The sequence below is a fragment of the Boleophthalmus pectinirostris genome, unplaced genomic scaffold (genome assembly GCF_026225935.1).
Source record: "Boleophthalmus pectinirostris isolate CB_2022bp ecotype Guang Dong unplaced genomic scaffold, ASM2622593v1 HiC_scaffold_13, whole genome shotgun sequence".
NCBI classification, from domain to species: domain Eukaryota; kingdom Metazoa; phylum Chordata; class Actinopteri; order Gobiiformes; family Gobiidae; genus Boleophthalmus; species Boleophthalmus pectinirostris.
Genome location: NW_026571036.1, coordinates 361,468 through 429,096, shown reverse-complemented (window position 1 = coordinate 429,096; position 67,629 = coordinate 361,468). Strand labels below are relative to the sequence as shown.

At 45.0% G+C, this 67,629-nt stretch overlaps 2 protein-coding genes across 3 annotated transcripts; both read right to left on the bottom strand.

The window, feature by feature from the left end:
• Positions 1-8,526: 8,526 nt before the first annotated feature.
• Positions 8,527-33,964, bottom strand: LOC110172065 (AN1-type zinc finger protein 3). Of its 2 annotated transcripts, none has more exons than XM_055149251.1 (6): positions 33,289-33,964; positions 24,511-24,549; positions 23,802-24,058; positions 21,716-21,781; positions 21,450-21,614; positions 8,527-12,235 (listed from the first exon to the last, which is right to left on the bottom strand). In XM_055149251.1, exons 1-6 carry the CDS (start codon positions 33,354-33,356, stop codon positions 12,081-12,083), a joined length of 750 nt encoding a protein of 249 aa, XP_055005226.1. In that variant the 5' UTR covers positions 33,357-33,964; the 3' UTR covers positions 8,527-12,080. The 2 variants fall into 2 exon arrangements, with proteins under 2 accessions (XP_055005226.1, XP_055005227.1); XM_055149252.1 differs by having other exon boundaries at positions 23,802-24,041; positions 24,509-24,549; positions 33,289-33,962.
• Positions 33,965-56,690: 22,726 nt separating this feature from the next.
• msraa (methionine sulfoxide reductase Aa) lies at positions 56,691-62,620 on the bottom strand. The gene is given in 7 exon segments (XM_055149675.1): positions 56,691-56,891; positions 58,687-58,790; positions 59,283-59,285; positions 60,205-60,309; positions 60,948-61,067; positions 61,571-61,639; positions 62,430-62,620. Coding segments are annotated over 7 exon segments (654 nt in total). The 5' UTR covers positions 62,515-62,620; the 3' UTR covers positions 56,691-56,723.
• Between the last annotated feature and the right edge of the window lie 5,009 nt (positions 62,621-67,629).

Genomic DNA, 67,629 nt, shown 5'->3' with positions numbered 1-67,629 from the left:
AATCTAAACTCCAAAGACTCTGGAGTGACTCTTCAGGTTTTTTCTGTGGTCCTCAGACTTTAAAACTCTGGTCGTGCGTCACGTTCAGAACGTCTCCTTCACACGATTCTTTTACGTCTCATTTAAACTCACTTTTACTCTGCAGCTTTGACGCGGTGGAAGATCTGTGCTCCTCTCACTCTTTTATCATTTTATTTGTTATTTTTCTATTTGCTCATTTTAGTATTTTTATGTTTTTTATTGATTTGCTTTTTTATTTTATTTTATACTTTGTTTTATTTATTGTGTCCATTTATCCTGCAGAACTTTCAGATTCTGTGTTGCTAAAACGTCTGATACAAATAAAGTTGGATTAAAAAGTTGTGTCAGTTCATCCCCAACGACGACGAAACACTTTAAACCAAACGGATTTATAATGTTCTAATGTTCTGATGTTCTGATGTTCTGATGTTCTGATGTTCTGATGTTCTAATGTTCTAATGTTCTGATGTTCTGATGTTCTGATGTTCTGATGTTCTGATGTTCTGATGTTCTGATGTTCTGATGTTCTGATGTTCTGATGTTCTGATGTTCTAATGTTCTGATGTTCTGATGTTCTGATGTTCTGATGTTCTAATGTTCTAATGTTCTGATGTTCTGATGTTCTGATGTTGTTCTGTTGTTGTTGTTCTGATGTTCTGTTGTTCTGATGTTCTGATGTTCTGATGTTCTGAAATGTTCTGATGTTCTGATGTTCTGTTGTTCTGATGTTCTGATGTTCTGTTGTTCTGATGTTCTGATGTTCTGATGTTCTGTTGTTCTGTTGTTCTGTTGTTCTGATGTTCTGATGTTCTGTTGTTCTGATGTTCTGATGTTGTTCTGATGTTCTGATGTTCTGATGTTCTGATGTTCTGATGTTCTGATGTTCTGATGTTCTAATGTTCTGATGTTGTTCTGATGTTCTGATGTTCTGATGTTCTCTGTGTCTGTTGTTCTGATGTTCTGATGTTCTGATGTTCTGATGTTCTGTTGTTCTGATGTTCTCATGTTCTGTTGTTCTGATGTTCTGATGTTCTAATGTTCTAATGTTCTGATGTTCTGATGTTCTGTTGTTCTGTTGTTCTGATGTTCTGTTCTGATGATGTTCTGTGTTCTGATGTTCTGATGTTCTGATGTTCTGATGTTCTGATGTTCTGATGTTCTGTTGTTCTGATGTTCTGATTTCTGATGTTCTAATGTTCTGATTTCTTGTTCTGATGTTCTGATGTTCTGATGTTCTGATGTTCTGATGTTCTGATGTTCTCTTGTTCTGATGTTCTGTTGTTCTGATGTTCTCTTGTTCTGATGTTCTCTTGTTCTGATTCTGTGTTCTCATGTTCTGATGTTCTCATGTTCTGATGTTCTGATGTTCTGTTGTTCTGATGTTCTGATGTTCTGATGTTCCTCATCACACTCAGAGCTGGACTTGTGTTTGTGGATTGTTCTGGATCGTTTCAGTCCTGGAGTTTTGATCTCGACTGAACTAAACGGAAATGGAGCTGAGAACTTGATGACATCACAAGGTGGAACAGAGTGTTTGGAGCTTTGCAGATGTAACAGACGAATAATCAAGAATTACTCAAACACAACTCCAGCTCTGAGTGTGACCAGGTAGAACAGTAGAACAGTAGAACAGTAGAACATTAGAACAGTAGAACATTAGAACATTAGAACATTAGAACAGTAGAACATTAGAACAGTAGAACAGTAGAACATTAGAACAGTAGAACAGTAGAACAGTAGAACATTAGAACAGTAGAACAGTAGAACATGTTTAAATCTCAGAGTTTGTTTGAATATTCTGACGTGAACAGAGACGATCAGAGTCTGAAATAGAAAAACACAATCTGAATCTGTGTGTGTGTGTGTGTGTGTGTGTCTGTGTGTGTGTGTCTCTGTGTGTGTGTGTCTGTGTGTGTGTGTGTGTGTGTGTGTGTGTCTGTGTGTGTGTGTCTGTGTGTGTGTGTGTGTGTCTGTGTGTGTGTGTGTGTCTGTGTCGTGTGTGTGTGTGTGTGTCTGTGTGTGTGTGTGTGTGTGTGTGTGTGTGTGTGTGTGTGTGTGTGTGTGTGTGTGTGTGTGTGTGTCTGTGTGTGTGTGTGTGTGTGTGTGTGTGTGTGTGTGTGTGTGTGTGTGTGTGTGTCTGTGTGTGTGTGTGTGTGTGTGTGTGTGTGTGTGTGTGTGTGTGTGTGTGTGTGTGTGTGTGTGTGTGTCTGTGTGTGTGTGTGTGTGTCTGTGTGTGTGTGTGTCTGTGTGTGTGTGTGTGTCTGTGTGTGTGTGTCTCTGTGTGTGTGTGTGTGTGTGTGTGTAACAGATAAACATAAATGAATAAATGTGTGAGACGCTTTAACGTTCTGTAAATCTGCTACAATAACACAAACACAGACACACACACACACACACACACACACACACACACACACACACACACACACACACACACACACACACACACAGACACACACACAACACACACACACAGAGACAGCACACACACACACACACACAGCACACACACACACACACACACACACACACACAGACACACACACACACACACACACACACACACAGCACACACACACAGACACACACACACACACAGACACACACACACACACACACACACACACACACACACACACACACACAGACACACACACACACACACACACACACACACACACACACAGACACACACACACACACACACACACACACACACACACACACACACAGACACACACACACACACACACACACACACACACACACACACACACACACACACACGTATCTTTAGTAGAAACAGTAAAAAGTTTCTCTTGTTGTGAAAAATAGTTCAAATTTTTCAGCTCAAATGACAAAAGTGACTCGAGTCACAAAAGAAACAAATGAAACAAACGACTCATAAATATATATAAATATAATATATAATATAAATATAATATATATAATATAAATATAATATATAATATATAATATATTATATATAATATAATATATAATATATAATATAATATATATATATAATATAATATATAAAATATAAATATATAAATATAATATATATAATATATAATATATAATATATAATATATAAATATATATATATATAATATAATATAATATATATATATATAATATATAAATATAATATAATATAATATATAATATAATATATATAATATATAAATATAATATATAAATATAATATAATATATACATTAATTAATCCAACTTCATTTCTAGACACTTTTCATACAAAAAAGCAACACAAAGGAACTTTACATCAAATATCTGGAAGATTTCACCAAGTCTAAAACTAAACTGATATTTTCTAATAAAGAGACAAAGACACACAAGACTCTGTGTCCCTGTCCCTGTCCTCTGTCCTCTGTCCTCTGTCCTGTGTCCTCTGTCCTCTGTCCTCTGTCCTGTGTCCTCTGTCCTCTGTCCTCTGTCCTGTGTCCTCTGTCCCCTGTCCTCTGTCCTCTGTCCTCTGTCCTCTGTCTCCCTGTCCTCTGTCCTCTGTCCTCTGTCCCTCTGTCCTCTGTCCTCTGTCCTCTGTCCTCTGTCCTCTGTCCTCTGTCCCCTGTCCTCTGTCCTCTGTCCTCTGTCCTCTGTCCTCTGTGTCCTCTGTCCTCTGTCCTGTGTCCCCTGTCCTCTGTCCTCTGTCCTCTGTCCTCTGTCCTCTGTCCTCTGTCCCCTGTCCTCTGTCCTCTGTCCTCTGTCCTCTGTCCTCTGTCCTCTGTCCCTCTGTCCTCTGTCCTGTGTCCTCTGTCCTCTGTCCTGTGTCCCTGTCCCCTGTCCTCTGTCCTGTGTCCTCTGTCCTGTGTCCTCTGTCCTCTGTCCTCTGTCCTCTGTCTCTGTCCTCTGTCCTCTGTCCCTCTGTCTCTGTCCTGTGTCCTCTGTCCTCTGTCCTCTGTCCCTCTGTCCTCTGTCCTCTGTCCTCTGTCCTCTGTCCTGTGTCCTCTGTCCTCTGTCCTCTGTCCTCTGTCCTGTGTCCTCTGTCCTCTGTCCTCTGTCCCTCTGTCCTCTGTCCTCTGTCCTCTGTCCTCTGTCCTCTGTCCCTGTCCTGTGTCCTCTGTCCTGTCCTCTGTCCTGTGTCCCCTGTCCTCTGTCCTGTGTCCTGTCCTGTCCTCTGTCCTGTGTCCTCTGTCCTCTGTCCCTGTCCCTGTCCTCTGTCCTGTCCTCTGTCCTCTGTCCTCTGTCCTCTGTCCCCTGTCCTCTGTCCTGTGTCCTCTGTCCTCTGTCCCTGTCCCCTGTCCCCTGTCCTCTGTCCTCTGTCCTCTGTCCTGTGTCCTGTCCTGTCCCTGTCCTCTGTCCTCTGTCCTCTGTCCTGTGTCCTCTGTCCCCTGTCCCGTGTCCTGTGTCCTGTGTCCTCTGTCCTCCTGTCCTGTGTCTCTCTGTCCCCTGTCCTCTGTCCTCTGTCCTGTGTCCTCTCTGTCCTCTGTCCTGTGTCCTCCTGTCCTCTGTCCTGTGTCCTGTGTCCTCTGTCCTGTGTCCTCTGTCCTGTGTCCTCTGTCCTGTGTCCTGTGTCCTGTGTCCTGTGTCCTGTGTCCTCTGTCCTCTCTGTCCCCTCAGGTCCCAGAGCCACACGAGTCACTGACACTTCATCTCTGAGCTGAACGGCTCCAAAACATCAAAACATCTAAACCCGAGAACAAAGTGAAGTAAAAGTACAAACAGCAGAGTGAAAAGTGTCTTTTCAGACGCTTTTAAAGAATAAAAACTAAAACTGTTCAGTCCAAATGTTCAGATCTCAAAAAACTTCAAAAAACTTCAAAATGCATCAAAACTCACAGAAGTGACCGAGATCCAAATCTGATTTTTTCAACTTTTAACTCCAAAAAATGAGGCAAAATTAGAATTCAGGAGAATTTTCAGTGAAATATTCTTTTGCAAAAGAAATTAGATTCCAGATATTTTCAGCTCAAATGTGCAAAATCTGTAAAACTCATGTTTCTGTTTTTGATTTTAAAAATAATAATGTTGTTTCATATTAAAAATAAAATCAGGACAAAATTAAACACTTATAAAACAGAAGTTTCAAATTCATTTCTCTAAATTTCAGCCTTTTGTTTTTCTCTTGCAGCAGAAACTTCCACCTCTGAAAATCTGCAGCTTCAACCCAAACTCCTGTTTGTGCTCAAAGGCACAACAACAACAACAACAACAAAACACACCAGCCGAGCCCCGGAGCCCCGGAGCCCCGGAGCCCCGGAGCCCCGGAGCCCCGGAGCCCCGGAGCCGCTCTCACACACGCCGCTCTCACCTGCGTGTTCCCGGGCTGCGCGGCTCCCGCGGTCCCGCTGAGCTCCGGGAGCCTCCTGCGGCTCAACACCAGCAGATACACGAGCGCCCCGAGCCACACGAGCAGAGCCACGGCCACCGCGAGCCGCGCCGACACACGCGCTTCATGCCCCCGCACACGCCCACCGGAGCCGCCGCCGGACGAGCCACCGCCGAGCCGCCGCCGGAGCCGCACCGGAGCCGCACCGGAGCCGCCGCCGGACGAGCCCCAGGCAGCCTCGGCTCCGGCTCCTGTCACCGCAGCATCACCGAGACTCCGGGAAACTGCGCCGGGAGAAGAGCGCGAGGAGCGGGGAGAGACACACCGAGGCTCCGGGAGGAAGGACCGGACACACCGAGGAGCGGCGGAGCGGAGTGACCGGGAGAGGAGCGCGGAGAGCGGGGAGACTCACACCGAGGCTCCGGGAAACTGCACCGGGGAGAAGAGCGCGAGGAGCGGGCGGCGGCGGAGCAGAGTGACCGGGGAGAGGCTGTGGGTCCCGGTCTTGGTCCCGGTCTTGGTCCCGGTCCGGGTCTCGGTCTCGCGCTCTGGTCTCGCGCTCTGGTCTCGCGCCGTGTGTCTCCGGTGTGTGAGCGCGAGGCGGACCTGAGCGCGAGGAGCTCCACCTGCCGCACGTGACGCTGGTACCGGAGCTCGTGGGCGGTTCCGCGTGTCCAGAACGCGCGCGCTGCTTCACCCTCCGCGGCACGAGGCGGGACCAGAGTCTAACCCTAGTCCAGAGACTCCGGGTCCGACACCCGCTCCTCTGGTCCGACACCCGCTCCTCCGGGTCCGACACCCGCTCCTCCGGGTCCGACACCCGCTCCTCTGGTCCGACACCCGCTCCTCCGGGTCCGACACCCGCTCCTCCGGGTCCGACACCTGCTCCTCTGGTCCGACACCCGCTCCTCTGGTCCGACACCTGCTCTGGTTTGGTTTGGTTTGTGTGGAATGTTCCGCAGTGTGACTTTAACAGCTCAGATTTACTCACAGGAGCTTTGACTCAAAACAACGACACGCGGGCGCCTCTCCACAGAGCCGACCCGTAACCTGTGCTGCTGACGTTATACACTTGATGACATCACGAGGTGGAGCAGAGTGTTTGGAGTTTTGCAGATGTAACAGAGTCAGAATAAAGAAACAAACAAACACAAGGAACAGACCTGAGTGTGACAGGAACAACAGAACAACATGTTTTATTGTGATAGATTTTCAAAATAAAACACTGGGACACTCAGTTTGTGGTAAAATTATGTAAAATAAGTTGTTTTGCTCTCGGTTCGTTCATGACGAACATGAGTCAGTTTAGTCACATTTTCTTTGTGTTTTGTTTTTTTAATCAGATTTTCAAACAATGTTCAGTTTTTGTCTTTTTACTGATCCAGGATCAGATTTGTCCAAACAGAGACACTGGGACATTTCCGTAGAAACTGGTTCAGTGGTTTAATACGATTTGGTCTGGATTTGGTTTTGGTTCTGATCTGGTTCTGGTTTTGGTTCTGGTTTTGGTTCTGGTTTTGGTTTTGGTTCTGATCTGGATTCTGCACCTGGATTAAATCGGCCCAGGTTCAGTTTCTGGATCAATAAAATCATCTATAATCGGTTTAATTGGACAAACGGATCAATCCGTGAGTCTGTAAAGTCACACTGCGGAACATGAGGGAGACCGGAGCCTGCGGGTCAAGTGGCTCACTGCAGGAGCCGCGCTGAGCCGCGCTGAGCCGCCCCGCGCTTTAATAAATGAAGATGAGAAACACAAAGAGCCGATTCTTTAAATAACAGATGAGCTCGTGAGCCGCGGAGCTGTGGCTCCCTCTGGCGGCGGCTCGCGGCGGCGCAGCGGCTCTCGGCTCTAAATGTGATTATGAGATTATTTTAATCCTTCTGTTTAAAGTGTTTAAAGTGTTTAAAGTGTTTAAACACTTCACACATAAAGCCTCATTTAGACTTAAGGACACATACAAGAGACATAAACACACGAACACACACACACATACACACACACATACACACACACGCACACACACACACACACATACACACACACACACACACACACACACACACACACACACACACATACACACACACACACACACACACACATACACACACACACACACACACACACACACACACACACACACACACACACATCACACACACACACACACACACATCACACACACACACACACACACACACACATCACACACACACACACACACACAAACACATACACACACACACACACACACATAAACACACACACACACACACACAAACACACTGGAGCTTCAGGAGTCACCGTCACCATGGAAACAACTTAAACTTTACACTGTAAAAACAACATCCAGTTAAATTAAAATGAACTAAATTTAAAACATTTGAGTCGATTCAATTTGACAAATCAAATTATCCACAAATAGATGAAGTTTGTTTTTATTATTTCAAGGAACATTTGATTGTTTTTTATTTTAAGTGTAAAAATGTGTATTTTTTGTATTTGTATTTTTACTCATTAAATGAAATTTACTCAAATTGTGATAAAACTTCCTTAAATCAAGTCTGATCTTGGTCAGATTTAGTTTTTTTAAAACGGTCGAGCGTCGTCAAAATGTCTCCACCACAGGAAGTTCAACCATGAACCTAACGTGAGCCAGAGGCAAAGAAGAGCACTGAGGAGTGGAGCAGTAACACCTGCCGCAGCACCTGCCGCAGCACCTGCCGCAGCACCTGCCGCAGCACCTGCCGCAGCACCTGTGTGGTTCGTCTGGAGCCTGTTGATGTTCCTCGATGTTCAGACGTTTGTTCTCGTCGTCGTCGTCGTCGTCTTCTTCTCGTCAAACACCTGGAGTTCGAGTTTAACACAAACTCTGTTCAGGCCGAGTCTGTTCCACCTCGTGATGTCATCATGTGGTGATACAGGAAGTGCACCACTGTGTTTTTAAACTCCACACTTCACCTTCACTTGAATCACCTGGATCAGTTCAGTCCAGGAGTTTATTTATCGATCTTGACTGAACTAAAGAGAAATGGAGCTGAGAACATTAAAAACAAAAAAGAAAACTACCACTTGATGACATCACAAGGTGGAACAGAGTGTTTGGAGCTTTGGAGATGTAGACAGGAACATTAGAACATTAGAACCTGGATTAAAGAGTCTATTTACCATAAACTTTAAACATGAGTCGATTGAAGAGACAAAGACAAAGTTCCTCTAATCCAGTTTATTCCTCGCTGAAAATGGAACACGATAAAATTAAGGAGAAATTAGGACAGAATCTTTTACACATGAAACTAAAGAAGCGGCTCTAGGCTAAAGTGAGTAACTCAAACTTTATGAGGTTAAATAATTTGTCTTTAAAAGTTACAGAAACGTCGTCCGTCGCAGCAGCACCGAAAAACCGACGACAAACCGACGGCAACTCCCCGAATCTCGCAACGACGACAACATCACCGCGGCGAGACTCCACGGCGCCCCCCGGTGGACGCAGAGGTCGGTGTCGGCGTCGGCGTAGTTTGAGGCGGCACCACAGTTCTGCTTTTATTTTGAAAATCCCAAACGGCCTTTGGTGGTAAAGTCCCGTACCGCCGCCGCCGCCGCCGCCGTGGGAAAGATCATCAGGAAGATTACAGGATAAACTGGAGGGTCGTCTCCAAGAGGTCCAGGATTTCAACGCAACAAAAACATCGTTATAAACAATTACAAAACCACTTCTTCAAATTAGTTCTGGAAGCAGATTTCAGATTAAAGGTTCACTGTGTAACTTTTCCGCTGAAGGTTCTGCTACCCGTTTTATTCCATGAGGATGTGAGCGCTTTGAAACATGTCCATCGCCACCGCCGCCATGTTTGTAGTTTTTTGTGGATGTGCGTTTGTTCATCCACACACTCGTTTGATTCGTCCTCCATGTTTGTAGTTTTTTTTTTTTTTTTTTGGCTTCGTCAGACATTTGTCCCTCTTCCCTTTTCGAGGCGAAGGGTCCGCCACCCGTTTTACTCCATGAGGATGTGAGAGCGCTGAATGTTCCAGAGTGTGGCATTGGCCCCGTCGCCATGGAGACGCACAGGACGGATGAGATGGGACATGTGTGTGAGTTTGTGTTTGTGTGTCTCAGATGAAGGTCGGAGGTTCGATTCTCGCTCTCGACTTGAACATCACTGATGAAGCGTCACGTCCACAGAGCCGCAGGTTGAAGGTTTGAATCCAGATCCCACAGGTGAAGGCTGCTGTTGTGTCCTTGGGCAAGACTCTCTGTGTGTGCTGTGTTGGATAAAAATTTGACTTTTTACCGTTTACACAACAATTTTTCACTTTTCAGGCTCAAAACTTTTACAACAAAGATCCACTCACACTGGAGGGAGGGGGGTGAAGTGTCTTGCCCAAGGACACAACAGGAGAATTCATCTGTTGTGTCTCTTTTTACTTTTTCTTTTACAAGTTTGTGGTGAAAGAAAATTAAACATCTAAACTGGAGGAAGAGAAACTTTTGAAGAAAAAAAGAAAATTCCTTTAAAATAAGATTGTAATAAAAAGTAAAAGATGATGAAAGGAAATTATGATGGTGAAAATATTTGTTATAGTCGCTAAAAATGTTTATTAAAAAATGGGGGAAAAAAGAAGAGAAATGGAATTTAAATTGTAAATTGGTCAAAATAAAATCTAAGTGTGTGTAGTGGTGTTTCTGCTGCACTTCTGTTTTATCAAATTTATGTTGGTGTGTTTTTTGTCATTTTGTATTTATTGTGGTGTTGCTCTATGTTTTTGTGTTTAGTTTTTTTGTAGATTGTTTTTAATTTAAAAACGACAGAAAATACAAGTGTGTGAGATTTTCAGAAAGTCGGAGAAAAACGAGAAACCCAAACTTTTAAACGGTGTGAGCTGGAATCGCACCATCAACCTGTGACTCTGTGGATCTGACACTGAAACAATGACGTTTATGTCGAGAAGGATTCAAACCTACGACCTTCAGATGAGCCACAAACGCTCCACAAACTGACCTCCTCCTGTTGTGTGTTTGTGTTTGTTTGTGTTTTGCAGATGTAAAATTCGCCCGTTGCTCGTCTCCATGGCGACAGGACGACGTTGGGAGTGAAAAGTTACACAGTGCTCCTTTAAAACACGACGACTGATTGAATAAAGGTGATGATCAGCGGTGAATGAATCAAATTTAAACTTCTCATTGTGAAACTTTTGAAGTGTGAAACACAAACGTTGGATCTGCTTCATGAAGAAAACAAACGAGTTCAGTGTTTTTCAAATCAAACTCCACAAAATGTCGTTTAGTCAAAAGTTCAGTTTGAGAAAAGAAAAGAAAAGAACAGAACTGAACAGAACCGGCCTCAACCGCCACAAACTGGAACATCCAATATTTTACTTCTATTATCTTTTATTTTATTTATTTTTTATACAAATTCACACTTTCAGATTTTTATTTTCTGACAGATTCAGATTTTAAATCTTTGTGTTCTACATTCAAACACTTTTAATTCCAGTTTGGTGAAGTTGACGCCCGTTTTATTCACGTCGCAACTAAATTTTTATTCCCCTAAAATATACGTGATTTCACCCCCGACCCCCGACCCCCGACCCCGACCCCCGACCCCGCATACATCATAACATAAAATAAATTATAAGTTTGTTTAGAGGAGAGAGGCTGAATCGTGAGGCTGGGGACCGTCTTTTTGGTGAGACTTTGATACACAAAATATGAAGAAGTACCGTCGGGAAAAGTGGAACTAAAACAGGGAAAATACGTCGGTAATTTACTACAAAACCTTTTTTTTTTTTGTTTTGTTTCTACAAGTTTGTGGTGAAAGAAAATTCTGAATCTAAACTTGGAGGAAGAGAAACAAACAAACTCGAACGAGCGGGTAAAATGTTTGAACCTGAGGACTGGAGCGAGACACGGGATCTGAAATCATCTGAAATCATCTGAAATCATCTGAAATTAAATATGAATTTGCATCCAAAAAACTACATTTCCTACCAGTGAGGGTCAAAGCAAATCAAAATCCCCAAATATTTCCTCCACCAGTGAAAGTGAGTGAATAATTCTTGGAAAAAGGTGGAAAAACGTGTCCGCCATTATTGTTGTAGTTTTTTGGGTGGGCCCTTTATTCATCCACACAGATTACTTCATGTCCAATGTCGGCCATGTTTGTAGTTTTTTGGGTCGCTCGGCCCACTTTGATTTTACTCGTGACGTGACGAATGAAAACGTGTAAGAAAGCTAGAATATGGCCGCCATTTTTGTAGTTTAAGTTCCACAATAATTCTAAATGTTGAAAAAAAAAAAGAGAAATTTTCTTGGTTTTCGTCACATGCCTCAACAGAATTCCCAAATATTTTCACACACATTTGTCCCATTCTCCTTCACAACAGTGACATCAACAAAAACTAATTCAAAACTCAAACCGCCATATTTGTAGTTTCTTAAGTTCCTCCGTCGCCTCGTGTCGTCCCACGAAGCCTCTCGCTCTGAACTTACTGGAAATCTAAATGAAAAGCTCTGAAACTGTAGAAAACGGAGCGAAGGTGGTGGGATGTGTCCTCCATGTTTGTTGTTTTCATGCTTCTTCCAAAAACTCTCCAATCGAACGCCTTCGTCTCTTTTGTCTCTTTTGAAAGTGTGAACCTTAAAACGACGAGTTCCAAACGCGAAAACGGGAGCAGAGAAGTCAGATGCGTTAGAATGCTTTCAGTTTGTTTTATTGGGAGCTCCTCCTCCTCCTCGGGCGGTTCCTGCCGGTTCCTCCGGGGGGATCAGGAACATTCTTCTCCGATGCGCTGGCAGGACCGACCCACTTTACGGTCCAGTTTGACCATCTTCAGGACGGCCTCCTCGCGCCCGCGCCCCAAGTGATCGAAGAGGCAGTCGTGTTGCTCCGGGAGACGATGCAGCATGCAGAACACGTAACCTACGAAATATACATATACACACATTGTAGGAGCTATTTGCTTATTTTGTTGATTCTAAAATTTGTTTATTATTTTTGTTTGTTAATTAGTTTACTCATTTAGTTGTGTTAATGTGTATAATATATTTTTGCTGTGTTAATATTATTCTTGCTACTTTCTTAGTCTAAGTTGGTATTATTTACGTTAGCACCTCTTTTTTGTTTGTGGTTTAACTGGGGTCACCTAGGGGATAAAGGAGGGTGGTACACGTAGACCAGAGTGACCTGGGTGGACCTGTGGTCACGAGGAGAAGCAGCAGGAGTCGCCTCAAACATATTTTCCTTGTTGTTTGCCCAAACTGGAAAATAAACCTTGGAAAATCATCTTTTGTCATGGACATTGATTTGTGCTGCGTAAACCACAAACCCACGGTGCCAAAGGTTCTGTTTAGTTCTGAGTTTGCCCACGCTTTTGTTTGTTACTTTTATTTCACAAATAGTCACTACAGCAGTAAAAACCTTGCCCTTGGACCTTCAGGACGATTCATTGGATCGATATCAAGTGGATTATTGTGGATTAATGCGCGGATGGCAGCGTAAAGTTTGTTTGATTCATGCCTTTGTTCTCCGGACAGCGTCAGCGGGAAAGTTGCCTCTACCTTTAAACGCTCTCTCCTCCTCTCAAAAGTCAATGGTATGTGTAATATGATTACTAATGCTGTAAAGGAAAACGGCCAAACTATTGGAGTTTGATGATAGTGATTTATATTTATATTTATATTACATACAAGTCGTCAAAACGGAGATGAATCAAAGCTGGATTCATGTGCAGCACCTTTACGCACCACTAGTAACACGTAACAAGTTGGAAAGAAAGAAATGTTTGGAAAAAAGGTGTTGTTGCTGTGTGCCCATTGTAATTTGAATTGTGGATCTTGAACAAAAGAAACTCACAACTGATTAAAAATGTCGAACGTTTCAAAAGTGCAAACAGCTGTGGAAAATGAGCCGCAAGTGTCTGGCAAAAGGAGCCTCAAATTTACGCCCAAAGGTCTGAGCCTTAGAATGCAAACTTGCCAAGAAAAACAGAAAGGAAAATGCAAACAAGCAAAAAGACTGATGGAGGATTTGAACATATTAATGAAATCAAAGCATAATGCAAATTCAGTGATGTCACTTCTCAACGTGTTCGTTCAATTCCAGCAAGACGCACAAAGTGCACATGATGCGTTCACTAATCTGCCGTTACCTTTCGGATGAACTCTCAACACAAAATGAATATTTTGCAAATAAAATGAGTACTTACTGTGAATTTGTTGAGTGTGTCAAGAGCTGGTTGACTGATCTGGGTCTTTCTTTTGTGCCGCCATCAAATACGGATAATAATCAAAATGTGGATGACTTGGGTCCAGAGGACAGTGCCTCAAATTTGTGCTTTGAAAAGTCCAGTGTGTCAAAGACGCTCTCAAACCTCCACTGTGTCCATGCGCCTCAAAGCAGAGGCCGACAAAGCAGCGCTACTGGAACGTGTCGCAGCTCTGAATACAAAACATGAAATTGAGGCACGGGAGGAAAAAATAAAAATCGAAAGTGAAAAATTGAAAAGGCAAAAGGAACAACTCGAACTTCAAACACAACTCGCTGCTGCAAATGCTAAGCTCCGTGTTTTGGACAACAGTTCTTCTCAATGTGGCTCCAAAAACTCCAAAATTTCCAATGGCATGAACTCGTATGTCACTAAAGCAATGCAATTAAATCCATGTGCAGACGCATTTATGCCTGAGCAAAAAGACAATCCCAATGTGCACGTTACCACCACAGTGCAACCACAAGTCGTTCGCTCCAAACAAAACTTCAGTAAAAATGTGTCTCAAAATAAAAATGATTGTTGCACACAAATTGCTCAACCCATTTCATCTGATGAGTTTCAAACACAGCCGCAAATAAATAATTCACCAAATATAATGGACATAATGCAAAGACAAAATGACATCACTGCCCTACTGGTCCAGCAAAATGTGAGCTCAGTACTGCCCCCTCCAAATATCCCTGTTTTGATGGAGACCCTCTCCAGTATCAATCTTTTATAAGAGCATTTGAAAATGGTGTGGAAGCAAAGACAACAGATTTGAGTGACTGTCTGCACTTTCTCCAACAATACACCAGGGGGCAGCCGAGAGACCTTGTTCACAGTTGTCAGCACCTACCTGCAGAACAGGACTATTACAGAGCCAAACATCTTCTGCTGAGCATTTTGGTAATGAACATAAAATTGCACATGGATATATGGAAAAGATTAATAACTGTCCATCAATTAAAAGTGAAGACATTGAAGCACTACAGTCTTTCACTGTTCCTCAAATGATGCTCAAACTTAACTGAACATATTGCTCACATGAAAGAACTGGATGTGCCAACAAATATGAGAAATATCATTCTAAAGCTTCCTTACAAACTAAGGGAAAGATGGCGGTGTGTGGCTTGTGAGCTCCAAGAGAGGAGGGGTCAAAGAGCACTGCTCACTGATCTTGTTGCATTCATTGAAAAACAGGTCAAAATTGCATCTGATCCACTTTTTGGCAATATTCAAGATCCACAGCGCGTCACATCCAAAACCTCCAATAGCAGAAAACAAAGGAAAAAGAGTTTTGCCACCAATGTCACAGCTGTAAACAAATTCACAACAAATAAAGTGAAATCTTCTGTCAATTCTGTATGTTTATTCTGCTCAGTGAACAATCACACTCTGGAAAAGTGCTTTAAATTTAAAGAAAAGACACATAAAGACAAAGTGAACTTTATTAAAGAAAAGGGAATCTGTTTTGTTTGTCTGAAAACTGGTCACATAAGTAAAGAAAGCAAAAATGGAATGGAGTGTTCTGTACGCCGTCAAAGACACCCAAATGTTCTTCACATTGACAATGATACTGCATCCCTCAAGCGCCGCCTGTCACCAGCTCCACCACCTCTACAATGACTCAAACCTGTGGCCATATTGGGGCCGGTGACCAAGACCAATCTGTCCTGTCTATTGTTGCTGTCCAAGTCAGGAGCCAAAGCACAAGTGCACCAGTGCAGACATACGCCTTCCTGGATCCAGGCAGTACCGGCACATTTTGCACAGAAAGTCTGTCAAGGAAACTGAATGTAAAAGGCAAAAAGGCATGTATTCTGCTGCGAACAATGGGGCATAAAAGCATTGTGAATACAAATATTATTTCTGGACTTGAAATTGCTGCACTTAATGAAAATGAGTTCACTGAGCTTCCTGATGTGATGACACAGAAGTCAATGCCTGTTTCAAGATGTAATGTCCCACAGCAAGAAGATGTAGACAAGTGGCCATACCTGAAAAATGTTCAGCTCCACCACATTAATGCTGAAGTTGAATTGCTTATTGGTACTGATGCAGCCAAAGTGATGGAGCCGTGGGAGCTAATCAACAGCCAGGGGGACGGGCCCTATGCTGTTCGGACCCGAGTTGGATGGGTCATTAATGGTCCACTTCGTGGTGAGGGCAAAGGCAAGATTGGCTTTTCTGCTGTCAGTGCAAATAGAATCTCTGTGGAACATCTTGAGAACATGCTGGTTCAACAATACAATCATGGTTTCAATGAAAAAACATCACAAGAGCAAAAGGAAATGTCCAGGGAAGAAATGAAGTTGATGAATATAATGAACAGTTCTGCAGCACTGATTGATGGACATTACTGTGTAGATCTGCCGTTTAAATGTCAATTTACCACAGAACCGCTGTATTGCAGAGCAACGTCTTCAAAGTCTGAAAAGAAAGTTTGACAAAAATGAATCCTTCAGAGGAGAGGACACTTCTTTTGTTGAGGACATGATTTGTAATGGATATGCTGAACTGGTACCTGATGATCTGCTGATGGACAATGAGGGGACAGTGTGGTATATTCCACATCATGGTGTTTATCACCCCAGAAAAAACAAGTTGAGAGTTTTCTTTGATTGTGCTGTGACTTATAAGGGGACCTCACTTAACAGTCGGCTTCTGCAGGGGCCAGATCTGACAAACTCTGTGGTGGGAGTTCTTCTGCGCTTCAGACAAGAGCCTATAGCTCTCATGGCAGATATCCAGGCCATGTACCATCAGGTCTACGTCCCAGAGCAACAGAGAAATGTCTTGCGCTTCCTCTGGTGGCCTAAAGGTGACACTACATTGCCTCCAAAAGAATATCGCATGAAAGTTCACTTGTTTGGAGCTGTGTCCTCACCAAGCTGTGCAAATTATGCTCTAAGGAGAACAGCAGAAGACAATGTTCCTCACTTTCCACCTGAAGTTGTTGCCACAGTGAAACATAATTTTTATGTGGATGATTGTCTAAAATCTCTGCCCACAGAAGGAGAAGCTATAAAAATGGTTCAAGATTTGACAGCTCTCTGCAGTAAAGGCGGATTCAAACTTTCAAAGTGGGTCAGCAATAGCCGTGCAGTGCTGCACACAGTTTCAGCCAGTAACAAAGCAAAAGAAATACTGGAAATGGATTTGGATGGAGATGAGCTCCCAGTGGAGCGAGCACTGGGGCTCCAGTGGTGCACTGAAAGTGACACATTAAAGTTCAAATCATCACTTCAAGATCAGCCACACCTGCAGCTTCACATCAAGGAGGCGTCTGGGAGCAGCTGATTCGTTCAGTCAGAAATGTGCTCACTTCAATCCTCAAGCAGCAGATTGTGGATGATGAAGTTCTCCAAACAGTGTTCTGTGAAGCCGAGGCCATTTTGAATGACAGACCTGTAACACCAGTCTCTGATGATCCAGGTGATCTAGAAGCCCTCACACCAAATCACATCCTAACATTAAAGGGCAAATCTGTCATGTCACCTGGTCTGTTTGAAAGGGAAGACTTGTACTTGAAGAAAAGGTGGAGACAAGTGCAATACATGACAGAAATATTCTGGAAACGATGGATCTCTGAGTACTTACCAATCATGCAGGAAAGACAGAAGTGGATAAGGCCGAGAAGAAACATCTGTCCTGGAGACATTGTGTTGGTCGCTGGCAGATGGGAAGAGTCCTGGCAGTAAACACTGACTCAAGAGGCCTGGTTCACTCAGCGCAGATCAAGACCAAAACCAGTGAGTTGGAGAAACCAGTGACCAAACTCTGTCTGCTGCTGGAAGCGGCTGTGGACTCAAATTAAACTCAAACCTCTGTGTGTCTCTATTCTGCATCCTGTGCTCCGTCTGTCATGTTCTCTTGCAGGTTTATCAGAAGAAAGAAGAAAAAAATTCAGCTAAGGCTAATGCATCACACATATCTAATACTGACACCGTTTTAGAACAGCTCCTAGTTCAGTTGACTGGTAATTGTGATTTAATGCACAATTAGGGGCCGGAGTGTAGGAGCTATTTGCTTATTTTGTTGATTCTAAAATTTGTTTATTATTTTTGTTTGTTAGTTAGTTTACTAATTTAGTTTTGTTAATGTGTATAATATATTTTTGCTGTGTTAATATTATTCTTGCTAATTTCTTAGTCTAAGTTGGTATTATTTACGTTAGCACCTCTTTTTTGTTTGTGGTTTAATTCGAGTCACCTAGGGGATAAAGGAGGGTGGTACACGTAGACCAGAGTGACCTGGGTGGACCTATGGTTTTTTACCAGTCACGAGGAGAAGCAGCAGGAGTCGCCTCAAACATATTTTCCTTGTTGTTTGCCCAAACTGGAAAATAAACCTTGGAAAATCATCTCTTGTCATGGACATTGATTTGTGCTGCGTAAACCACAAACCCACGGTGCCAAAGGTGATTATCTGAGTTATGTTTAGTTCTGAGTTTGTCCACGCTTTTGTTAGTTACTTTTATTTGACAAATAGTCACTACACACATTATATATATACATATATACACATTATACATACACATATACATGTACACACATTATATATACATATATACATGTAATATACACGATGCAGCATGCAGAACACGTATCCTAACACACACACTTGAACACTTTCGTACAAATACAGATACTGTAAAATACCAAATAATATCCGGGGCGTTTATTTGTCACTTAACAGACCAGGCTTTTATTTGAGACCAGGCTTTTATTTGAGACCAGGCTTTTATTTGAGACCAGGCTTTTATTGGGAAATGGGAGTTTGAGCCACAACCACTGCGTCAGACTCGACTGCACGAGACTCGACTCTGTGTCAGACTCGACTCTGTGTTTATTTAAAAAATTTATCAAAATCTACAAAGCAGCTGTGTGAGTTTAAAGTGACTCAGCAGTTCATTGAAACCTAGATGTTTTTTGGTATTTTACAGTACACAGGTACATTTGTACACATGAATACTTCAATATTTCAATACTTGTATATTTGTGTGTACAGTTGTGTATATTTGTATATATTTGTGTGCATTTGTATATATTTGTGTGTATTTGTATATATTTGTGTGTATTTGTGTATATTTGTGTGTATATTTGTGTGTATATTTGTGTGTATTTGTATATATTTGTGTGTATATTTGTGTATATTTGTGTGTGTGTATATTGTGTATATTTGTGTGTATATTTGTGTGTACAGTTGTGTATATTTGTGTGTATATTTGTGTGTACAGTTGTGTATATATTTGTGTGTATATTTGTGTTGTGTGTATATTTGTATATATTTGTGTGTGTATATTTGTGTATATTTGTGTGTATATTTGTGTTGTGTGTATAGTTGTGTGTACAGTTGTGTGTATAGTTGTGTGTATAGTTGTGTGTATAGTTGTGTGTACAGTGTGTTGTGTATAGTTGTGTGTATAGTTGTGTGTACAGTTGTGTGTACAGTTGTGTGTATAGTTGTGTGTATAGTTGTGTGTACAGTTGTGTGTACAGTTGTGTGTATATTGTGTGTATAGTGTGTGTGTGTATAGTTGTGTGTTATAGTTTGTGTGTATAGTTGTGTGTACAGTTGTGTGTACAGTTGTGTGTAGTTGTGTGTATAGTTGTGTGTACAGTTGTGTGTACAGTTGTGTGTAGTTGTGTGTGTATAGTTGTGTGTACAGTTGTGTGTACAGTTGTGTGTATATTGTGTGTGTGTGTATAGTTGTGTGTTAGTTGTGTGTATAGTTGTGTGTATAGTTGTGTGTACAGTTTGTGTGTACAGTTGTGTGTGTGTACAGTTTGTGTGTACAGTTGTGTGTGTGTAGTTGTGTGTACAGTTGTGTGTAGTTGTGTGTACAGTTGTGTGTACAGTTGTGTGTACAGTTTGTGTGTACAGTTGTGTGTATAGTTGTGTGTACAGTTGTGTATAGTTGTGTGTATATTTGTGTGTACAGTGTGTGTATGTGTGTTACAGTTGTGTGTACAGTTGTGTGTAGTTGTGTGTACAGTTGTGTGTACAGTTGTGTGTACAGTTGTGTGTGTATAGTTGTGTGTACAGTTGTGTGTACATGTGTGTTGTGTGTACAGTTGTGTGTATAGTTGTGTGTACAGTTGTGTGTACAGTTGTGTGTAGTTGTGTGTACAGTTGTGTGTATAGTTGTGTGTACAGTTGTGTGTACAGTTGTGTGTACAGTTGTGTGTATAGTTGTGTGTACAGTTGTGTGTGTGTATAGTTGTGTGTATAGTTTGTGTGTAGTTGTTGTGTACAGTTGTGTGTATATTTGTGTGTACAGTGTGTGTATAGTTGTGTGTATAGTTTGTGTGTACAGTTGTGTGTACAGTTGTGTGTATAGTTGTGTGTACAGTTGTGTGTATAGTTGTGTGTATAGTTGTGTGTATAGTTGTGTGTATAGTTGTGTGTACAGTTGTGTGTACAGTTGTGTGTATAGTTGTGTGTACAGTTGTGTGTACAGTGTAGTTGTGTGTATAGTTGTGTGTACAGTTGTGTGTATAGTTGTGTGTGTGTACAGTTGTGTGTACAGTTGTGTGTACAGTTGTGTGTATATTTGTGTGTACAGTTGTGTGTATAGTTGTGTGTATAGTTGTGTGTACAGTTGTGTGTACAGTTGTGTGTATAGTTGTGTGTATAGTTGTGTGTAGTGTGTGTGTGTATAGTTGTGTGTGTAGTTGTGTGTACAGTTGTGTGTACAGTTGTGTGTACAGTTGTGTGTATAGTTTGTGTGTATAGTTGTGTGTACAGTGTGTGTGTGTGTATAGTTGTGTGTACAGTTGTGTGTACAGTTGTGTGTATAGTTGTGTGTATAGTTGTGTGTGTGTACAGTTGTGTGTACAGTGTGTGTACAGTTGTGTGTAGTTGTGTGTACAGTTGTGTGTATAGTTGTGTGTACAGTTGTGTGTACAGTTGTGTGTATAGTTGTGTGTACAGTTGTGTGTACAGTTGTGTGTATAGTTGTGTGTATAGTGTGTGTGTGTAGTTGTGTGTACAGTTGTGTGTATATTGTGTATAGTTGTGTGTAGTTGTGTGTACAGTTGTGTGTATAGTTGTGTGTATAGTTGTGTGTACAGTTGTGTGTATAGTTGTGTGTATAGTTGTGTGTACAGTTGTGTGTATAGTTGTGTGTATAGTTGTTAGTTGTGTGTACAGTTGTGTGTACAGTTGTGTGTACAGTTGTGTGTATAGTTGTGTGTGTATAGTTGTGTGTATAGTTGTGTGTATAGTTGTGTGTACAGTTGTGTGTAGTTGTGTGTATAGTTGTGTGTTAGTTGTGTGTATAGTTTGTGTGTATAGTTGTGTGTACAGTTGTGTGTACAGTTGTGTGTATAGTGTGTAGTTGTGTGTATAGTTGTGTGTGTATAGTTGTGTGTATAGTTGTGTGTACAGTTGTGTGTATAGTTGTGTGTATAGTTGTGTGTAGTTGTGTGTACAGTTGTGTGTATAGTTGTGTGTAGTTGTGTGTACAGTTGTGTGTATAGTTGTGTGTATAGTTGTGTGTACAGTTGTGTGTACAGTTGTGTGTATAGTTGTGTGTATAGTTGTGTGTATAGTTGTGTGTACAGTTGTGTGTACAGTTGTGTGTATAGTTGTGTGTATAGTTGTGTGTATAGTTGTGTGTATAGTTGTGTGTACAGTTGTGTGTATATTTGTGTGTACAGTTGTGTGTACAGTTGTGTGTACAGTTGTGTGTATAGTTGTGTGTACAGTTGTGTGTATAGTTGTGTGTATAGTTGTGTGTACAGTTGTGTACAGTTGTGTGTAGTTGTGTGTACAGTTGTGTGTGTAGTTGTGTGTATAGTTGTGTGTACAGTTGTGTGTATAGTTGTGTGTACAGTTGTGTGTATAGTTGTGTGTACAGTTGTGTGTATTTGTTCGTACCACAGCGACAGGAGCCCAGCTCCTGCTGCACCAGCTCCAGTTTGGTTTGGCAGCGGAAACAGCGTCTGCGGTTCTTCTGTTTGGGAGTAGAACCTTCAACCCCGTCGTCCTTCTCCTCCGTCCGAGAACGTTTCTGTGGAGTCACCTCCCCGTCTGTGTCCGAGGCTGAAGAGGACGACACCGCCGCGGTCAGAAACAAAAACACAACCGGGGTCAGAAACCAGAGGAGGAGGAGAGAGGGACAGAGAGGAGAGGAGGTTCCTTACCCGACTCTCGTGGGCGTTTGGTGGGGGTACAGAGGGTGCCCTGGGCTGTGTCTGTGGATGAAGCTCCTGAAACACAACAGAGAAAAAGACCTTCAGAAGAGACCTTCAGAGACCTTCAGAGACCTCAGAGACCTCAGAGACCTCAGAGACCTTCAGAGACCTTCAGAGACCTCCAGAGACCTCAGAGACCTTCAGAGACCTTCAGAGAGACCTCAGAGACCTCAGAGACCTCAGAGACCCTCAGAGACCTTCAGAGACCTTCAGAGACCTTCAGAGACCCTCAGAGACCTCAGAGACCTTCAGAGACCTTCAGAGACCTTCAGAGACCTTCAGAGACCTTCAGAGACCTCAGAGACCTCAGAGACCTCAGAGACCTTCAGAGACCTTCAGAGACCTTCAGAGACCTTCAGAGACCTTCAGAGACCTCAGAGACCTCAGAGACCTCAGAGACCTCAGAGACCTTCAGAGACCCTCAGAGACCTCAGAGACCTTCAGAGACCTCAGAGACCCTCAGAGACCTCAGAGACCTTCAGAGACCTTCAGAGACCTTCAGAGACCTTCAGAGACCTCAGAGACCTCAGAGACCTCAGAGACCTTCAGAGACCTTCAGAGACCTTCAGAGACCTTCAGAGACCTTCAGAGACCTTCAGAGACCTTCAGAGACCCTCAGAGACCTCAGAGACCTCAGAGACCTTCAGAGACCTTCAGAGACCTCAGAGACCCTCAGAGACCTTCAGAGACCTTCAGAGACCCTCAGAGACAGAGACCTTCAGAGACCTTCAGAGACCTTCAGAGACCTTCAGAGACCTTCAGAGACCTCAGAGACCTCAGAGACCTTCAGAGACCTTCAGAGACCCTCAGAGACCTCAGAGACCTCAGAGACCTTCAGAGACCTCAGAGACCTCAGAGACCTCAGAGACCTCAGAGACCTCAGAGACCTCAGAGACCTTCAGAGACCTCAGAGACCTCAGAGACCTCAGAGACCTCACAGACCTCAGAGACCTCAGAGACCTCAGAGACCTTCAGAGACCTTCAGAGTTCAGGTCTTTCTGTCTGGAGTTGTACAGTTGTTTCCTGTCAGAGTGACACTGGGGCAACAGTGAAAATAAAACTCACAACAGGAAATTTTAAAAAAGAAGGTAGAAGGTGATGAGACGCCTGTTTAACCTCCTCAGAGACGCCACAGACGGACGTTCTCACCGTGTCACTGTGACGTGTTGAGTTCAAATCAGCTTCTACATGATAATCAATTCAAACGTGAACGTCCCAAACCAAACGTGGGTTTTGTTTATGTCTTTTTACTGTTTTTCCTGAAGTGACACACATTTTTTCACCCTGTAACATCAATATAATCCTCATTCTCACAGAAATCCCCATTTTAAATCCTTGTTTCTTGTTCCTCGTGTTCTCTGAATCTAAGTTACATCGTCTGGAACTGTTGATGTGAGAAGAAATCTTCATCTCCTCACCTGTCGTCAACGTCATTTATGAGCAGCGCAACATGAGACTTAAAAAACTACAGAACCTGTTCAGAAATCTGAACTCTGTATTTCATTTAAATCTGTCAGATCAAATCCTGCAGTCGTCGTGTCCCTCAGTCCTGCTCCTCGGGAGGAAACGTCCCGCTCCTCGGGAGGAAACGTCCCGCTCCTCGGAGGAAACGTCCCGCTCCTCGGGAGGAAACGTCCCGCTCCTCGGGAGGAAACGTCCCGCTCCTCGGGGGAAACGTCCCGCTCCTCGGGAGGAAACGTCCCGCTCCTCGGGAGGAAACGTCCCGCTCCTCGGGAGGAAACGTCCCGCTCCTCGGGAGGAAACGTCCCGCTCAGGTGAAGCGTCTCCAGCTCCACCTGCTCTTACACCACTCACACGTCTCAAACCGTCATCGACACACAAAACAGGGACTTTTTTACACACTCAGACTCTCTCCACCGACACGACCCCGACTCCAAGACTTTAAACTCCGCCCACTCCTCACAGACGCACAGTGACACAAACAGATTAAACCCAAACAATGTCCATTCTACACACTCCATTCCTCCACTCTCTCTGAGCTCAGAGCGGGGATCACAGCAGGGGTCACACTCACCTTCCCTGGAGCCGAGCGGAGACTCCGGAGCGGCCGACGCCTCGGAGGCGGAGCCGGGCTGTGAGGAGGGCGACGTGGAGCTGATGGAGGAGGAGGAAGAGGGGGAGGAGGAGGAGGGAGAGGAGGAAGAGGGGGAGGAGGGGGAGGAGGGGCTGGGGTCTGCGCTGAACACAGCTCCTCCTCCAGAGCTCTGCAGGGGCTTCGAACTGCACTCCTCCCCCGGCTGCTTCTTCTGGATGTCTGCAAGACCAAGACCAAGAAGAAGGAGAAGAAGAAGAAGAGTCTGATGTGAGAAGAGACCAGGACTAAAAAATAGGACTAAAACACAGCAAAAAACTGGACTAAAACAAGGCTAAAACAGGTCTAAGACAGGTTTAAGACAGGTTTAAAACAGGTCTAAGATGGGTCTAAAACAGGGACAAAACAGGCCTGAAACTGGCCTGAAACTGGACTAAAATTGGGCCAAAACAGAGCCAAAAGTGGCCTAAAACTTACCTAAAACTGGTCTAAAACTGGTCTAAAACTACTTTAAAACTGGTCTAAAACTGGTCTAAAACTGGTCTAAAACTACTTTAAAACTGGTCTAAAACTGGTCTAAAACTGGTCTAAAACTGGCAGACAAGACCCTGGAGGAAAATGCTGCTGTGCCTGATGTTTTGAAGTCGTTTCTTGTTTAGTTTTGTGATTGACGTGTGTCAGAGACTCACCAGCGAAGCACTTGGAGCAGAGGTTCATGGTTTTACTGGATCTGAGGACACAGACGAGATGACGTTAGGATCAAACACTAAACACTTTTACACACTTCTGCTCTTTGTGTGTTTCAGACTCTGACAGAATTCATGAAGACGCTGAAACTGTGACAGAGTTGAACCTTTGGCCTTCACAAGACACGAGAACGACAAAAAGAAAAATCTAAACTAATTTATCCAACGAACAGAACAAATCTAAACCAGGATTATCCCCAAAACAAGACTGGAAATGTCAAATATTCTATTATTAAATATTTGGATTATTATAAAAAAAAAAAAAAAAAACACAAACTGACATGTCATTTTACTAATATAATCTGAAAACAGGTCTAAACCAGGTCTAAAATAGGACTAAACCAGGACTAAACCAGGTCTAAAATAGGACTAAACCAGGACTAAACCAGGTCTAAAATAGGACTAAAATAGGACTAAACCAGGTCTAAACCAGGTCTAAAATAGGACTAAACCAGGACTAAACCAGGTCTAAACCAGGTCTAAAATAGGACTAAACCAGGACTAAACCAGGTCTAAAATAGGACTAAACCAGGACTAAACCAGGTCTAAACCAGGTCTAAACCAGGTCTAAAAATAGGACTAAAATAGGACTAAACCAGGACTAAACCAGGACTAAACCAGGACTGAACCAGGACTGAACCAGGACTAAACCAGGACTAAACCAGGACTAAACCAGGTCTAAACCAGGTCTAAAATAGGACTAAAATAGGACTAAACCAGGACTAAACCAGGACTGAACCAGGACTGAACCAGGACTAAACCAGGACTAAACCAGGTCTAAACCAGGTCTAAAATAGGACTAAACCAGGTCTAAACCAGGACTGAACCAGGACTAAAGTTGTACAGTAGATTGTGTTTGTGTTTCCAGAGCGAACACACTCACAAAACTCTCAAGTGTGTATTTAAACTCCTCCAACAGCCCCTGTCGATGTGTGTGTGTGTGTGTGACAGGAGCGCAGCACCTGCCGCTGACAGGTGGCCTCAGAACAGGAGGGTTTTGTGGACACAGCAAACGGAGACAACTGGAGCCGCGGCGGGGGGAGGGGCTCAACACGGAGACGCACACACACACACACACACACACACACACACACACACACACAGATACTAACACATGACGACAGGGAGAATATCTCACTGTACTAAAGACCCAAGAGATTCTCCTGAACACGACAAACACGAGGAAACTCTGAGCCACAGGAACATTGAACTCACTAATATCTCTGTTTATTTTACTATTTTATATTTATATTGTTTTATTTAACTAATTATATTTGTCACCAGGGCTCAGATCAGTAAGAAGTTGCTGATACGATCCAAACCTCGATGCAGTGAACTTCGATATATTTCACATTTACTCCGTACGATTATTTGAACCTGTTATTGTCGTACACAGTAAAAGTCCCCAGGATAAATATGGCCCTGAGTTGTGATTCTGTGGCTCGTGTTTTAAACGTTTGTGGATGGAGTGATTATGGAAACAAACCTGAACTTGAAGAGTGGAGCTGGAATCAAAATAAGTTGAAGATACAATACAAACCTCGATACACAGGCTACGATACCAGGGTTTCCCCAGGTCTGACCGCCCCGAATTAAAGACTTTTTAACGACCTTTTTAAAACCACTTAAATGAAAAGTAAGACCAACATCACAGCCAGTATGTGGGCAAAAAACACCAGATCCAGTTCTAATAATGACCAACCAACGACTGCAGCTAGAATCTAAGAGTCACTGTGGGTTAAACCGACACTTCCCCATGATCCATCCAGCGTCTTATTCCACTCTAACCCTAACCCAAGTATTTGTTACATGATTTTACGTTGTTGTTGTTGTTGTTGTTTTTCCTCCCCGTTTATCGTTGCACTGCAGTCCGGTTGAGTAAACAAAAAACAGGCTAATGAAATGTAAGACCTTTGTGAAAAAAATAAGACTTGGAACAAAATGTAAGACTTTTTAAGGCCTTAATTTAGGAACATGAAACTTAAGACCATTTTAAGACTTTTAAGACCCTGCGGCTGCCCTGGATACAGATCTCGATACGATATATTTCAGATCGATTCGATATGGTTCAATAAACTAAAGTGTTAATCATATTTGTGACACTAAAAGTTTTTGTTAAACTGTAAAGTTCATCTGAAACACAAATATTTAAATCATCAAAACAGAGGAAATGTCAAACGTGTCGCAGAAACAAGTTTTCTTCCTCTGAACAAACAACAAAACTGAAACTGGAACTAAAACATTTAATAAAATAAACCAAAAAATCCTCACAACAGAACACGACCTCGATACAACAGAACACGACCTCCACACAACAGAACACGACCTCCACACAACAGAACACGACCTCGATACAACAACAGAACACGACCTCCATACAACAGAACACGACCTCCATACAACAGAACACGACCTCCATACAACAGAACACGACCTCCATACAACAGAACACGACCTCCACACAACAGAACACGACCTCCACACAACAGAACACGACCTCCATACAACAGAATCATCACTTTATACCAAACTATAGATTCATGTTTTTGCACTCTCTTATCCGCGGCTCCGAGGTCCCTGCAGATCTGCAGCTCAAACCAACCGTTTCCAAACACTATTGTCCAAGTTCTACTGCAGCAGATTATTAATTTATCATTTCTCTTCTGCATAAATAGATTTTACATGAATAAACTTAACGACTCTAGAGCCACATCAGTTTGACATTAGAATGAGTTTAATCCAGTTTTGTCACATTTGTTTAGGTTTTACAGAAACTAAACTTAAACCCACACGGTTTATTTGTATAAACTGACTCCTTGTTGCAGTGAAGAGCAGGACGAGCACAGAGACAAACAAGAGCAGCAGTGAAATCAGAATCAACTGTAAACATCAGATCAGTGTAAACGACACATCAGAGTCCAGTCTGTGTTTAAAAAGAAACTCAATATATTTTAAATATGGAGATATGGTCCTGACCTGATCCTGACCTGGTCCAGACCTGTGACTCCTGTGTCTGAATCACTTCTCTGTGGAACAGTAAAGTTTGTCTCAGTCTAAGAGTTTAAGAGTAAGAGTCAGGAGCACACACACTTCACTCAGAGACACCGGGAGTTTAACCCACAACCTCCTCACTGAGGGGACACAGGACAACCACCCTGCCACCATCACCTTCAAACGTGCTCCTCAAAAACCCAACTCCTGCTTCATTTTAGAAACACAAACGAAACAAAACACAACTCCAGAGTCCCCTTCCAGAGTCCCTCCACAGTTTCCACAGTTCCTCCACAGTTCCCCCACAGTTCCCTCCACAGTTCCCCCACAGTTCCTCCACAGTTCCTCCACAGTTCCTCCACAGTTCCCCCACAGTTCCCCACAGTTCCCCACAGTTCCCCCACAGTTCCCCACAGTTCCCCACAGTTCCTCCACAGTTTCCCTCCCCCACAGTTCCCCTACAGTTCCTCCACAGTTCCCCCACAGTTCCCCCACAGTTCCCCCACAGTTCCTCCAGAGTTCCCTCCACAGTTCCCCACAGTTCCTCCAGAGTTCCTCCACAGTTTCCCCCACAGTTCCTCCAGAGTCCCTCCAGAGTCCCTCCACAGTTCCTCCACAGTTCCCCCACAGTTCCTCCACAGTTCCCCCACAGTTCCCCCACAGTTCCTCCAGAGTTCTCCGTGCAGACGTTTGATGGATCTCTGGTCATTCAGAGTCACGTTTCTTTTATAAATAACTCGGTGAGACGGAGACGCTCGTTTTAACACATGTGAGTGTGACCCAGGAGACACACGAGGACGTCTGAGTCTGAGCTGCACGTTTGGTCTCGTTACAAGATCTGTCATCAACCGATCCACCGGGTTTGAGAAGACACTGGAAACATGAACACGGAGGACTAAAAGAGGACGAAAACAGGTCTAAAAGAGGTCCAAAACTGGTCTAAAACTGGTCTAAAACTGATCTAAAAACTGGTCTAAAACTGGTCTAAAACTGATCTAAAACAGGGAAGTGTTTAAAGGCGAACACATGTGACACGAGTAGAAACATCCTTAAAACTTTCACACCTGTTTGCACAACGAGATGTTCAACTTTTTCATTCACATCAGATCAAATCCAAGTCTTTATATGCACTAAACCAGGACTAAACCAGGACTAAACCAGGACTAAACCAGGACTAAACCAGGACTAGAACAGGACTAGAACAGGACTAGAACAGGACTAGAACAGGACTAGAACAGGACTGAACCAGGACTAAACCAGGACTAAACCAGGACTAAACCAGGACTAAACCAGGTCTAAACCAGGACTAAACCAGGTCTAAACCAGGTCTAAAGCAGTTGTGAATCAGGGTCAACATTGGGCCTGTGCAAAAATATTGAAACATCGACGTATCGTATCGTTTAATGTGATGATACAGGATCGATATCGTGAGCTGCTGTATTGATAAATCACCAAGATGATTTTCAGGGACTCAAAAAAGTACAAAATAATAAATAGTCCTGACATTGAACTTGATCTGCTCTGTGGTGTTAAAGGATTTTCATTATTTTGAGCCTCAGATTTTTCATCTTTGTGTTTGAGACTCGTCCTTCACTGAAAACCAACAAAAGGATCATTCTGCACAATCTGTGTACGTCCAAGTATCTCCCCTCGTGTCCTCTAAACTTTTGCAATATTTTACGACATCATTATGTGTAAAAGCTGCAGTTCTGTTCACATTTTCACTGTTTTGATGAATAAAATGTATAAACTGCACAAACTTTCAGTATCAGAGTCATAATTTAGACTTTTTTTTCACTGAAACTTCACACTAAATCAAGCTCACAGTATCGAAAAGCGTATCGTATCGTGGTCTACGTATTGAGGTTTGTATCGTATCGACAACTTCTTAACCCGATACCCGAGTCCTGGTCAACATGAAGACGAGAAAAATAAACTGGATTTGAACAAAGCCTCCGGAAACAAAGAGAAAACGTGAATAAAACATCCAAATAAAACACATCGTCCACTGTTCTTCTAATCATTTCTCCTTTCCATCACCTACAGTTCACATTTTTACAGTTTTACTGAGTAAAATTGGTGTTTTTCATATAAATTTTGCACAAAATTTCAGCATCACAAGACTTTTTTTCACTAAACTGTATCAAATCGATGTGAATTAAATCGTATCAAACATAAAGCCGACCAAAATCTGAAATAAATTCGATTTGAACCAAACCTAGTGCTGCAGAAACAAAGAAAATGTGGATAAAACGTCCAAATAAAACACTGTAAGATGCTAAATGCCCGTTGTACTTCTAATCAAATCATTTTTTACGGTTAATAACTTGAGAATAATCACGAGTAAAGTGTTTCTGCCAGTTCCTCCTTTACAACAGACGATGTTCCAGCAGCACCTTAAATCATTCACCTTATATCGATTTTATTTACCAGTGAACACCTCAAATATGGAGTTAGAGGCAAAAGCGACGCAAACTCACTCCAAAAACGACCAAAACGACGTGATAAACCAGCAGAGCATTTTAGATCTTTAGAGATCGAGTTTAGAGGTTTTGGTGCAGTTTGAGCTTGAGGTGGGTCAGAAAACAGGTTGGAGAAGAACCTGCTGGACATAAATCACTTTGCAGGAGGTGACGTACAGAGGTACCAAAGAAAAATCAAGCCAAAAGAGAGTTACATGTGTTAAAAGAGAGAAAACAGACAACTTTTTTTGAGCTACATTAAGGCAAATTCACTCCAAAACAACTAAATGATGAGATAAACCAGCAGAACATCAGGTTTAGACGACAGTTGGGTGGTTCTGGTGCAGTTGGAGCTTTAGGTGGGGTCAGAAAACAGGTTTTAGTGGAATCTGCTGTCAATAAATCACTTTAGTGTCTCGGTACGTCACCTCCTGCAAACCAAAATCAGACAAAAACCTGAATTTAAACCTGTCAGTGGAAGAAACTCTCCAAAAATAGAGTCTGATGCATTAAAAAAGTAAAAATAGGCGACTTTCTGGAACTAAGGCAGTTTACTTCCTGGTCAACTGCCCAAATTTCCAGTGAACACCTAAAATATTAAAGTTCAAGTACAAAAACGACCAAAATAAGGCAATAAACCAGCAGAGCATCGGGTTTAGAGGTCGGCCGGGTCGTTTTGGTGCAGTTTGAGCTTTAGGTGGGTCAGAAAACAGGTTGGAGAAGAACCTGCTGTCAATAAATCACTTTGCAGGAGGTGATGGAGCGAGATACCAAAGAAAAATCAAGCCAAAAGACAAATTTACACGTTTGATGTCCGGGTCAGAGGAAGAAAGTCACCAAAAACACAGTTAGACGTGTTAAAAGAGGAAAAACAGGTGAGTTTGTGGAGCTAAGGTGAGACAAGTTCACACAAAACGACCAAACGACACGATATTGACGAGCTGTTGGTTTAACTCTTAAACTCTTGACTCTGAACTTCAAATGAACTGTTTGGAATTAACTTGTGTGTACAGTGAGTGTGTGTCGTGTGTACAGTGAGTGTGTGTCGTGTTGTTGTTCCTGTCGATGATTTCACATCAACCTGAAGATGGAAATGAGTCACGCTGCTTTAATCTTTACATATTTACATATTTAATGTTCATTCATATGTGCTGTCCTTTTATAAATAAATAAGAAATCGTCTTTAGAGGTCGAGTTTAGAGGTTTTGGTGCAGTTTGAGCTTTAGGTGGGGTCAGAAAACAGGTTTTAGTGGAATCTGCTGTCAATAAATCACTTTAGTGTCTCGGTACGTCACCTCCTGCGAACCAAAATCAGACAAAAACCTGAATTTAAACCTGTCAGTGGAAGAAACTCTCCAAAAACAGAGTCTGATGCATTAAAAAAGTAAAAATAGGCGACTTTCTGGACCTAAGGCAGTTTACTTCCCGGTCAACTGCCCAAATTTCCAGTGAACACCTAAAATATTAAAGTTCAAGTACAAAAACGACCAAAATAAGGCGATAAACCAGCAGAGCATCGGGTTTAGAGGTCGGCCGGGTCGTTTTGGTGCAGTTTGAGCTTTAGGTGGGTCAGAAAACAGGTTGGAGAAGAACCTGCTGTCAATAAATCACTTTGCAGGAGGTGATGGAGCGAGATACCAAAGAAAAATCAAGCCAAAAGACAAATTTACACGTTTGATGTCCGGGTCAGAGGAAGAAAGTCACCAAAAACACAGTTAGACGTGTTAAAAGAGGAAAAACAGGTGAGTTTGTGGAGCTAAGGTGAGACAAGTTCACACAAAACGACCAAACGACACGATATTGACGAGCTGTTGGTTTAACTCTTAAACTCTTGACTCTGAACTTCAAATGAACTGTTTGGAATTAACTGTGTTCAGTGAGTGTGTGTGTGTACAGTGAGTGTGTGTGTCGTGTGTACAGTGAGTGTGTGTCGTGTGTACAGTGAGTGTGTTGGTGTTGTGTACAGTGAGTGTGTCGTGTTGTTGTTCCTGTCGATGATTTCACATCAACCTGAAGATGGAAATGAGTCACGCTGCTTTAATCTTTACATATTTACATATTTAATGTTCATTCATATGTGCCGTCCTTTTATAAATAAATAAGAAATCGTCTTTAGAGGTCGAGTTTAGAGGTTTTGGTGCAGTTGGAGCTTTAGGTGGGGTCAGAAAACAGGTTGGAGAAGAACCTGCTGTCAATAAATCACTTTGCAGGAGGTGACGTACAGAGATACCAAAGAAAAATCTGAGTTTAAACCTGTGATGTCTGTGTCAGTGGAAGAAAGTCACTAAAAACAGAGTCAGACGTATAAAAAGAGCAAAAATATTCAACTTTCTGAAGCTAAATTAAGACAAATTCAATCCAAAATGACCAAACGATGAGATAAACCAGCAGAACATCGTCTTTAGAGGTCAAGTTTAGAGGTTTTGGTGCAGTTTGAGCTTTAGGTGGGGTCAGAAAACAGGTTTTAGTGGAATCTGCTGTCAATAAATCACTTTAGTATCTCAGTACGTCACCTCCTGCAAACCAAAATCAGGCTAAAATATTAATTTAAACCTGTCAGTGGAAGAAAGTCACAAAAAACAGAGTTTGACGTTTCAAAAGAGTGAAAAGAAGGAAACTTTCTGGAGCTAAGTTGCTATCAACTCCCTAAAATGACCAGTGGACACCTCAAATATTAAGTTAGAGGCTCATAATCATTGGTAGATGGATTAAAATGTCATAAATGTGTCGAGATTTGGCTGTTGAACAGAATAAAAGTCCAGTTCCTATTGGGTTAACACGGGATCCATCACTCTCACATCCGGTATGCAACACACATTCACTACAGGACAAGACCAGGCAAAAAACACGGAAATTCACTCCGAAAACAACAAAATAAGGCGATAAACCAGCAGAGCCTCGTGTGTAGTTGTAACCCGGGTGGTTCTGGTGCAGTTGGAGCTTTAGGTGGGGTCAGAAAACAGGTTTTAGTGGAACCTGCTGGTCATAAATCACTTTAGTGTCTCGGTACGTCACCTCCTGCGAACCAAAATCACACCAAAACCTGAATATAAACCTGTCAGTGGAAGAAAGTCACCGAAAAGAGCGAGTTCAAGGTGTTAAAAGAGCGAAAATGTGCGTCTCGGTGGAGCTGAGGTGGTTTATTTATGAGTCGAGTCCCCAACCCCCCACCCGGGCCCGGACAACAGAACAACAACAATGGCCGGGGACAAGTTGGACCAGTTGGGCTCGGATCGGCTCCAGCCCGCGGGACAAAGTGCGTGGACTCACCCCCAGAAGCCGCACGGACAGCGGGGAGGCAGCGTGGAGGCTTTGCTGCGCTCGCTGGTGTCGCCCATGGCCGCGGCAGGTGCGTCAGACCCGGAGGAGCCCGTCAGGAAAACGCGAGGCTTCGGCTGCGGCCTGGGCTCTTTTCAGCGACGAAAACGATCCCGCATTCGAGCCAGGAGACCCGCGCGGACACGCAGACACGACCGGGGGGGTGGGATGCGTGACGGGAGACGGAGAAGCGGCGGGATCGAGTGGGAAAGCGCGAAAAACCGAACAAAAACGCCTAAAAAGTGGAAAAAAACGGGAGAATTGAACGGCGCTTCTCAACGCGATCAGCTGGACGACAGGACACAACAGTTCGAGGGAAATCCGGGGGGAGACTGGGGCTACGGCGTCGACTAAAACCCCTAAAAACCCTTTAAATATCCCTCATTAAAACAAAAAACTAACTATTTCGATGGTAAATATGAAAGAGGGTGCGATAAGGAGAGAAAAAGCGACAAAAAGCGAAGGACATCCCCCTCGGAAGGCAGCGGCCACCCCCATTTACACGTCGATGAGCTCGGCCGGAAACGCGTCCATCAAACTACAAATGTCAATATTGGAGAGCGAAAATAACGCACATTTTCACCAAAACGGGACAAAAAGAGAGTTTAGCTTCCACCTGGACGCGAAACAAAGCGAGTGTGCGGTTCAGAGGAGGTGAAAGCGGAGGCAGAGGCCCGTGCGGGGAGGAGAAAGGCCGGGGCTGGGCTCGGATCATTAGTGTAATCTGCTCAACCCCGATCAGAAGAGCTTTAAAAGTCCACACACACAAAAAACACACTAAAACACACATAAAACACACTAAAACACACTAAAACACACTGAAACACACATAAAACACACAAAAACACACTAAAACACACTGAAACACACATAAAACACACTAAAACACACTGAAACACACATAAAACACACAAAAACACACTAAAACACACTGAAACACACATAAAACACACTAAAACACACTGAAACACACATAAAACACACTAAAACACACTAAAACATCCTAAAACACACTGAAACACACATAAAACACACATAAAACACACTGAAACACACATAAAACACACTAAAACACACTGAAACACACAAGAAGCATCAGTCTCATCAGGATTCTAACGGAGCAACTGCGGTTTTAAAGGCCCCAGATTCTGTAAAATTCACTCCTGTGAGATTTAAACCTTCCAGATCTGAACCCAGTTTCACTACATTTGTCCTCACCTGGATTTTGTTATTATTTTTGCTTTTTAAACTGACCTTTTTTCACTTCAACCTGTTATTTCACTATTTCACTGCTCCATTTGTGTCACACAGTGTTGGGAAATTTACTTTTAAAATGTAATCCCCTACAGATTACATACTCCAAAATATAGTTTGTAACATAATCCATTAAATTACTTAAAGTGAGTAATGTAATCTGAATACTTTGGATTACTTGATATTGTCATGCTTTTTAAAACTACATGAATGAACCGACCACATCCTGAAAATTCATGTTTGTTTTCTTCAAATTGAGCCCAAGTCTCCATGAAAAGACTTTTGTTTTACTGTAGAGAAGCAAAGACGAGAATCTTAACATAAAAAGTTTTGTCTGATAAAGAAAATAAAAAAGTATGTCCTTAACTATATTAAAAAATATTATTGATAAAGAAATTATTCCTATACAAGATCACTGCTGCCTTCATTTATGTCCACCCGACTGTTAGGTGTCAGTGTTCAGTCCTGGTTTAGTCCTGGTTTAGTCCTGGTTTAGTCCTGGTTTAGTCCTGGTTTAGTCCTGGTTTTAGTCCTGGTTTAGTCCTGGTTTTAGTCCTAGTTTAGCCCAAAATGTGAAAACAGGAAAATACCACCATGTAATCCATTTATTTCAACAAAGTAACTGTAATCCAATTCCCACTCACTGAAACAGTAACTGTAACTGAATACAGTTACTCATCATTTGTACTCTGATTATGTAACTCTGGTACATGTAATCTGTTACTCCACAACACTAGTGTCATATGACTGAAATAAAAACTACAGGAGCAGAAATACACATGAAAAAAGACATAAAAATTCACAATCTTTCATCCAAACTCACACAAACATTTATAAGGCAAGTTTATTTGTACAGCACAATTCGTACACAAAGTAATTCAAAGTGTTTTACAGAATAAGAAATACATTAAAATCATAATAAAAACAAATCAAAACATAAATAATCATGAAGATTAAAATTAAAAAAGAGAGACATAAATTGGAGAGAAGAGTGCGGAATGAAAACCTTTCAGTTATTTGCACAGTTAAACAGAAATGTTTTGAGTCTGGATTTAAACAGCGTCACAGAAGAGTCTGTCTCACATGTTCAGACTGTTCCAGGTTTTAGCTGCATGAACCTGAAACTCTGACTCCCCTTGTTTAGTCGTGACTCTGGCACCAGCAGGAGTTGGTCCCTGAGCTCCTCAGAGTGTGAGATGTTCATATGACACTAACATGTCACAGATGGACTTTGGTGCTCGGCCATGGAGACACTTGTACAAACAGAGACACTTTAAAGTCTCTGAGCCACAGGAGCCAGAGCAGAGACCTGAGACCAGGACACATGTGCTCGTACTTCCTAGTTCGAGTCAGGACTGGATGTTCCGAGCTGTTCTGGATGTTCTGGATGTTGTGGATGTTGTGGATGTTCTGGATGTTCTGGATGTTCTGGATGTTCTGGATGTTGTGGATGTTGTGGATGTTGTGGATGTTCTGGATGTTCTGGATGTTCATGTTGTGGATGTTCTGGATGTTGTGGATGTTGTGGATGTTGTGGATGTTCTGGATGTTCTGGATGTTGTGGATGTTGTGGATGTTGTTCTGGATGTTCTGGATGTTGTTCTGGATGTTGTGGATGTTCTGGATGTTCTGGATGTTCTGGATGTTCTGGATGTTCTGGATGTTCTGGATGTTCTGGATGTTCTGGATGTTCTGGATGTTGTGGATGTTCTGGATGGATGTTGTGGATGTTCTGGATGTTGTGGATGTTCTGGATGTTGTTCTGGATGTTGTGGATGTTGTGGATGTTCTGGATGTTCTGGATGTTGTGGATGTTGTGGATGTTGTGGATGTTCTGGATGTTGTGGATGTTGTTCTGGATGTTCTGGATGTTCTGGATGTTGTGGATGTTGTGGATGTTGTGGATGTTGTGGATGTTGTGGATGTTCTGGATGTTCTGGATGTTGTTCTGGATGTTCTGGATGTTGTGGATGTTGTTCTGGATGTTCTGGATGTTGTGGATGTTGTGGATGTTCTGGATGTTGTGGATGTTGTGGATGTTGTGGATGTTGTGGATGTTCTGGATGTTCTGGATGTGGATGTTCTGGATGTTCTGGATGTTGTGGATGTTCTGGATGTTCTGGATGTTCTGGATGTTCTGGATGTTGTGGATGTTGTGGATGTTCTGGATGTTCTGGATGTTGTGGATGTTCTGGATGTTGTGGATGTTGTGGATGTTGTGGATGTTCTGGATGTTCTGGATGTTCTGGATGTTCTGGATGTTCTGGATGTTCTGGATGTTCTGGATGTTCTGGATGTTCTGGATGTTGTGGATGTTGTGGATGTTGTGGATGTTCTGGATGTTCTGGATGTTGTGGATGTTCTGGATGTTCTGGATGTTGTGGATGTTCTGGATGTTCTGGATGTTCTGGATGTTCTGGATGTTCTGGATGTTGTGGATGTTGTGGATGTTGTGGATGTTCTGGATGTTCTGGATGTTCTGGATGTTCTGGATGTTCTGGATGTTCTGGATGTTGTGGATGTTGTGGATGTTCTGGATGTTGTGGATGTTGTGGATGTTGTGGATGTTGTGGATGTTGTGGATGTTCTGGATGTTCTGGATGTTCTGGATGTTGTGGATGTTCTGGATGTGGATGTTGTGGATGTTGTGGATGTTGTGGATGTTCTGGATGTTCTGGATGTTCTGGATGGATGTTCTGGATGTGTGGATGGATGTGTGGATGTTGTGGATGTTCTGGATGTTCTGGATGTTCTGGATGTTCTGGATGTTCTGGATGTTCTGGATGTTCTGGATGTTCTGGATGTTCTGGATGTTGTGGATGTTGTGGATGTTCTGGATGTTCTGGATGTTCTGGATGTTGTGGATGTTCTGGATGTTCTGGATGTTGTGGATGTTGTGGATGTTGTGGATGTTCTGGATGTTGTGGATGTTCTGGATGTTCTGGATGTTGTGGATGTTGTGGATGTTGTGGATGTTCTGGATGTTCTGGATGTTCTGGATGTTCTGGATGTTCTGGATGTTCTGGATGTTCTGCAACGTCTCACAGCTCATTTGGAGAGACCAGTTGAGCAGAACATTACAGTATCTAACCTCCATCCATCCATTTTCTTCCACTTATCTGGGGTCGGGTCGCGGGGGCAGCAGTCTAAGCAGGGACTCCCAGACTTCCTTCACCCCAGACACGTCCTCCAGCTCCTCCAGTGGGACCTGAGGTGTTCCCAGTCCAGTCCAGAGACATCGTCCCTCCAGTGTGTCCTGGGTCTCCTCCTCCTCCTGGTGGGACATGAACACCTCCTGAGGGACACGTCCAGGAGACATCAGAACAGATGCCCGAGCCTCAGCTGGCTCCTCTCGACGTGGAGGAGCAGCGGCTCTACTCCGAGCTCCTCCCGTGTGACTGAGCTCCTCACTCTGTCTCTAAGAGAGACGCCCAGACCCCTGTGGAGGAAACTCATTTCAAGCTCTTGTATCCACGATCTTCGTCCTTTCGGTCACTACCCAGACTCATGACCAGAGGATCTATCAGTCAGTGTCTAAGCTACTGGAGACAAACACATGGATAAGTCTCTCCACATCTGCTTTAGACAGTAAACCTTTGATTTTTGACATGTTTTTTAGATGGTAAAAGCTGCAGATGTTATTGATTTGATGTAGTAAACAACTTTTTGGGTATAAAAAATGCAGAATTTAGGGTCTTAGCTACAAAAGTGCAAAATATCAAGTGTGTAAATAAACTACAAATCTTCTTACTGCCTCAAAACAAAATATAAAAGTCGTGTCAGTCGTGGAATCGTTGGTCTTAAATCCCGGTGTGAAGTTGACGGGACATTTACAGTTTTTAATTAGTTTCTGTTTCGTGTTTGTTCAGTCTCTTCATGTTTGTGTCTTTATACTTTACATCCAGGATTTCAGGATTTACACAATATTCAGTTTGTTGATTCGTTTCATCTTGAGAAAAGAGTCGAGGCTCAGTTTTGTTTGTTTCAGGATCAGATGATTCATGTTTGATCCACAGAAACAAAATTACAGGTTTCAATAACAGTGTTTTTTTTTCTTTAAGATTAATATTTTTGGTACTTAAATCCTAAATAAATATCGGAGCACAAGGTTATTGAGTAAATGTGTTAAAATGTGGTTCACTTTGTTTTTGAATAAAGAATTATTTAAAGAAGAAACAAATCAAACATGAATCTTGTTTATTTATGAATAAATCGTTTTAATCCTGATTCAAAACCAAGAAAATGATCCAACGTGTTCACAGCAGCTCCGTGTGTCTCTGTGTCTCTGTGTCTCTGTGTCTCTGTGTGTCTCTGTGTGTCTGTGTCTCTGTGTCTCTGTGTCTCTGTGTCTCTGTGTCTCTGTGTCTCTGTGTCTCTGTGTCTCTGTGTCTCTGTCTCTGTGTGTCTGTGTCTCTGTCTCTGTGTGTCTGTGTGTCTGTGTGTCTGTGTCTCTGTCTCTGTGTCTCTCTGTCTCTGTGTCTCTGTGTCTCTGTGTCTCTGTGTCTGTGTGTCTCTGTGTCTCTGTGTCTCTGTCTCTGTGTCTCTGTGTCTCTGTGTCTGTGTCTCTGTGTCTCTGTGTCTCTGTGTCTCTGTCTCTGTCTCTGTGTCTCTGTGTCTCTGTGTGTCTCTGTCTCTGTCTCTGTGTCTCTGTGTCTCTGTGTGTCTCTGTGTCTCTGTGTCTCTGTGTCTCTGTGTCTCTGTGTCTCTGTGTCTCTGTGTCTCTGTGTCTGTCTCTGTGTGTCTCTGTGTCTCTGTCTCTGTGTCTCTGTGTGTCTGTGTCTCTGTCTGTGTCTCTGTGTCTGTCTCTGTGTCTCTGTGTCTCTGTGTCTCTGTCTCTGTGTCTCTGTGTCTCTGTCTCTGTGTCTCTGTGTGTCTCTGTGTCTCTGTCTCTGTGTGTCTCTGTGTCTCTGTGTCTCTGTCTCTGTCTCTGTGTCTCTGTGTGTCTGTGTCTCTGTGTCTCTGTCTCTGTCTCTGTGTCTCTGTGTCTCTGTGTGTCTGTGTCTCTGTCTGTGTCTCTGTGTCTCTGTCTCTGTGTCTCTGTCTCTGTGTCTCTGTGTCTCTGTGTCTCTGTCTCTGTGTCTCTGTGTGTCTGTGTCTCTGTCTCTGTGTCTCTGTGTCTCTGTCTCTGTGTCTCTGTCTCTGTGTCTCTGTGTGTCTCTGTCTCTGTGTCTCTGTGTCTCTGTGTCTCTGTGTCTCTGTGTGTCTCTGTGTCTCTCTCTGTGTCTCTGTGTCTCTGTGTCTCTGTGTGTCTCTGTGTCTCTGTGTCTCTGTGTCTCTGTCTCTGTGTCTCTGTGTCTCTCTCTCTCTGTGTCTCTGTGTGTCTCTGTGTGTCTCTGTGTCTCTGTGTGTCTCTGTGTCTCTGTGTCTCTGTCTCTGTGTGTCTCTGTGTCTCTGTGTGTCTCTGTGTCTGTGTCTCTGTCTCTGTGTGTCTCTGTGTCTCTGTGTCTCTGTGTCTCTGTGTGTCTCTGTGTCTCTGTCTCTGTCTCTGTGTCTCTGTGTCTCTGTGTCTCTGTGTCTCTGTCTGTGTCTCTGTCTCTGTGTGTCTGTGTCTCTGTGTCTCTGTGTCTCTGTGTCTCTCTGTCTGTGTCTCTGTGTCTCTGTGTCTCTGTGTCTGTGTCTCTGTGTCTGTGTCTCTGTGTCTCTGTGTCTCTGTCTCTGTGTCTCTGTCTCTGTGTGTCTCTGTGTGTCTGTGTCTCTGTCTCTGTGTCTCTGTGTCTCTGTGTCTCTGTGTCTCTGTGTCTCTGTGTCTCTGTGTGTCTGTGTCTGTGTCTCTGTGTCTCTGTGTCTCTGTGTCTCTGTGTCTCTGTCTCTGTGTGTCTGTGTCTCTGTGTGTCTGTGTCTCTGTCTCTCTGTCTCTGTGTCTCTGTGTCTCTGTGTTTCTGTGTCTCTGTGTCTCTCTGTCTCTGTGTCTCTGTGTCTCTGCCTCTGTGTGTTTCTGTGTCTCTGTGTGTCTCTGTGTCTCTGTGTCTCTGTGTCTCTCTGTGTCTCTGCCTCTGTGTGTCTCTGTCTCTGTGTTTCTGTGTCTCTGTGTGTCTCTGTGTCTCTGTGTGTCTCTGTGTCTCTGTGTGTCTCTGTGTGTCTCTGTGTCTCTGTCTGTCTCTGTGTCTCTGTGTCTCTGTGTCTGTGTCTCTGTGTGTCTGTGTCTCTGTCTCTGTGTCTCTGTGTCTCTGTCTCTGTGTGTCTGTGTCTCTGTCTCTGTGTCTCTGCCTCTGTGTGTCTCTGTGTTTCTGTGTCTCTGTGTGTCTCTGTGTCTCTGTCTCTGTGTCTCTGTGTCTCTGTGTTCTGTCTCTGTGTCTCTGTGTGTCTCTGTGTCTCTGTCTCTGTGTGTCTGTGTCTCTGTGTCTCTGTGTGTCTCTGTGTCTCTGTGTTTCTGTGTGTCTCTGTGTGTCTCTGTCTCTGTGTGTGTCTGTGTGTCTCTGTTTCTGTGTGTCTGTGTCTCTGTGTCTGTCTGTGTCTGTGTCTCTGTGTCTCTGTGTCTCTGTTTCTGTCTCTGTGTTTCTGTGTTTCTGTGTGTCTCCATGTGTCTGTGTCTCTGTGTTTCTGTGTCTCTGTGTCTCTGTGTGTCTGTGTCTCTGTGTGTCTCTGTGTCTGTGTCTCTGTCTCTGTGTGTCTCTGTGTCTCTGTTTCTGTCTCTGTGTCTCTGTGTCTGTGTGTCTGTGTCTCCGTGTGTCTGTGTCTCTGTTTCTGTCTCTGTGTCTCTGTGTGTCTCTGTCTCTGTGTTTCTGTGTCTCTGTCTCTGTGTGTCTCTGTGTCTCTGTTTCTGTCTCTGTGTGTCTGTGTCTCTGTGTGTCTGTGTCTCTGTGTCTGTGTCTCTGTGTCTCTGTGTCTCTGTGTCTGTGTCTCTGTGTCTCTGTGTCTCTGTGTCTCTGTGTCTCTGTGTGTCTCTGTGTGTCTGTGTCTCTGTGTCTCTGTGTCTGTGTCTCTGTGTCTGTGTCTCTGTCTCTGACTCTGTGTCTCTGTGTCTGTGTCTCTGTGTGTCTCTGTGTGTCTGTGTCTCTGTGTGTCTCTGTGTCTGTGTCTCTGTGTCTGTGTCTCTGTGTCTCTGTGTCTGTGTCTCTGTGTCTGTGTCTCTGTGTGTCTCTGTGTCTCTGTGTCTCTGTCTCTGTGTGTCTGTGTGTCTGTGTCTCTGTGTCTCTGTGTCTCTGTGTCTCTGTGTCTGTGTCTCTGTGTCTCTGTGTCTCTGTGTCTGTGTGTCTGTGTCTGTGTCTCTGTGTCTCTGTGTCTGTGTCTCTGTGTCTCTGTGTCTCTGTGTCTCTGTGTCTCTGTGTCTCTGTCTCTGTCTGTGTCTCTGTGTCTCTGTCTCTGTCTCTGTGTCTCTGTGTCTGTGTCTCTGTGTGTGTCTGTGTCTCTGTGTCTGTGTCTCTCTGTGTCTCTGTGTCTGTGTCTCTGTGTCTGTGTCTCTGTGTCTGTGTCTCTGTGTCTGTGTCTCTGTGTCTCTGTGTCTGTGTCTCTGTGTCTCTGTGTCTGTGTCTCTGTGTCTGTGTCTGTGTCTGTGTCTCTGTGTCTCTGTCTCTGTGTCTCTGTGTCTCTGTGTGTCTCTGTGTGTCTCTGTGTCTCTGTGTCTCTGTGTCTCTGTGTCTCTGTGTCTCTCTGTGTCTGTGTCTCTGTGTCTGTCTGTGTCTCTGTGTCTGTGTCTCTGTGTCTCTGTGTCTCTGTGTCTCTGTGTCTGTGTCTCTGTGTCTGTGTCTGTGTGTCTGTGTCTCTGTGTCTGTGTCTCTGTGTCTCTGTGTCTCTGTGTGTCTCTGTGTGTCTGTGTCTCTGTGTCTGTGTCTCTGTGTGTCTGTGTCTCTGTGTGTCTGTGTCTCTGTGTCTGTGTCTCTGTGTGTCTGTGTCTCTGTCTCTGTCTGTGTCTCTGTCTGTGTCTGTCTGTGTCTCTGTGTGTCTGTGTCTCTGTGTCTGTGTCTCTGTGTCTGTGTCTCTGTGTCTGTCTGTGTCTGTGTTCTGTGTCTCTGTGTCTCTGTGTCTCTGTGTCTCTGTGTCTCTGTGTCTCTGTGTCTGTGTCTCTGTGTCTCTGTGTCTGTGTCTCTGTGTCTCTGTGTCTGTGTCTCTGTGTCTGTGTCTGTGTCTGTGTCTGTGTCTCTGTGTCTCTGTGTCTGTGTCTCTGTGTCTGTGTCTCTGTGTCTGTGTCTCTGTGTCTCTGTGTGTCTGTGTCTCTGTGTCTGTGTCTCTGTCTGTCTCTGTGTCTGTGTCTGTGTCTCTGTGTCTGTGTCTCTGTGTCTGTGTCTGTGTCTCTGTGTCTGTGTCTCTGTGTCTGTGTCTGTGTCTCTGTGTTTCTGCTTTTTCACTTTTGATAAAAACGTCTTTTTGTTTTTGGATTAAGTTGAGTTCAGATTCACTTTATCAAAACTCTCGTCACTTCTCATGTTCAGATTCTTGGAAAATGTGGTAAAATTATCGATTCAGTTAAAATAAATATTAATTTTATAACGTTAAAGTTTATGGACACCACCAAATGTTTCTATGTTCTGTCTGTATTCAGCAAAAAGAATCTCATCTAAACCTTTTACAGACTGAATCTAACAACAGAAGAAAAAAAAAGACAATGAACTTTCCAAACTGACTCGAGAGGATTTGATGTTTTATCAGACATAAATTATCAGACAAACAAAAAAACTATTTCAGTGTTTCGTTTTGGTCAAAGATTTAAAATTAATACCAACTTGTGTCAGAGTTAAAATGAACTTTATATTTTCATGCATCATGTGAGTTTATAAAATGAAAAACTTGTAACAGAGTCACATTTTTATCTGTAATAAAATAAAACAGGATTAAGAAGATGAGACATGAGAGTTTGGATCTGACCTGATGTTTGGATCTGACCTGATGTTTGGATCTGACCTGATGTTTGGATCTGACCTGAGAAGATTCCCACAGTGAATCTAAAGAGTCTAAACCTGAGAATCAAAAAACTGAACCAAATCACAGAGTTTAAAGTTTTACCTTCAGCTCTGACGTGACACAGGCTCAACTCCAAACCTGAACCTGAAGCTCCTCATGGACCTGAGCTCGTCTGGACTCAACAGAACCATGAAAAAGTCTAAACCAGTCCAGGTCTGAGAGAAGAAACTCATCTGAAGGACTCGGGCAGAGCTCAGGCTTTAGGGCCGGAGAAAGTCCAGGACCAGGACCTTCAGTGAAAAAGACGTTTGAGTTGAGACTAAAATCACAGTGACTCAGATCTTCTTCAGTCACAATAGTTTTATTTATTAACTCACTTTTTGTGAAATGTCGTTGTTGTGTTTTCAGACCTGGACTTTGGACTTTGGACTTTGGACTTTGGACTTTGGACTTTGTGCTCAAAGCTCCACAGAAACAAACGCTGCAGATTTCCACTCAGACACAGTTTCATGTGTCGCCTGCACAGACTCCAGACTCGTGTGTTTGAGATGATCCAGAGACACACACACAGTTAAGACGTTTGTTTGCAGTAAATGTTCCACAGTGTGGCATTAAAGTCTCCATAGACAGAGGAGACCTCACGCACGAACTGTGCCTGTTTTGCTTTTGTTTGTTTTTTCAAAATTTTGTTTATTTGGTTAAATTTTTTTATTGAAAAAAAAACACACAAACTGAACAAACTCTGCCAGTTCAGTGTGTGGAAAGTTCAGATGAAAAATCAGTTCTCTGAAGTTTGAGGTGGAGTTTTGTGTTTAATCTGATTTATAAAAGGTCGTCACATTTTCATGAATTTCTCTCACTGATCTGACAGATTGTACCAGATCTCTTTATGATACAAACATGACGTCATTTAGTTTAAATGTTTATAGAAACAGGAGGAGCTGTGGACTTCCTCAGAATCTTCTTCTGTGATGATCCTGACAAACAGAAACAGCCGAGTTTAAAGGTTTTTCTGAGCAGTGGAGAAGTGGAGGTGGAAGTGTCAGAGCGATGGAGTGGAGTTTCAGTGGAGTTTCAGTGGAGTTTCAGTGGAGTTTCAGTGGAGGTTCAGTGGAGTTTCAGTGGAGTTTCAGTGTTTCAGTTTCAGTGGAGTTCAGTGGAGTTTCAGTGGAGTTTCAGTGGAGTTTCAGTGGAGTTTCAGTGGAGTTTCAGTGGAGTTTCAGTGGAGTTTCAGTGGAGGTTCAGTGGAGTTTCAGTGGAGTTTCAGTGGAGTTTCAGTGGAGTTTCAGTGGAGTTTCAGTGGAGTTTCAGTGGAGTTTCAGTGGAGTTTCAGTGGAGTTTCAGTGGAGGTTCAGTGGAGTTTCAGTGGAGGTTTCAGTCGTCCTGCAGCAGAGGATCTGCTCCACACAGACACAGATTTGTTCTTTTGGGCACAAACTCAGTTTCTGAAGTTTAATTCCAAAACCTACAAGTGTAAAACTGATGATTTAAAGTCACATCCGCAAACCTTCACCTTTAAAGGAGCGGGTGTTGGACCTTCACCTTCACATGGACCAGCGGGTGTTGGACCTTTCACCTTCACATGGACCAGCGGGTGTTGGACCTTCACCTTCACATGGACCAGCAGGTGTTGGACCTTCACCTTCACATGGACCAGCGGGTGTTGGACCTTCACCTTCACATGGACCAGCGGGTGTTGGACCTTCACCTTCACATGGACCAGCGGGTGTTGGACCTTCACATCGGGTGTTGGACCTTCACCTTCACATGGACCAGCGGGTGTTGGACCTTCACCTTCACATGTTCTGTGGGTGAAAAAGTTTGTGATTTAAACCAAACTCGTGTTGTTCTTTTGTTTGTCTTGTGTAGATGTTGAGGAGCAGCTCGAGGGCGGAGGGTCCACCACCCGCCTGTACAGCAATAAAAGAATTTATCTCCATGGAGACGTGAACAGGTCAAGTTACAGATCAGATCTGTGAGGAGGCGAGCCCAGTGGTTTGTTTAGTTCAGGATGATCTTTGGTCTCTGTGGTCGATTCCTCCTGGAGTCGCTCATCAAGTAAACGCTGGATCCATGTTTAATGCTGCAGTGCGGAACTTTCCAGGTAAAGAAATAACATTTCCACAAAGTGATGAATAAATAAACAAAGAGTGAAACAAATGAATCTGTTTTCATGTGTTTTCATGAGTCTCCAGTAAATCACCTCTGATACAAAATGTACAAAACTCATTTTAACACCTTTGATTCAAGAGTCTGTAAATATGTAAATATTCACTAAATCCAAGTTCTGTCCATAAATATTACTCATTTATTTGATTTAGTTTTGTTCTCGTGTTCAGTCAGCTCCACCTACAGGAAACAGAAGTTTTTCTTTCCCTGAATTTCCCTGAAACTCTCAAAGAAGAAAATATCAGGACTGACTGCTCACGTCAAACTTTAAAAACACAAAAATTAATTCATTTATTTATACTTCTTGGCAAATTCAACATTCACAAAGCAAAATTCTCAAAATCTGAACCTTGTTTTCTTGGAGTGAAACGATCCAAGTCTCACGATACGAGATTTTGTGGAGGCTAAAAAAAATGTAAATATTTGACTTTTTTCTCTTAAAACACCAACAAAACTCAGTACCAAACTGTAAACTGTGGCTACGATTAGAACTGTGGCTGGACAGGAGATGTACTCGAGTAAGTCTCCTGGACTTGGATTGTGATTCAAAGTGCAATAACAAACTTTTGAGATGTTCCTTTACTAAACGACTCCTTTCCCAAACCAGTTAAAAGAGTTTATATTCTTAAAAGGAACTTTGAAAAGAAAGATATTAAAATGATCAGAACTAAATATCTTTCTTTTCCAGTTCCCCCTAAAGTAAAGGAGATACAATTTTAAATTTTGAATAAAATTTATCCAACCAATGAATTCCTAAAACAAAAATTCTAATTGGAGATGGTGAATGTTCTGTGACACAGGGGAAGACGACTTGGAACATCTTTTGTTTTCATGTAGTTTGGTTCAACAATTTTGGTTTGATTTTCATTCGTTGCTTTGGTCCAGGGGAGTTAAATTTGCTGCTTTAACCATAAAAGAAATAAAATTTGGTGTATTAAGAGAAGATAAAAGGAAGGAATTTAGAATTAATAATTTGTTAATCTCAGGTACATTTTTTATGTGATCCACGACCCGAATCTGAAGTACTAATAAAAAAATAAAAATAAAGAAATGTGGCTGCTAGACCTTGTTAACGTTTTACATCTAGAGAGAAAACAATATTTGTTGAAGGATAAATTAATATAATTTAAGAAAGTGTGGCAACCTCTTATTGATTTTTTTAGAATCTGTAACTGTGAAAAACATCTCCAAATCCACAGAAACTTGGACGTCCACAGGCCGTCACCAGTGTTGTTCAAGTTCACACTTTTCATGAACTAGTTCAAAGTTCAGTTCATTTTATATTTAGATGAGATCTGTAAATGAAAGGCTGCTTTTATTTTTCAAACTGACTTCTAGTTTACAACAACTTTACAAGATCCACTGTTGGACAAGTGACTTTAAAACTGTAATGTTTTATTTATGACTTGTTACTGTCATTTCAAAGTCATTTGTTACATTTACAATATTACTGTATTTAAAATATAAAACATGACACGACTATTGCAGCACTTTTAATTTACTCAATAAAAGAACTGTTAAGATGCTGAACTTTTGCACCGTATATGGACTAAACAGGAACTAAAGGACTAAACCAGGACTAAACCAGGACTAAACCAGGACTAAAAACCAGGACTAAAACCAGGACTAAACCAGGACTAAACCAGGAACCAGGACTGAACCAGGACTGAACCAGGACTGAAAACCAGGACTGAACCAGGACTGACTAAACCAGGACTAAACCAGGACTAAACCAGGTCTAAACCAGAACTGAACCAGGACTGAAACCAGGACTAAACCAGGACTAAACCAGGACTAAACCAGGACTAAACCAGGACTAAACCAGGACTAAACCAGGACTAAACCAGGACTAAACCAGGACTGAACCAGGACTGAACCAGGACTGAACCAGCCAGGACTAAACCAGGACTGAAACCAGGACTGAACCAGGACTAAACCAGGACTGAACCAGGACTGAACCAGGACTAAACCAGGACTAAACCAGGACTGAACCAGGACTTAAACCAGGACTGAACCAGGACTGAACCAGGACTAAACCAGGACTGACTAAACCAGGACTAAACCAGGACTAAACCAGGACTAAACCAGGACTAAACCAGGACTCAGGAAACCAGGACTAAACCAGGACTGAACCAGGACTAAACCAGGACTAAACCAGGACTGAACCAGGACTAACCAGGACTAAACCAGGACTAACCAGGACTAAACCAGGACTAAACCAGGACTGAACCAGGACTGACTAAACCAGGACTAAACCAGGACTAAACCAGGACTGAACCAGGACTAAACCAGGACTAAAACCAGGACTAAACCAGAAACTAAACCAGGACTAAACCAGGACTGAACCAGGACTGAACCAGGACTAAACCAGGACTAAACCAGGACTAAACCAGGACTAAACCAGGACTGAAACCAGGACTAAACCAGGACTAAACCAGAACTGAACCAGGACTGAACCAGGACTAAACCAGGACTAAACCAGGACTGAACCAGGACTGAACCAGGACTAAACCAGGACTAAACCAGGACTAAACCAGGACTAAACCAGGACTAAACCAGGACTAAACCAGGACTAAACCAGGACTAAACCAGGGACTGAACCAGGACTGGGACTAAACCAGGACTAAACCAGGACTAAACCAGGACTACTGAACCAGGACTGAACCAGGACTGAACCAGGACTAAACCAGGACTAAACCAGGACTAAACCAGGACTAAAACCAGGACTAAACCAGGACTAAACCAGGACTAAACCAACCAGGACTGAACCAGGACTGAACCAGGACTGAACCAGGACTAAACCAGGACTGACTAAACCAGGACTGAACCAGGACTGAACCAGGACTAAACCAGGACTAAACCAGGACTAAACCAGGACTAAACCAGACTAAACCAGGACTAAACCAGGACTGAACCAGGACTGAACCAGGACTGAACCAGGACTGAACCAGGACTGAACCAGGACTAAACCAGGACTAAACCAGGACTGAACCAGGACTAAACCAGGACTAAACCAGGACTGAACCAGGACTGAACCAGGACTGAACCAGGACTGAACCAGGACTGAACCAGGACTAAACCAGGACTAAACCAGGACTAAACCAGGAACTGAACCAGGACTGAACCAGGACTGAACCAGGACTGAACCAGGACTAAACCAGGACTAACCAGGACTGAACCAGGACTAAACCAGGACTAAACCAGGACTAACCAGGACTGACTAAACCAGGACTAAACCAGGAACCAGGACTGAAACCAGGACTACTGAACCAGGACTGAACCAGGACTGAACCAGGACTAAACCAGGACTAAACCAGGAACTGAACCAGGACTGAACCAGGACTGAACCAGGACTGAACCAGGACTAAACCAGGACTAAACCACGTGTAAACCAGGACTGAACCAGGACTGAACCAGGACTAAACCAGGACTAAACCAGGACTAAACCAGACTAAACCAGGACTGAACCAGGACTAAACCAGGACTGAACCAGGACTGAACCAGGACTGAACCAGGACTACTGAACCAGGACTGAACCAGGGACTGAACCAGGACTGAACCAGGACTAAACCAGGACTAAACCAGGACTGAACCAGGACTAACCAGGACTAAACCAGACTGAACCAGGACTACTAAACCAGGACTGAACCAGGACTAAACCAGGACTAACCAGGACTGACTGAAACCCGGTCCCGGTCCTGGTCCTGGTCCTGGTCTGGTTCTGGTCCTGGTCCTGGTTCCGGTCCTGGTCCTGGTCCCGGTCCTGGTTCTGGTGGTGTCAGGCTGTTGCTGTGGGACTGTGATGAACGTTCCTACAGTTATTACATCGAAGTCTCCACCAACCAGCAGCAGTGGACCAAAGTCGTGGACCGGACCCGAGTCTCCTGCAGGTCAGAACTTTTCACCAAACTCAGACAGAGCAGTGCCTCCTGTTAGCGTCTCACCTGGATCTGTTTGTTTGTTTGTTTGTTTGTTTGTGTTTTTCAGGTCGTGGCAAACGCTGAAGTTTGACAAACACCCGGCATCTTTCATCAGGATCGTTGGAACTCACAACACGGCCAACGAAGTGAGACTAGACCAGGACTAAACCAGGACTAAACCAGGACTAAACCAGGACTAAACCAGGACTAAACCAGGACTGAACCAGGACTAAACCAGGACTAAACCAGGACTGAACCAGGACTGAACCAGGACTAACCCAGGACTGAACCAGGACTAAACCAGGACTAACCAGGACTAAACCAGGACTAAACCAGGACTAAACCAGGACTAAACCAGGACTAAACCAGGACTGAACCAGGACTAAACCAGGACTAAAACCAGGACTAAACCAGGACTAAACCAGGACTAAACCAGGACTAAACCAGGACTAAACCAGGACTGACTAAACCAGGACTGAACCAGGACTGAACCAGGACTAACCAGGACTGAACCAGGACTGAACCAGGACTAAACCAGGACTAAACCAGGACTGAACCAGGACTGAGGAAACCAGGACTGAACCAGGACTGAACCAGGACTGAACCAGGACTAAACCAGGACTAAACCAGGACTAAACCAGGACTAAATCAGGACTGGACCAGGACTAATTCAGGTCTAATTCAGGTCTAATTCAGGTCTAACTCAGGTCTAACTCAGGTCCCTCTGGTCCTCAGGTGTTCCACTGCGTTCACTTCGAGTGCCCGGCGCAGGTCGACTCGGACGTGGTGGAGGAAAGTCCCGGCTTAAATCCCGGTTCAAATCCAAGTCCAGACCCGGCAGAGTCCAGACCCCAGAGACCCAACAGATCTGTGAACCAGATGCCCTCCCTGGCCCCGCCCTCCTCGTCCTCATCACATCATTAACTCCACCGACTCGGGGCACTTCTGGTCAGACCCGAGCCACAAACACAACTCTTTATTTTATTATTATTATTATTATTTATTTATTGTAAAAAAAAAAGTTTAAATATTGTTTGTGTTTTTGTTTTGTTCAAACTGAGCTCAGAGTTTAAACAGGAAGTGTTCACGGACCGGAGCTGGCTCTGGCTCCACCCACTCTGGCTCCACCCACTCTGACTCCAGGTCAGGTTGTGTGGAAAAGTCTGGGCCCTCAGTCTGGAACCAGGTCTGAACCAGGTCTGAACCAGGACTAAACCAGGTCTGAACCAGGTCTGAACCAGGACTAAACCAGGTCTGAACCAGGTCTTGTCTTCTATTTGTTTCAGACTTTATTCAGCCTGTTGTTTTGGTCTTGTTTCAGACCAGGTTTAGACCAGTTTTAGACCAGTTGTAGTCCTGTTTTTGACCTGGTTTAGACCTGGTTTAGTCCTAGTTTAGTCCTGTTTGAGGACCTGTTTCAGACCAGTTTAAGTCCTGGTTCAGTCCTGGTTCAGTCCTGGTCCTGGACTCTCCTGGGTCTTTCCACAAGTGCCCGTTTCATTCTGGACGCTGCTTTTTGCACAAACTTTTAACCGTCATGACGTTCATTCATCACATCATCATTTATCATCATTTTAAAGCTTCATTACGGAATTTTCCCCATTTCCACAAAGTTTTAACCACGAAAACAAAACAAAAAAAAACAGGGTCAAAACTCGAACTTTTAAAACCCGAACATCTGGAGATTTGTCCTTTTCAGTTCGTACAAGAAGCTTAGTTTCAAAGACATGGTTTAGTCCCGGTTTAGTCCCGGTTTAGTCCCGGTTTAGTCCCGGTTTAGTCCCGGTTTAGTCCCGGTTTAGTCTCGGTTTAGTCCCGGTTTAGTCTCGGTTTAGTCTCGGTTTAGTCCCGGTTTAGTCCCGGTTTAGTCCCGGTTTAGTTCTAAATTACCCCTTATTTTCTTAGTTTCTAGGTAAAGTCCTGGTTTAGTTCTTGTTTAATCCTGGTTCAGTCCCGGTCTAGTTGAGTCCTTTTTGCTGTGATCCTTGTTTAGTCCTGGTTTAGTCCTGGTTGAGTTCTGGTTTAGTCCCAGTCTCCTCTTGATGAAGATGAAGATAAATATAAACTCATATTTTTCTAGACTTTTAAAACCATCGAGTGAAACTGAAGAAGAGTCACATATTTTACCAAAATGCCAAATTCACCGAGAACTTAGACCAGTCCGGGGTTTAGTCTTGGTTTAGTCTTGGTTTAGTCTTGGTTTAGTCTTGGTTTAGACCTGGTTTAGACCTGGTTTAGTCCTGGTTTAGACCTGGTTTGGTCCTGGTTTGGTCCTGGTTTGGTCCTGGAGTTTTAGTTTAGAGTTTCTGAGGCGACTTTGAGCAGATCTTGAGTTTCCCACTGCAAAATAAAAATCATTTCTCCAGATAAAGCTGCACTGTGGGATCTTTCTGTTGAGGTTCCACCTTTTGCTCGTTGCCATGGAGACGTCATCGGTTTACCTGGAATGTTCCGCAGTGTGGCACGTACATCGGGTCTGTGGCTTCCTCTCGCGTTTGTGCAGAGATTTAGTTCTTTGGTCTGTGACAAAACAAAAGCCACAACACGTCACTTTTCTGATCTGCCCTCTGCTGTTTCCATGGAGACGCTTTGTTGGAATGTTCCACAGTCTGGCATTAAACTGAACCAACCAACATTTGTTCAGTTAAGGCTGTTTTTATACAGAGAGTCCGAAAAATGTGACGTCACTTCACAGGTCAAGAGGTTTGTCAAAAAAAAAAAAAAAAAAAAAGCTCAAATTTTCACAGAATCTTCAGAAACAGATGAAGATTTGGTTTGTGATGTTTTATTTTTTTTTAGAATCATTTAGTGTCTTGAATCTGCTGCTCAAACTCACCAAGACTGAAGCTTCAACACAACATCTGGACAGAACTTCAACAAAAATGTACCAACCATCAAACCGTCACTGGAGGAATCGGAGTTTCCTGAGACTTTCTGAGACTTGTTCTCCTCACAGACTCTTGTTTCTCTTGTTTCTCTTGTTTCTCTCCTGATGTTCATTTGGTCCAGATCCTTTAGTCCTGCAGAAGAAGATCTTTCCTCTTTACATTTTTGTTCCAAGTCCAAATTAGTTTTGTCCAGATGTTGTGTTGAAGCTTCAGTCTTGGTGAGTTTGAGCAGCAGATTCAAGACACTAAATCAGGGCCACGTCTGTAAACCCAGATGAAGCAGAGGTTTGATCGAGGGTCATAGACTGGAGCTCAGTACAGTCAATAACTGAAATATGTGCATGTTTAACACGTTAGAATGAGCCTCAGTCTTTATTCATGCCAACGTCCTTTAAACCACACAATAAATATTAAACATTTGCTTTATTAAGGTAGATTTTCAAAAAATATGCAGTAAAAAATTATATTTTAATAGATGCAAGGTAATTTGGGCCAATTCACCTGGAAGCCTGAGGGCCAAGAAAAATTTGTCTGAGGGCCACATTTGGCCCCCGGGCCACAGGTTGGACATGTCTGCACTAAATGATTCAGTTTCAGACTGAACAACTCAACCTGAAAATACAACAAAAATCAAACATCACCAATCAAATCTTCATCTGTTTCTAAACATTCTGTGAAAATTTAAAATCATTTCAACAAGAACTGACAGAATTCTTCTTGTCCTGTATATTTGTACTGTGAGCAGAGTCACCGCTCCACAGATCCGACCCGTCCGTTGGTTTTGTGGCTTCATCGTCTCTTGTTGGATCAGTTTAATGTGGTGCTGTATCTCCATGGAGACGAGCAGGTTCGTATGAAAGTTCCAGAGTGCAGCTTTAGTTGGAGAGTCGTGACTCGCTCTGGGCTCTGGACGTGTTTTTCTGTGAACGACTCAGACTGAACAAACATGAAGAAGAAGAAGAGATTCTTCCAAACTCTGAGACGAGTCCCAGCTCCTCCTGAACTCCACCTACAGGACGTTTCGACAGTTTTCCAGGGACACTCAGATGATGAGATGATGAGTGGAGGTGGACGGAGACGCTGCTTCTGAAGAACGTTTCATGTTTCTCTTTCATGTTCCTCAGAGTTTGTGACGGATCGGCTCTGTGGAACTCACGACCATGAGACCTGTACTTTTATTTCAAATCTGTTTGTGAAACTTTAGAATCCGCTGAGTTATTATTTATTAAACCATTTCACAGAATCTTATGTCTGAAGCTTTTTGGACTCATTTATTCTGATTTATCTAAAATCTGAGCGTGAGGCAGGTTCACGTCTGTGACCCGACGGACTCAGACTCAGACGTTTCTCCAAACTCTTCTCCTCACATCTTTCTCCGTGTTCTAATCAGGTTGAGCTGATTTGTGCTGTTCAAACAAAACTCAGAAGTTGTTTTGTTCCATTTTCAGGATATTCAGTCTTTACTACAAACGTTCAAAGGACGACCACAAAATGTTCAAAATGAGACTGAAACCAGAACATCATGTTGGGTTTTATAAATCATGTTACTGTTCAGGAAAGGTTCTTTTCTGTGACTTTTGTTTTACTCTCGAGGTTCTGTTTTTGTATCGATCAGGATCAGATTTTCAATATTTTTGAAGCGAATCAGAATTTCTATATTTTAGGAGAAAAAACAGACGTTTCACTTTGGAAGACTTTACATTTATTCAAAATAAAACATTTGCATCAACATTTAACTTCACTTCGTCTTCAGAGAATCAAACCTCGTCCTGCAGAATCACATCACGAACAAGAAATAAAAAAAAATATAAAAAAATGGATTCACCTCAAGATTTATTTTAACCAATTAAAGACGAGGGAAAAAAATCACCAAAATAAAACTGAGTTTTGAAACAGGCAGAGTCCAGAACAGAAACAAATGTGCCACAGGACAAAGGTAAGACTCAGATTTTAGTCCCGCTCCAGTCCCGTTCCAGTCCCGCTCTAGTCCCGCTCCAGTCCCGTTCTAGTCCCGCTCCAGTCCCGCTCCAGTCCCGCTCCAGTCCCGCTCCAGTCCCGCTCCAGTCCCGCTCCAGTCCGGCTCTAGTCCGCTCTAGTCCCGCTCTAGTCCCGCTCTAGTCCCGCTCCAGTCCCGCTCCAGTCCCGTTCTAGTCCGGCTCTAGTCCCGCTCCAGTCCCGTTCTAGTCCCGCTCTAGTCCGTTCTAGTCCGCTCCAGTCCCGCTCCAGTCCCGCTCCAGTCCCGCTCCAGTCCCGCTCCAGTCCGCTCCAGTCCCGCTCCGTCCCGCTCTAGTCCCGCTCTAGTCCGCTCTAGTCCCGTTCTAGTCCGCTCTAGTCCCGCTCCAGTCCCGCTCCAGTCCCGCTCTAGTCCCTCTAGTCCCGTTCTAGTCCCGTTCTAGTCCCGCTCCAGTCCCGCTCCAGTCCCGCTCCAGTCCCGCTCCAGTCCCGCTCTAGTCCCGTTCTAGTCCCGTTCTAGTCCGGCTCTAGTCCCGCTCTAGTCCCGCTCTAGTCCCGTTCTAGTCCCGTTCTAGTCCCGCTCCAGTCCCGCTCTAGTCCCGCTCTAGTCCCGCTCTAGTCCCGCTCCAGTCCCGCTCTAGTCCCGTTCTAGTCCCGCTCTAGTCCCGTTCTAGTCCCGCTCTAGTCCCGTTCTAGTCCGCTCCAGTCCCGCTCTAGTCCCGTTCTAGTCCCGTTCTAGTCCGTTCTAGTCCCCGTTCTCCAGTCCCGCTCCAGTCCCGCTCCAGTCCCGCTCTAGTCCCGTTCTAGTCCCGTTCTAGTCTAGTCCCGCTCCAGTCCCGCTCAGTCCCGTTCTAGTCCGCTCTAGTCCCGCTCTAGTCCCGCTCTAGTCCCGTTCTAGTCCGTTCTAAGTCCCGCTCCAGTCCCGCTCTAGTCCCGTTCTAGTCCCTCCAGTCCCGCTCCCGCTCTAGTCCGTTCTAGTCCCGTCCTAGTCCCGTTCTAGTCCCGCTCTAGTCCCGCTCTAGTCCCGCTCTAGTCCCGTTCTAGTCCCGCTCCAGTCCCGTTCTCTAGTCCGCTCTAGTCCGTTCTAGTCCGTTCTAGTCCCGCTCCAGTCCCGTTCTAGTCCCGCTCCAGTCCCGTTCTAGTCCCGCTCCAGTCCCGCTCTAGTCCCGCTCCAGTCCCGTTCTAGTCCCGTTCTAGTCCCGCTCCAGTCCCGTTCTAGTCCCGTTCTAGTCCCGTTCTAGTCCCGCTCCAGTCCCGCTCCAGTCCCGTTTCTAGTCCGCTCTAGTCCGTTCTAGTCCCGCTCTCAGTCCCGCTCCAGTCCCGCTCCTAGTCCCGTTCTAGTCCCTCTAGTCCGCTCCAGTCCCGTTCTAGTCCCGCTCTAGTCCCGCTCTAGTCCCGTTCTAGTCCCGCTCCAGTCCCGTTCTAGTCCCGCTCTAGTCCCTCTAGTCCGTTCTAGTCCCGCTCCAGTCCCGCTCCAGTCCCGCTCTAGTCCCGCTCCAGTCCCGTTCTAGTCCCGCTCTAGTCCCGCAGTCCCGCTCCAGTCCCGCTCCCGTTCTAGTCCCGTTCTAGTCCGCTCCAGTCCCGCTCTAGTCCGCCTAGTCCCGCTCTAGTCCCGTTCTAGTCCGCTCTAGTCCGCTCCAGTCCCGCTCCAGTCCGCTCTAGTCCCGCTCTAGTCCCGCTCTAGTCAGTCCCCCGTCCCGTTCTAGTCCCCGCTCTAGTCCGTTCCAGTCCCGCTCCAGTCCCGCTCAGTCCCGTTCTAGTCCCGCAGTCCGCTCCAGTCCCGTTCTAGTCCCCAGTCCCCTAGTCCGCTCTAGTCCCGCTAGTCCCGCTCCAGTCGCTCCAGTCCCGCTCTAGTCCCGCTCTAGTCTAGTCCCGCTCTAGTCCCGCTCTCTAGTCCCGCTCCAGTCCCGCTCTAGTCCGCTCTAGTCCCGTCCCGCTCCAGTCCCGCTCCAGTCCCGCTCTAGTCCCGTTCTAGTCCGTCCAGTCCCGCTCCAGTCCCGCTCTCAGTCCCGCTCTAGTCCCCCTAGTCCCGCTCTAGTCCGTCCCGCTCTAGTCCCCGTCTAGTCCCGTCCAGTCCCTCCAGTCCCGCTAGTCCCGCTCTAGTCCCCGTCCGCTCTAGTCCCGCTAGTCCGCTCCAGTCCCGCTCTAGTCCGCTCTAGTCCCGCAGTCCCGCTCAGTCCCGCTCTAGTCCCGTCCGTCTAGTCCGCTCCAGTCCCGCTCCAGTCCCGCTCCAGTCCTCTAGTCCCGTCTAGTCCCGCTCAGTCCCGTTCTAGTCCCGCTCCAGTCCGCTCTAGTCCCGCCTAGTCCCGCTCTAGTCTCCGTCTAGTCCGCTCTAGTCCCGCTCTAGTCCCGCTCCAGTCCCGCTCTAGTCCCGGCTGCGTCCGATGGGGCAGGAGACCCCGGTGCCCCCGAGCCCACAGTACCCGTCCGGGTTCTTGCTCAGATATTGTTGGTGATAATCCTCGGCGTAGTAAAACGTCTGCCCCTCTGAGATCTCGGTGGTGATGGGGCCGTATCCCTCCGCCGTCAGCACCTGCACAAAAACAGATCCTTTCATAAAGACGCACTACGGAACTTTCTGTCCTGGTCTCCTCTCGGGTTCTTCCACAGTTTAAACTTCAGTCGCTCTGGGATCTGCTCTAAACCGAACGGACCGAGACTCAAAAACACCTGGTCTCGGTCCAAACTCTGGTCCCTGTGGAGACGCCACCTCAGGTCCAACTGTTCCAGATGCATCATGGGAGGGAGACTCATGATGTTATTTCCTGTTTGTGGTGAGTGAAGAAGACGAGGGACGAAGCTCAAACGAGCTCCGAGTCACGAGGGACTGAAGGAACCAGAGCTGATGTAACGAGGCTCTGACAGGACGACTCAGACCTGCACCTGATACTGACAGGTCCACCAGGTCCACCAGGTCCACCAGCTCCACCAGGTCCACCAGGTCCACCAGCTCCACCAGCTCCACCAGGTCCACCAGGTCCACCAGGTCGCCCCTGAGTCTCGTGCAGAGGAACCTGCTGTGCTCAGGAGCCTCGGAGAAACGTCAGTGGGACCAGGTTTGGTTTGAGGTGAATCCAACTAAAGAAGTGAAAGAACCTGAAAGAATCTGTGTGTCAGGTCCCTCCCCGTGTGTGTGTCAGGTCCCTCTGTGTGTGTGTCAGGTCCTCCCTGTGTGTGTGTCAGGTCCCTCTGTGTGTGTGTCAGGTCCCTCCCCGTGTGTGTGTCAGGTCCCTCCCCGTGTGTGTCAGGTCCCTCCCCGTGTGTGTCAGGTCCCTCGTGTGTGTGTGTGTCAGGTCCCTCTGTGTGTGTGTCAGGTCCCTCCCCGTGTGTGTGTCAGGTCCCTCCCGTGTGTGGTCAGGTCCCTCCCGTGTGTGTCAGGTCCCTCCCCGTGTGTGTCAGGTCCCTCCCCCGTGTGTGTGTCAGGTCCCTCCCCGTGTGTGTGTCAGGTCCCTCCCCGTGTGTGTGTCAGGTCCTCCCCGTGTGTGTCAGGTCCCTCCGTGTGTGTGTCAGGTCCCTCCGTGTGTGTGTCAGGTCCCTCCGTGTGTGTGTCAGGTCCCTCCGTGTGTGTGTCAGGTCCCTCCCCGTGTGTGTCAGGTCCCTCCCCGTGTGTGTCAGGTCCCTCCCCGTGTGTGTGTCAGGTCCCTCCCCGTGTGTGTGTCAGGTCCCTCCGTGTGTGTGTCAGGTCCCTCCCGTGTGTGTGTCAGGTCCAGGTCCCTGTGTGTGTGTCAGGTCCCTCCGTGTGTGTGTCAGGTCCCTCCGTGTGTGTGTCAGGTCCCTCCGTGTGTGTGTCAGGTCCCGTCCCCGTGTGTGTCAGGTCCCTCCGTGTGGTCCCTCCCGTGTGTGTCAGGTCCCTCCGTGTGTGTGTGTCAGGTCCCTCGTGTGTGTGTCAGGTCCCCGTGTGTGTGTCAGGTCCCTCGGTGTGTGTGTCAGGTCCTCGGTGTGTGTGTCAGGTCCCTCCCCGTGTGTGTCAGGTCCCTCGTGTGTGTGTCAGGTCCCTCCGTGTGTGTGTCAGGTCCCTCCGTGTGTGTGTCAGGTCCCTCCCCGTGTGTGTGTCAGGTCCCTCTGTGTGTGTGTGACACAGATTCAGACTGGTTCAGGTGATTTGGAAAAGTGAGTTTAGAACAAACCAAGAACTGAAGACAGAGAAAAGAGGAAGAAGAGGAGAGAGAGAGAAGAGGGAGGAGGAGAGTAAGAGTAAGAGGGAGAGTAAGAGTAAGAGTAAGAGTGAGAGTAGAGTAAGTAGGGGGAGTAAGAGTAAGAGTAAGAGTAAGAGTAAGAGTAAGAGTAAGAGTAAGAGTAAGAGTAAGAGTAAGAGTAAGAGTAAAGACCTTCTGGTACTGTTCCTTGGAGCTCAGCGCCTCCTGAGTTTGTGGAGGAGACGAGGTGAAGATCACAGAACGATAAGCCGTCCCAAAGTCATTCCCCTGTCACACTGTCACATCCCTGCACACACAAACACACACACACCTGCCACACACACCTGTCACATCACACACACCTGCCACACCTGTCACACCTGTCACACCTGTGCCACACCTGTCACACCTGTCACACACACCTGTCACACCTGTCACACCTGCCACACCTGCCACACCTGCTGTCACACCTGTCACACCTGTCACACCTGTCACACCTGCCACACCTGTCACACACACACCTGTCACACACACCTGTCACACCTGCCACACATCACACCTGTCACACCTGCCACACCTGTCACACCTGTCACACCTGTCACACCTGTCACACCTGTCACACACCTGCACACTGTCACCTGCCACACCTGTCACACCTGCACACCTGTGCCACACCTGCCTGTCACACCTGCCACACCTGCCACACCTGTCACACCTGTCACACCTGTCACACCTGCCACACCTGCCACACCTGCCACGAAACAACACAAGAACAATCAGACGTCCACTTCCTCTGAGGGCGACGCTAACCTGTCGCACCTGTCGCACCTGTCTCACCTCAGGTTAAACCAGCTCCTCCTTTTGTTAGAGTTTAGGGGTTTAGAGGTTCAGATTAGGGATGGACGTGATCAGTCGATTAATCGATAATTGATCATTAAGAATTTCATGGATTCCGTTGATTTTAATGGACAAACTGAATGTATGTGTGTGTGTCGTGACCAAACAGGTGTGTACATGTGTCTCTGCATCAGAAGGAGCGACACACAAACAGTGGGTCAGTCTGTAACGAACCGAAGCACAAATGTGGATTTAACCAGGATTTGTAGAAGAAATTCCACACTTTCCGTTGCGTTGGGACAAGTGTGAGTCCATGTGCACAGTGGATAAAGCAGCACATATGTTTCTGTGTCCAGTGGGAAAAAGTTTTTCCAGGTGAGAGTCGCTCAATGTGGATGACGAGGCCCCGCCCCCCTCCCCCCGTACGCTGTCCTGGTTTTGACAAACACAAATCTGGTCACACTGACCTGTATTCACCTGAGTCATGTCTTTTAATCCAACACAAGTTGAACCACATCAGCGACACAAGAGCTGGAGTTTTATCTTCACTTAGTTTATGTAAATTAGTGATGTGGTTTTAAGTTTTGTTTCTGTGAGATTTGAACAAAACTGAATTAAACACATTATAATGTCAAACAGCTGATGTGGATCTAGAGTCGTTATGTTTATATGTCGTAAAGTTGAATTTATTGATGCAGATTAGTGCAGATAGTAATAATAATGATGATCATTTTAATAGAAAAACCTTCATGATTCATCGATAATCGATTGTTAATTCTTCCGACGATCGATTAAGAACATTTCATCAAATGCCCGTCACTAGTTTAGGGTTCAGGGGTTCAGGGTTCAGGTGTTTAGGGTTTATGTTCTCACCCTGCGTGGGGTCGTGGTTTTCCCAGAACACTTTGAGGAGTCCAGAGAAGCTGATTTTCTCGGGGTAAAAGACGACGCGGACGACCTCAGCGTGACCCGTCCGACCTGGAAAACAACAAACCACCGAGGGTCAGAAACTTATACTAGAACATTAAAAAAACACATTTTACCTTAAACCTGCTCCTACAGCCTCTGTGTCTGACCTTTGACCTCTGACCTCTGACCCTGTGGATCCTTCTGTTCTGTGACTTTTTAAATCTCAATATTGATCTGAAAACATTTCATAAACAAACAAAAGCGACGCCGACTTCAGAGTCGGGAAACTGTGGAGTCCAATTTCAGCACGTTTCTGTTTATGGTCACAGTTTTATAAGACTCAAAGTTTTTTACAACAAGACCGTGGGTTAAGTGTCTTGCCCAAGGACACGACAGCAGTGTTCATCTGTGGAGCTGGAATCAAACCAACAACCTGTGGGTCTGTGGATGTTTACATTGAGAGTGAGATTTAAACCGACGACCTCCAGCTCAGCGTCAGTGAACATGTGAGAGGGAAGAAAGGAGAATAAAACTCCTCAAACATGAAACGACGGAGAGAAAGAATCTGAGGAGAACAGTTTAAAGAACAGATCGGATTTAAACAACTAAAGTGGAAAATGTTTCTGAAAAGTGTTTTTGTTTTGATTCAGACCTGGAGACGAGAACACGAGAGGAAACACACGTTTGTTTTTCCGTCTGAGCCTCACCTGTGCACACCTCCCTGTAGGTGGGGTGGGGCGTGTATCCTCCGGCGTAGCCCACCTGAGTCGAGTACACGCCCTTCTGCCTCCAGAACTTACGCTCCGCCCCCCAGAAACAGCCCATGCCTGAAATCAAACACACCTTTGACTGGAAGAGCAGAAACTACACAGAAAAGTCCAGAGTGAAGCTTTTTACAGAACAGAGACAAAAACAGATTCTAAACAGACCACGGGAAATTATTTTCAACAAATAATCTGCAGATGGGAACTTTAAACTGACTCTGTGAGCTTCAACTCATGTTCTAATGTTCCTCCTAAAAACAAACCTGTTCTGAGTTGTGTTTTGTTTGACAAACCTTTTATTATCCGTCTGTTCACACAAAACACAACTCCAGGTTTGTTTGTGTTGAGGAAACGACTTTAGATCAGGAAATGTTGACATACGTTCCTCTGGATGTTAAAGACTCATGTTACAACATTTCCTCCTCTGTGTGTTTGGTTTCAATTTTAAAAATACAATCATGACAAAATAACAGGATTTTAATATTTGTAGATCTATAAATATTATTTGACAAAGTCATAGTAAATCTATGATGTAGAGTTTGTATTTGGAGAACTGGAGTACAAACCAAAGATGACGCTCTCTGTGCCCTCGGGGAACGGGGGAATCGTTCTGTTTCCGTTCACGTCGTGTTTGGCTGAAAAAAAAACACACAAATCAACACTGAGTGGAGTTAAAGAGGAGGTGTCTACAAAAACTCCTGCTCGTCACGTCAGGTCTGTGGAGCTGCTCTTATTTTCTTCTATTTATTTGTAAAAGGACAGCAGCACATAATGAACAGTAAAAATGTAAATATGTAAAGATTAAATCCAACGCGGCTCGTTTCATCTTCAGTCCCTTGGCAGGTTGGTGTTTTTATGGAGAATTGTGATTTACAGGCTGCTCACAGTGAGGAGGGTTTAAATAGAGCCTGGTAGAGATCACTAGATTACTCAAACATGCATGGATGAGTCTAAAACCTCCTCGGACATGTTTTTGTTGAGCAATAACGTCAGAACGTTTATAAAAAACACATCTATTTTGCATAATTAACCTCTTTCCCAACTACTTAAAGTTTAAACACAGTTATTAAAATGTTTTGTTCTGACAATAGAAACATCACAATACAATAAATCTTTTGTAAAATCACAAACTCGTTCATTTCGTTTGTTTCGTTATGTAGCGTTTGTAATCGCGCATGCGCACTGCCGGTGTCTGTGTAACATGTTATGCAAAAGTGTTCGCTCAGAATAACAACAACACCACGAGAAACGTGCTTTAATCCGAAATAAAAACTACATTTGTACATTTTCTCACATTATTATAAAAGCTCAAGTCTCTAAAGACTCTTGTTCCAGTGAAAACACCGACATGTGTCAGCGGAGTTTACGATAATAAAAGTTCTAGCAGCGGAGCTAACATGCTAAAGCTACAGAACCGGGCGGTACCGGACACTGTCACGGGGCTCTGGGTCCGGCCCGGCAGCGCGCTCTCCGGGGACGGCATCTGACCCTTGGAGCCCATGTCTCCCATCCGACCGCTGACGAAGAACCGCCACAGGAGCCTGGTCCGCGGGGAGGAAGACACCGTGAAGCCCGGGGGAGGAGCCTCATCCGCGGGGAGGAAGACACCGTGAAGCCCGGGGGAGGAGCCGCGCCTGGAACTAGCGCACTTAGCTTAGCATTAGCTTAGCATTAGCCTGAGCTGCTCCGGTGGTTTTTGGTTTTACTCAAGTCTCTGAAGATAAAAAACGAGGCTAAATCAGAGTGACCAGAGTGACCAGAGTGACCAGACGTCCCTTTGACCCCGGGACAGTCCCAGTTTTGATCCTGTGTCTCTGTCCCTGCAGATTTATACAAAAAAACACTGATTTGTTCCAGTTATATTCAGAAATGTCCCAGTGTCTGTTTTGGACAAATCTGATCCTGGAACAGTAAAAAGTCATTTGTTTTGGTAAAATACAGAAAAGCTGCTTAAAAACGACCAAAACACAAAGAAAATGTGACGATACTGACTGATGTTTGTCGTGAACGGACACAGGGCAGAACAGGTTTTATAAATTACTCGATTCACAATTTAAATATTACAAATTATTAAAAAGAGTTTGGGGAAATGTTTGATATTTCCTGATAATGTTTGATAATCATTTAATTATAAATGTTTCATTGCGTTTTAATCTATGTTTGAATCAAATGAATTTAATCTAAAGTGTGTAATAGTCATTGTTCACTTTTTAATGTATTTAGAAGCTGGAGGCTTTTGGGGTTTTTTTCTTTTCCGGCACCTTTTTTTTTAATCCAGTCTGTGCTTCTTTTTTTTAATTTTTTTTATGTACTTACAAAATAAATAAATAAATAAATAAATAACCACCGCAAACCAACATTGTTCCAGTTTTTATTTTGAATTTCTGGTCACCTGTCTCCCAGGGGATGCTGGGTAATGTAGTCCTGAACCTTCTGCCTCGAGTCTCGAGTTTTATTTTAAAGCTCCTAATCAAATAAAACTGATTTATTTATCTAATTTTAAATAAAGTTAAACCAGTTTTAATCCAAGTAAATAGACCTAATATATAAACTATTTTATCATTTTATTATTTTAATAATCTGTCAATCTGACTCTAAAGAGATTTAATGTTTTGTTGTTGTGTTGTTCCTGTCACAATCAGATCTGGACTTGTGTTTGACTAAATCTTTATTATTTATCTGTTACATCTGCAAAACTCCAAACACTCTGTTCCACCTTGTGATGTCATCAAGTTCTCAGCTCCTTTTCCCTTTGGTTCAGTCGAGATCAAAACTCCAGGACTGAAATGATCCAGGTGATTCTAGTGAAGGTGAAGTGTGGAGTTTAAAAACACAGTGGAACACTTCCTGTATCACCACATGATGACATCACAAGGTGGAGCAGAGTGTTTTCTTGTGTTAAATGTGCAGGTTTGTGTGTGAAACATGTGAATGAAACAAAACACGAGTCCAGGAAACAACAACAGAACAGAGATTTTAAAAAAAACAATCATTTAAATATTTCGGTTTTAGTAAAAAAAAAAAAAAAATAGACCCGACGAATCCAATGTTAAAAACAAAAAACACAAAAAACAAACACAAATCAGATAAAACAAACAAACAGAAACAAAACCGACAGATTCACACTTGAACAACACAAAACTTGAAAAGAAAAAAATCCACACTCCTCCTCAACATCTCCACCTCTGTCCCTCTGTCCCTCTGTCCCTCTGTCCCTCTGTCCCTCTATCCCTCTGTCCCTCTGTCCCTCTATCCCTCTGTCCCTCTGTCCCTCTATCCCTCTGTCCCTCTGTCTCTCTGTCCCTCTGTCCCTCTGTCCCTCTGTCCCTCTGTCCTCTGTCCTCTGTCCTCTGTCCCTCTATCCTCTGTCCTCTATCCCTCTCTGTCCCTCTGTCCCTCTGTCTCTCTGTCCCTCTGTCCCTCTGTCCCTCTGTCCCTCTGTCCCTCTGTCCTCTGTCCTCTGTCCTCTGTCCTCTGTCCCTCTGTCCCTCTGTCCTCTGTCCTCTGTCCTCTGTCCCTCTGTCCCTCTGTGTCTCTGTCCCTCTGTCCCCTGTTCCTCTGTCCCTCTGTCCCTCTGTCCCCTGTCCCTCTGTCTGTCCCTCTGTCTCTATCCTCTGTCCCTCTGTCTCTCTGTCCCTCTGTCTGTCCTCTGTCTCCTCTGTCCCTCTGTCCCTCTGTCCCCCTCTGTCCCTCTCCCTCTGTCTGTCCTCTGTCCCTCTGTCCTCTCTGTCCCTCTGTCCCTCTGTCCCTCTGTCCCTCTGTCCCTCTGTCCCTCTGTCCCTCTGTCCCTCTGTCCCTCTGTCCCTCTGTCCCTCTGTCCCTCTGTCCCTCTGTCCCTCTGTCCTCTCTGTCCCTCTGTCCCTCTGTCCTCTGTCCCTCTGTCTCTATCCCTCTGTCCCTCTGTCCCTCTCCCTCTGTCTCTCTCCCCTCTGTCCCTCTGTCCCTCTGTCCCTCTGTCCCTCTGTCTCTCTGTCCCTCTGTCCCTCTGTCCCTCTGTCCCTCTGTCCCTCTGTCCCTCTGTCCCTCTGTCCCTCTGTCTCTCTGTCCTCTCTCTCTATCCCTCTGTCCTCTGTCCTCTGTCCCTCTGTCCCTCTGTCCTCTATCCTCTGTCCCTCTGTCTCCCTCTGTCCCTCTGTCCCTCTGTCCCTCTGTCCCTCTGTCCCTCTGTCCTCTGTCCCTCTGTCCCTCTGTCCCTCTGTCCTCTGTCTCTCTGTCCTCCCTCTGTCTGTCCTCTGTCCCCTCTGTCCCTCTGTCCCTCTATCCTCTGTCCTCTGTCCCTCTGTCCCTCTGTTCCTCTTGTCCTCTGTCCTCTGTCTCTGTCCCTCTGTCCCTCTGTCCCTCTGTCCTCTCCTCTGTCCCTCTGTCTCTGTCTCTGTCCCTCTGTCTGTCCCTCTGTCCCTCTGTCCCTCTGTCCCTCTCTGTCCTCTCTGTCCCTCTGTCCCTCTGTCCCCATGTCCCTCTGTCCCTCTGTCCCTCTGTCCCTCTGTCTCTCTGTCCCTCTGTCTCCCTCTGTCCCTCTGTCCTCTGTCCTCTGTCCTCTGTCTCTCTACTCCTCTGTCCCTCTGTCCCTCTGTCCCTCTGTCCCTCTGTCCCTCTGTCCCTCTGTCCCTCTGTCTCTCCCTCTGTCCCTCTGTCCCTCTGTCCCTCTGTCCCTCTGTCTCTCTCTGTCCCTCTGTCTCCCTCTGTCCCTCTGTCCCTCTGTCCCTCTGTCCCTCTGTCTGTCTCTCTGTCCCTCTGTCTGTCTCTCTGTCTCTGTCCTCTGTCCCTCTGTCCTCTGTCCCTCTGTCCCTCTGTCCCTCTGTCCCTCTGTCCCTCTGTCCTCTGTCCCTCTGTCCTCTGTCCTCTGTCCCTCTGTCCCTCTGTCCCTCTGTCCCTCTGTCCCTCTGTCCTCTCTGTCCCTCTGTCCCTCTGTCCCTCTGTCCCTCTGTCCCTCTGTCCCTCTGTCTGTCTCTATCCTCTCTCCTCTGTCCCTCTGTCCCTCTGTCCCTCTCTGTCTCTCTGTCCTCTGTCTCTCTGTCTGTCTCTGTCCTCTGTCCCTCTGTCCCTCTGTCCCTCTGTCCCTCTGTCCCTCTGTCCCTCTTCCCTCTATCCCTCTATCCCTCTGTCCCTCTGTCCCTCTGTCCCTCTGTCCCTCTATCCCTCTATCCCTCTGTCCCTCTGTCCCCTCTGGTCCTCTGTCCTCTGTCCTCTGTCCCTCTGTCCCTCTGTCTCTCTGTCTTCCCTCTGTCCCTCTGTCCCTCTGTCCTCTGTGTCCCTCTCCTCTCCCTCTATCCCTCTGTCCTCTGTGTCTCTGTCCTCTATCCCTCTATCCCTCTGTCCCTCTGTCCTCTGTCCTCTCTATCTGTCCCTCTGTCCCTCTGTCCCTCTGTCCCCTGTCCTCTGTCTCTCTGTCCCTCTGTCCTCTGTCCTCTGTCCTCTGTCCCTCTGTCCCTCTATCCCTCTATCCCTCTGTCCTCTGTGTCCCTCTGTCCCTCTGTCCCTCTATCCCTCTGTCCCTCTGTCCCTCTGTCCCTCTGTCCCTCTATCCCTCTATCCTCTATCCTCTGTCCCTCTGTCCCTCTGTCCCTCTGTCCCTCTGTCCCTCTATCCCCTCTGTCCCTCTGTCCCTCTGTCCCTCTGTCCCTCTGTCCTCTGTCCTCTGTCCCTCTGTCCCTCTATCCTCTGTCCCTCTGTCCCTCTGTCCTCTGTCCCTCTGTCCCTCTATCCTCTGTCCTCTGTCCTCTGTCCCTCTATCCCTCTATCCTCTGTCCCTCTGTCCCTCTGTCCCTCTATCTCTGTCTGTGTCTCTGTCCCTCTGTCCCTCTCTGTCCTCTGTCCCTCTGTCCTCTGTCCCTCTGTCCCTCTGTCCCTCTGTCCCTCTGTCCCTCTGTCCCTCTCCTCTGTCCTCTGTCCCTCTGTCCCTCTGTCCCTCTGTCCCTCTGTCCTCTCTCTCTGTCCTCTATGTCCCTCTGTCCCTCTGTCCCTCTGTCCTCTATCCTCTGTCCTCTGTCCCTCTGTCTCTCTGTCCCTCTATCCCTCTGTCCCTCTGTCCCTCTGTCCCTCTCTATCCCTCTGTCTCTCTATCCTCTCCCTCTGTCCCTCTGTCTGTCCTCTGTCCCTCTGTCCCTCTGTCCCTCTGTCCCTCTGTCCTCTATCCCTCTGTCTCTCTGTCTATCCTCTGTCTCCCTCTGTCCTCTCTGTCCCTCTGTCCCTCTGTCCTCTCTGTCCCTCTGTCCCTCTGTCCTCTGTCCCTCTGTCCCTCTGTCCCTCTGTCCCTCTGTCCCTCTGTCCCTCTGTCCCTCTGTCTGTCCTCTGTCCCCTCTGTCCCTCCCTCTGTCCCTCTGTCCCTCTGTCCCTCTATCCCTCTGTCCCTCTGTCCCTCTGTCCCTCTGTCCCTCTGTCCCTCTGTCCCTCTGTCCCTCTGTCCCTCTGTCCCTCTATCCCTCTGTCCCTCTGTCCCTCTGTCCCTCTATCCCTCTATCCCTCTGTCCCTCTGTCCCTCTGTCCCTCTGTCCCTCTGTCCCTCTGTCCTCTATCCCTCTTCCTCTGTCCTCTATCCCTCTATCCTCTGTCCCTCTCCTCTATCCTCTGTCCTCTGTCCTCCCTCTGTCCTCTGTCCCTCTGTCCTCTGTCCCTCTGTCCCTCT

Bases quoted from the DNA above. Each gene is read 5' to 3' on its own strand.
- LOC110172065 (XM_055149251.1), bottom strand. From the start codon at position 33,356: ATGGGCGACACCAGCGAGCGCAGCAAAGCCTCCACGCTGCCTCCCCGC. The intron at 24,059-24,510 runs TGGTGAGTCTCT...TCTCCTTCTTCT, and splicing joins CTCTGCTCCAAGTGCTTCGC to TGGTCTTGGTCTTGCAGACA. The intron at 12,236-21,449 runs GTACGAACAAAT...TATATTTCGTAG, and splicing joins GCTGGGCTCCTGTCGCTGTG to GTTACGTGTTCTGCATGCTG.